The sequence below is a fragment of the Dioscorea cayenensis genome, unplaced genomic scaffold (genome assembly GCF_009730915.1).
Source record: "Dioscorea cayenensis subsp. rotundata cultivar TDr96_F1 unplaced genomic scaffold, TDr96_F1_v2_PseudoChromosome.rev07_lg8_w22 25.fasta BLBR01000230.1, whole genome shotgun sequence".
Lineage (NCBI taxonomy): Eukaryota > Viridiplantae > Streptophyta > Magnoliopsida > Dioscoreales > Dioscoreaceae > Dioscorea > Dioscorea cayenensis.
In genome coordinates this window covers 68,380-140,468 of record NW_024086621.1, presented here as the reverse complement: position 1 = coordinate 140,468, position 72,089 = coordinate 68,380, and the positions used below count along the sequence as shown (strand labels likewise).

General features: G+C 39.1%; 1 non-coding gene across 1 annotated transcript; it reads right to left on the bottom strand.

Annotated features, from left to right (window-relative positions):
* Positions 1 to 47,193: 47,193 nt before the first annotated feature.
* Positions 47,194 to 47,300, bottom strand: LOC120253869. The gene has a single exon (XR_005534444.1). It is a non-coding gene; the product is annotated as a small nucleolar RNA R71 (small nucleolar RNA).
* Positions 47,301 to 72,089: the final 24,789 nt, after the last annotated feature.

Below are 72,089 nucleotides of genomic sequence, written 5' to 3'. Positions count from 1 at the left end.
TATGGTACATTTTCTTACCGCCGCATGTCCTTTGGGTTATGTAATGCTCCAGCTACATTCCATAGGTGTATGTTAGTAATTTTTTAAGATATGGTGGAAGACATCATGGAAGTGTTTATGGATGATTTTTCTATTTTCGATAATTCATTAGAGTTGTGTCTTAAAAATTTGGAGCGAGTTCTGAACAGGTGCGAGGAAACAAACTCAGTACTTAGTTGGGAGAAATGGCATTCATGGTCAAGGAGGGTATAGATCTCGGGCACAAGATATCACAAAAAGGGATTGAAGTAGACAGGGTGAAAGTAGAGACAATCGAGAAACTACCACCTCTTACTTGAGTGAAGGCTATCAGGAGCTTCCTGAGACATATGGGGTTTTATAGGAGATTTGTCAAGAACTTTTCTTTGATCACTCAACCCTTGACAAAGCTACTCAAAAAAGATGCTCCGTTAGAGTTTAATGATGAGTGCACGAATGCCTTTATCAGATTAAAAAAGAAACTTATGGAGGCACAGATTATAGTCTCTCCAGATTGGAATTTACCATTCGAATTGATGTGTGATGCAAGTGATTATGCAGTTGGTGCAGTACTTGGGCAGAGGAGGGACAATCACTTCCATCCAATCTATTATACAAGTAAAACTTTAAATGCGGCCAAGGAAAACTACACAACAACGGAGAAAGAACTTCTTGCAGTAGTGTTTGCTTTTGACAAATTCCAATCATATTTGGTGCTATCGAAAGTAATTGTGTATACTGATTACTCTGCACTCAAGTACTTGATGAACAAATCAGATGCCAAGCCCTAATTAATCTGTTAGGTACTTCTGTTACAAGAATTTGACGTAGAGATAAAAGAGAAAAAGGGGGCAGAAAACTTGGCTGTAGACCATCTACCACTCCTTGAGTGTCCCAATGACAATGTGCTAGAAAAGAGAGAAATAAATGTTACATTTCCTTTGGATCAGCTGTGTAGTATTTAGGTGGTAGCGGAAGATGAAACCCCATAATTCACTGATATTGCAAATTATTTGGCGGCGAAAATTTTTCCAAAATGGCTCACATATCAACAAAGAAAGAAGTTCTTTGCCGACCTCAAACATTACATCTGGGAAGACCCATATCTCTTCAGAGTTTATGCGGACCAAGTTGTTATGAAATGAGTCTCATGAGAGGAGGGCATGACATCTTGACACATTGTCACTCAGGGCCGACTGGGGTTCATTACAGTGGAAACAGGACAGCAAAAAAGGTCTTGGATACATGCTTCTATTGGCCAACTGTATTCCAAGACGCCCAGACATTTGTGCAACACTGTGATAAATGTCAGAGGACAGGGAATATTTCAAAGAGGGATGAGATGCCACAAAATTAGAACCAAGTGTGCAAACTGTTTGACGTATGGGGGCTTGATTTCATGGCCCTTTCCCTAGCTCTCATGGTAATAAGTTTTATCTTGTGGTAGTCGATTATGTTTCAAAGTGGGTAGAAGCTCAAGTACTTCCTTCCTGTGATACAAGAGTGGTAGTAAAATTTTTGAAGAAATTGTTCTCTTGGTTTGGCACACCAAGGGTATTCATAAACGACCGAGGGACACATTTTTGCAACTCTCAATTTGATAAGGTCTTGAAACGGTATGGGGTGTATCATCAAACTTCAACAACATATCACCCCTAAATGAGTGGTCAAGTTGAAGTTTCAAATAAGGAGTTGAAGCGAATCTTAGAGAAAATGATAAATCATCACAGAAAGGATTGGCAGATCAGCTCGATGATGCACTTTGGGGTTATAGGACGACTTACAAAATGCCCATTGGAACAACACCATATAGATTAATCTATGGGAAGTCATGCCACTTACCCATTGAGTTGGAGCACAAAGCATACTGGGCCATAAAGCAGTTAAATTTTTATCCCTACTTGATAGGCCTCAAGAGGAAACTCTAATTGAATGAACTAGATGAATGGCAAATAATGCCATACGAAAGCTCATTGCGTTACATGGAGAGAGTGAAGGAAAGCCATGACCGATACATCAAACAAGCCAAGTGCTTCCAGGAAGGAGATCAAGTACTACTCTTCAACTCTTGACTAAAGCTCTTACCCGGGAAATTGAAATCAAGATGGCACAGGACATATGCAGTCACACAAGTGTTTACTCACGACGCCGTTGAGGTATCTCATCCACAAAAGGGGACTTTTAAAGTCAATGGTCACCGATTAAAACATTACTTTTCGGGTAACAATGCTTTTCCAAAGAATGGAGGTAACTATCCATCATTCATTCCACCATGAGCATGAGGTAAGATGCGTCAAGGTAACGACATTAAACAAGCGCTTCTTGGGAGGCAATCTAAGCTTCTAAACTCTTTTCATTCATGTTTTTGTATTATTTTAGTGCTTAATATTCTCATTTTCGTATTCCTTGAATGTTTGTGTTTTGTTCTTTAGTTTTTATTCATGTTTTAATCATTTTGATCATAATCTTTTCTTTTTTTTTTCATCCATGTTGCGGATCATGCCTTGAGTTGTTTGATGTTTACATGCCATGACAATGTATTCTTGAGTGTTTATATGCTTATTATGGCTTTGTTTTCATTGTTCTTAGGGTTTTGAGGAGGCTAAGTCAGTGAGAATATGGAAAATGGCCGTTTTTGGACCGTGAATACACCCGCAAGTGAGACAAAGAGTCCTCATGGGCTAGCTTGTGCCAGCAAGCCAGCTAGTGAGCCAAACAGAGAGCTTTCACGGTTTAGCTTGCGGGCGCAAGCTTGCCCACAAGCTAAATCGAGACCACTTAGTGTATGAGTGAGAGGAAAGAAGAGGGTGAGGGGCCCACCCTAGTGAGGGCCTTAAAGGGCCCCTCACCCTCTTATTTCCTCTCACTCACACACTCATTTTCTTTCTCTCATAACTTCTTCAATTCTCCTCCAAATCCACTCATTCTTTTTGCTCTAGATCACTCTCCTCCTTCTATAAACTTATTTTGTGAAGTAATTTGAAGTTTTAAACTCTCTTTTGGCCATTTTAAGCTTTTCAATCTCCCTACATACTCTAGGGTTAAGGTGAGCTTCTCATCACTATAACCTTGGGCTTTTAATGGTTTTTTGGGGCTGATTCTTTGTGATTTTTGCTCTCTTTGGATGATAAAACATTTGTGTAATGAAATTAAGTGATTATAATTTTGCTACATTTACAAGCAAGGTTCTTGCAATTTTTTTGGATTTACTGTAGCACTAGCATTTTTCATTATTTTTCTTTCCATTGAGCTTGAATTTGTTTGAAACTTGGTTAACTGGTCTTGTAGCTATGAGGACCAAGAAAGTGGCTTACAAAAGGGCTAGGATGGACCGTTCTTCCCCTCCCAACGAACCAAAGTTTAAGAATGAGGACCACAAGACACATTATGCACTTTTATCACGAAAGGGGTTTGACACCATTCAAAGAATAGATTGGGATGTCAAGAAGGTGTTAGGGTTGGATGTCACTATCTTGGAGCTCATATCCCATGATAGGTGGGACAAGTTATTCTCCATTGAAGAACCCACCTATAAGGAGTTAACACTAGAAGTTTTGAGCACCATCGAGGTTGCGAAGCATTGTCCATTCACTCACCAACCAAGTTCTATCTCCTTTCTTGCATTCAGGAAGAAGCATCGGGTTACGCAAGATCGCTTGGGTATATTTTTGGGACTCTACAATGAATCTTACATGCCCACACCCGGATTCAAAGACCTAACACAAGATTTTCCCTACCCGGTACCAAGTGACAAGTATTGGGCCTCCATTGCTACCGACTCAAGGACAAGGACATTAGGCTCACCACACATGGAAATTTCTTTGTTTTGTTATTTATTTTTGTGTTTTAATTGTACTTCTTGTTGTTTATTGTATTTTGTACTCATGAGTTAGTTAGGGTTCTGCCCTACTAAACTTTGTTTGTTGTTATAAATCTTTGTTTATGCACTTTTTTCTATTATTTTTGCTTCTAGAGTTGTGATCAGTGCTTTCTTTTATTGCATTCAGGAACATTATTCAAGTCACTTCACACTCTAGGACCTCGCCATGTTATTTTTCCCCAAGTCTGGATTCAGTTGGCACACACTTCATCGACTGATTGGGGAAGTTTCTTAACTCCATTTCCTTGTATTTATTACATATTATATTTCCCACCCTGTTCTGCTAACTTATGTACATTAGGGACAATATACAGCTTTAGGTGTAGCCATGGAGCATTTTACTTTATTGCATACTTGATTTCCTATGGCAACTGTGATTTTATTGTTAATGACTTCCTAACTTGGTAGAATGATAGTTGTGAGCTGTACTTTATTTGTGCTTGAATGTAGTTCTGTTTCATCTCTAGTGCGCCTATATACCTGTTCATGAGCACTTTCACCTTGTACACTACAACCAACCCATCATTATGACTTTGGCATTAATTTGTTAAATTCTATCTTCAATGCAATTCGAAAAGCTTTTGAGTTTCTTTATTATTTTCTTTAACTCAAAGTGGACTATTGTAGCAAGTCTATACCAGGGACATGAGATACATTGTAGATGTGAAAAAAAATAAAAAAATGCGAAAAAGAAAGAATCTATGACAGTATTCCTCTGCTAGTGTAGCACGAATGCGTCTATGTAGATTGTATTCGAGTACGTTGGGTGGCTCTTGTACCTAATCAGCATGTGCATCCTTTAGAAAGATTATAAAAATTTTTGTGCAATCTACATTAGTCAAACTCAGAAAAAAAAAGAAAAAAAGAAAAAAAAGGAAAAAGTAGTGTATCTTTGTATATATGTGTGAAAGAAATAAAGTATCTTTCTTCATCCCTTGGAGCTTACTGTGTAGTTACCTGAAAGTTAAAGTTTTATCTAGGAACCAAAGGACTCTTAACTAAGTATTGAGGGTGTCTTTAAAACTTTAATGGCATTCTCATTATGTGTGGGGAGAATGATCATTCTGGGGTAATCCAGGGTGTGGAGGTCAAGGTGGGAGTTAGCGACACTCACAGGAGTATACTAGATGAGACAAAGCTATTATTACTTCACTATTCATTAAACAACTCACATCTTGATTTCTTTCCAATTGTGCTTGTGGAGTCCTTTACTTCACTATTAAGCTTGAGGTCGTGCATTTAGCCATTTATCTTCTTGCCATTGTTTTTCATATTTGTTTGCTTGGGGACAAGCAAACACTGAGGTGTGGGGATATTTGATAAATGTCTAAATGTATGTATTTTATATGCATGTATGAGCATGTTTGAAGTATTTGATTGAGGATTCAATGCCTTTTTATGGTTTAATCATTTTATTTCATGTTTCAGTTACAAATGAAGCCTAGGTGAGCTCAATGATGAAATCTAAGAAGAAATCACCACCGAATGTGTCATTTTAGGGTCCCGGGCACTGTAGTAGCCTGAAGAATGAAGATTTGGAAGAAATGCTAAGTCTGAGAATCCTAACTGGCAACCTCATGCTTGTGAAGTCAACAGCAAGGAATTTTGTGCGTAGTAGTTGGTTGTAGCAGTACTGTAGCAACTTACTGATTTTTCCTCCCTGTTTTTCTGAGCAACCTCAAGGCCAGTACTATGACCGTGAGGCCACCCGCGAGCTTTCCCGAGTTCATCCCTTTATAAGGAAAGTTAGGGTTCTTTTGAAAAGGGAGGAAGCCTTCTTCTTGGAGCTCACCACCGCCACCACTCCACATCCGGGCTAGAAGAGAGGTTTTGAGGGCATTTCCATGGAGGATTTGATGAGCAGAGTGCGATTTTGGGAGAAATCTACTCCTAGGGCTTGTATAGAGGAGGTTGAAGACAAGTGAAGCCACATCTTGTGTGCCGTCTTTGGAAGTTTCTCCCGCCTTCTTTCTTTGAGGGAGTGTTTCTTATGTTTTGTTTGGTTGTTTGCTTGGATTTCTTGTTGCATTTGGTGACTATGAACAACTAAACCCCAAGGTCATCGGATGTAGGTGAACCTTGGGGGTGAACTTGTGCTTCCATGGATGCTTAGTTCTTTCTATTGTATTTTGGCTTGTTTGTGATTCATGTTTGGTGTATTTGAATCCCGTGATATGCATGAGAACTTTGTATATCCATTTCTAGGTAATGCTAGGTTGCATGACCATTGCCCTAGTGTTAGACTCACCAAACATGGAAGGGATACATGCATAAATATGCCGTGACCATCGGGTATTTGTACCCCTCCACTTCTAGGGTTGAGTACTAGTTTGTATTCTAACCCTAGCTTGAGAAAACAACTATTCCCTTTGCAATCATAGGAGGATTTGGTCGGAAGAGATTCTATATCTAATACTCATACCGAATTAGGGGTCAATTGTCGTGATCATCTGGTTGACCTAGTCTAGGGTTTTCTCGGTCCAACTAGCCATTTGCATATTAGTTCTAGCCTCCTACACACTTTAGTAGCCCCCAAGGGATCCTCATCCGTGATTGTTTTCTTCCTTGATTATCCCCTGTATATTACCTTCATCGTTAGCACTTTATTTGCAGTTTACTTGTTTTCTTGTTTTATCTTTATCACACTTCAATTTGGAGGTTAGACAACATTGCAAGAAGGAAGTAAGAGTAGCTTCTCAGGCCCTTGGGAATACGACCCTCTCGTGTTCACACGAGAGGTATTACTTGACGATTCGTATACTTACGGGCTTGAACACTTTCATCACCACTCACCAAACGAGCTACTTTTGGATCCATAACTAAAACACCTGATGATATTAAACCAATTAGATACAAATGGGTATTTGCACGAAAACAAAATGAGAAAAATAAAATTGTTAGATTAAAAGCAAGGCTCATTGCATAAGGGTTTTCATAAAGTCCTGGTAGTGACTATGAAGAAACGTACTCCACTATAATGAATACAACTACATTTTGGTATCTAATTATCCTTGTAGTACGTGAAAAATTACATATGCAATTAATGGATATTGTTAATGCATACTTATATGACCAACTAGATAATAATATATATATGAAAGTCCCAGAAAGACTAAAGATGCCTAAAGCATACAATTCGAATTCCCAAGACATGTATTCAATTAAGTTACAAAGGTCTTTGTATGGTTTGAAACATTTTGGGCGTATGTAGTATCATTGCCTCAGTGAATATTTATTAAAAGAAGGGTATAAGAATGACCCTATTTGCTCATGTGTGTTTATCATGAAATCCGAGAAGGGATACGTGATAATTGGGGTATATGTTGATGATTTAAATATAATTGGAACTCTTGAAGACCTTCCAAATATTGTTAATTATTTAAAGAAAGAATTTGAAATGAAAGATCTTGGGAGAACATTTATCTCGGACTGCAGTTCGAGCCCTTAGAGAGTGGTATTTTTATCCACCAATCGACATATACAAAAAGGGTTTTGAAATGATTTAATATGGATAAAGCATATCCATTAACAAGACCTATAGTTGTTTGATCCCTTGATATTTATAAAGACACTTTTTGACCTTAAGAAGATAACGAAGAATTACTTGGTCCTGAAGTACCATATCTTAGTACAATTGGTGCCTTGATGTACCTTGCTAACTGTACTCGACCACATATAGCTTTTGCTATAAATTAAATATTAAGATACAGTTATGCACCAACACGGAGACATTGGAGTGGTATTAAATATATACTACCTTATCTTCGAGCCATAGTTGAAATGGGATTATTTTATTCTCATGAATCAAAAAGGCAATTAGTTGGATATGCAGATGAGAGGAATTTATCTGATACATGCAAAGCCCAATCACAAACTGGTTATATCTTTACACATGGGGGAACAAAAATATCATGGCGTTCTATAAAACAAACTATAGCTAGTACTTCTTCAAATCATGCAAAAATACTTGCAATTCATGAAGCAAGTCATGAATGTGTTCGGTTATGATCAATGACACATTATATTCAAGAAAATTATGGCTCGTTGTCCCAGGAGGACACACCAACAATATTATATGAAGATAATGCAGCTTGTGTAGCTCAATTGAAAGGAGAATACATCAAAGGTGACAGAATAAAACATATATCACCGATGTTATTGTTCACACATGATCTTGAGGAAAATGTTGATATCCATATTAAAAAAATACAATACAGTGAAAATCTTGCAAATTTATTCACTAAGGTATTACCCAACCCACATCAACTTTTGAAAAGTTTGTTCACAAGTTTGGGATATGTCACCTCAAGGATCTTCAATAATTCTCTCTTTAAGGGGAGTCATATACGCATTGTACTCTTTTTCCTTCATTATGGTTTTGTCTCACTAGGTTTTCTTGATAAGGTTTTAATGAGACAACACATGAAGTGTATATTAGGAAAGTTGTACTATTTTTCTTTCACTAGGATTTTTTTCCCAATGGGGCTTTCTTTATCTAGTAAGGTTTTAATGAGACAATTCCTATATAATGGGCATTCAAGGGGGAGTCTTATTAAACATTTAAAGTCAATGCCCATTAAGTTTCTCTCAACTCCTCTTGACTTTTGGCGTTTCATTTTCCAAAACTTTTTTTTCAGTTTCTTATTTAAGCCCTATATATGATGTACCAAAAGAATGATATAGATAAAGAACAAGAAGGAGAACTTCCCCTACTTTCTTTTGCTCTACATTTGACTTGCTATATTACATAATTTTATAATATTCATGAGCATTAATTGTAGCAAATTTGAGTTGTCGTAGAAAGCCATAAAGTATGAGATTGATTCTATAGCATCTAATGGTATTTGGGATCTTGTCGAGTTGGGATATAGGGTAGAGACCATTTAGTATTTTGTAAAATAAATAAACTTAGTAGAAAACATTAAGTGATACAAGATAATACTATTTTGCAAAGGGATTTGCTCATATAAATAGAATAGATTACAATAGATTTTCTTATGTTTTCTATTGTCTTTCCATGGTAGCATGACATTTGTTGCTCATTTTAACTTAGATGTGAAAATTAACCATTTAATAAAGATTTTGGAAAAGTGGTATATGATCTCTAGGATTCCACTTTGTTAAACGTAAGGTTTTTGATGTGCAATTTTAAGAAATCCACATAATAAATAAAATAATTCTTCCGTTGGTAGTATTTAAAATTTCATGATTTTATTTATTGATTTAGTTTTGTAGATAATAATGTGAATCATCTATATAACATATAGTTAGTGGGAGTACATATTTATTTTAGTCAAGCATATTTAAGGATTATGTAGATATATTATCAGTGTATTAGGTGAAGTAATTGCTCTCTAGGAATTTTAGTTTAAATTATATAACTAAGATGTCTTAGGTCATTGACATTAAGATCATAAACTTTTATCTTGAGGCATTATAGTTTAGTCTCAAGAAATCTATATGAATAAAGTTTGTAAGAGATTTCAAATGAAAATCTATTATAAATAGTGATGTGTTTTGAAAGATAGCAGTTAGAAAACATTCCATATCTTTAATTTTGAGAATCCCTATGTGTGTTCAAATTTGTTGAAAGTCTGGCATTCCAACTGTAATTGGAATGTTATGACTATATCATCATAATCTTTAGATTATGAGAAAATCACCAAGAAAGTGATGAGGTACTTGTAAGGAATTATGACTACATTCTTATGTTTACCAACTTTGATATTTTTTATTGCTAGGATTAAGATTTTGTTGCCTTTGCTGATATTCTCAAATCAACATTTAGTTTCCTCTTATAGTCACCAACAAAGCTACCTTTTGAAGAAATTCAATTCTTTGGTTGTTATTTTTTCTCTTGATGTTGAGTACATTGAAGTAGTTTAGTTGGGTATATAGTTGAAGAGTTTTGTGTTTAGGCTAAGATAGAGAAATTTTATCTCTAGGCCATTATGTTTGATAATTTAATTATTGTGTCCGTGAACACATTAGCATTGACTTGATGGTTGCCGACCCTTATATGAAATGAGTGCACTTTAAGTTATTTAAGGATCATATGAAGAATAGATAGGACTTGATTCTTTTTTGTTAACTTTTATTTGATACGTTATATTGGATATTATACATCTTTATTGAAACTTTTGATTGTTTATTTGTCTTCTCATCAAATGTATACATTAAGCTTGAGAAAGATAATTATTAAGTATATGCATATTTATTTGTGCATTGGACCCGAATAAGAATTTGGCTTATTCATAATGTTGAAATACTTTTGTATTGAAGAGAGATTTCCATAGTGATGCATGGAAGCTAATACTCGATTTATAATGATAACTTACCACCATGATTTGTGTAGTTGATTTCTTTAATATAGATATAAGGATTTTATGCATTAATGTGTATGGATATTAAATTGTTTATGATTAATGTTTAGACCAAGCGGGAGAATGTTAGTTTAAATCTAATTCAAATTTAAATTATCTTTATGATAATTTAAAATTAAGCAGATTTAAATAACTATGGTGGTCCATAAGATTATCACTTGAATATTATTTTATCTTTGAATAACGATTTACTTTAAAATTGGAAGTGGAGTTAATCCTTTGATGGAAAGGATTATATATAGACCAACACGAGGGGTTTCGATCTAACCTTCTCATGAATACACACATCCATCAATAGAGAGAATGGATAGATTGGAAGAACCCTTGGTTTGTTTCAAGTGTAGCCTTTTGTTTCTTCAAATGTAGATATTAGTCTCTTTGTGTCTTGTCTAATTTGCAATGGCTTGAGGTAACTCATCCTACTTACGCTATTTATCAATTGTTTAATTAATGTGTCAAATTAGATGTCTTACTCTAATTTTACAATATGACATATTTACATATTTAGATGTCATATGCCATACTTTTATTATTCCTAACAAAGTTAGAGACTTGCGCGAGCATGGATCAAGCTCACCAAGAGGGTCCTCTTCAAAACTAATACCCTACACAAGGGCCTTGGTACCAATAGCCCATGGGGCTGTTGATTAAAATTTGGCTATTCAAACATGGATTCAATCTTTCTTTTTCCTCCTTATTATATAATTTCCATTTTTAAATAAAACATTATCTAATGTTTTAGAAAAAATATATAAATTAATTATATAAACCAATGGTTTAGAATAATATTAATGATATACAAGAGAAACTGAATAATCATTCCATGTTATAAAAAGTTAATTATTTAAATTAAAAAGTTATGCATAATAATTATACTTAAAAAAACTTCATATAGGTATTTCACTTTCATGTGCAACAAAACACCAAAAAGTAATATCGACAAGAACCAAGCAATCTTATTAATTAAAATAAAATCTATATTAACATTTGCATTATATTGCCAAATCCTAAGTAAATAGAGTTTGTTGCATTCTTAAATTTAAATATTTTCGTTATCTCTAATATCTAAAATAATTCATTGTCCTATTTAAAATAAATCAATAAAATTTTTATATAGTAGACCATGTGATTAAAATAAACTACTTATTTTTAACATACATAAATAGTAGGATTATCCTTTCTTTTCAAAAACAATAATTTGTTTTTATGAAAAAAATAAATATGAGATAACTAAAATGATATGTGTGTCATAATTCAAAGAGGAAACACAAAACACATGAAATGGATGACAAAGTCTTTCCCCTCTCAACAAACTATGGCATTTGCTAAATCAGTATGAAATTTGTATAAATAAAATGTTTAATCATATAAAACATAGTGTACTTGGCTAACATGAAATAATTAACCAATGAAAAAAACAAACTGGTAATGAACAAATAGTCCCTCTGAAGTTAAGGTATTCACAAAAAAACTTTATGACTTTGAGTATTTCCATATGATCTTTCTTTTTTTCTAACATGTTACTTTTTAGACCTTCTGACTTAAAGGTGGCTGATGCTGACAGAATTGGCTCTTAGTTTTTTCAACGGAAACACATAATTTTAAATGGGAATGGCAGATTTTAAGCAGAAACTTATAATATTAAATGGGAATGTCAGATTTTAAGTGGAAACTTATGTTACTACATGTAAATACGCAATGTTAATTGAAAACTATAAATATTAAGCTGGAAGTACATATTGTAAGATAGAATAAATAGAACTATAAAATTAGAAAACCTAAACTTTAAACCCTAAATCCCAAACCTTAAACCCAAAACCCTAAACTATTGTGGTTTATTGTTGGTTTAGGGGAAGGGTTTCTGGTTTAACATTTATGATTAATGGTTTAAGTGATAAAAATAATTATGTCTTTTTTAAATAAAGAGAGGGAAAAAATGACATGGATGCATACATGAATTCCAACTTGCAATTCACCTCATTCAGGATACCTATTTTGTAAAAATAATATTACTTTAACATTTTTAATACATAATTTTCATGTATAGATTTTAAATAAATAATTAGTTATATTATTAATCCATTATTAATTAGAGAATCAACATGGTGTTTAACAATTAGATTATTATTCTTTTAAAATTGAATATAATAATTCTTTTTTTTTAATTAAAAAATCTTTTTAGTTATAATATATTAAAAATGATATTTATGTTGAGCTATGTGTTAAATTAAGCTACAATTAAAAATTTCTTAACTTTGGCTTGAATCATTAAGATCTAATAAATAGATAAAATTTCTAAATAAAATATACGTAATATAGCTTGTAAATTATTTCGACTTACAAAATCTATATAAGATTTGCAAATTTAAATTTAAAGCATATAAATGGGTTGTCATAAGTAGTATATGTTATGTAATTTAAAATATTCATGTGTTATATAATTATTTCACTAAAATTCATGTACTACTATGTGTTTGAAATTTAAAAAAGATTACTAGTACATGAATTTTGGTGAATGATCTTTATTGATATTAATAATTTTTAAAAAGATAAAATAGTTGCTATTTATACTAAATTAAATGATAAAATCTTGTATAAAAATAATAGGTGGAATAATTCGCACATGATATAAGTTTTCTCTTTGATATGTGTTTAAAGTATCCCAATCAATTTAATAAATAAATAATTATATTCAAAAATAAAAAATAAATATATATTAAAAACATATATTGCTTGATCCACCATATTATAAATAATAATGATATTTAGGTCACTCTCATCATTTGGCTCAAGGCCTATGGACCGGCCCAAGCTTGGCCCAAGGCCGATCCTAACCGGATTCAAAGTCAATGTTTGACAGGTTAGTCCAAACCTGACCAAAACAAACTTTGGATTGTATATGGATATTATTTTTAAGTGATGGGCCTGTCTATGGTCAGGCCCTTTTAGTTTTTTTTTTGGGTTAATCCAACAGGGTGACCAATGATGTGGCCCATTGAATTACAAATGATTAATTGATTGTGATAATCCATCATACAAGGGAGCTAATTAGCTAAGTGGTTAATTGTCATTCGCCAATCTCATGAGTCAATGTAATGCTAACCAATGACTCCCTCAATGATTCATCTTGGAAAATGGGTGTATTTCATTGATCAATCATGTATATAGAGGTCAAATTTTATGTAGGATGTGACAAAATGCATATGACTGACAAATGAGTAGGTGCTAATGTAGTTTGGATGTACTTATATTGTAGTGATGCAATATTTTTATTAAGTAAAAATATAATAATACTAATTAATTAATAAAATTATTTGATTTGATTTTTATTTTTAAATCATCACATACTTTAATAAAGTTAAGTTAACAAAAAAAAAAAATAACAACGGGCTGATTTGAGCCAAATCCAATTGGCCGATCCTGATCCAATCCAATGATTGATCGAAAAAACTATGGCCATGAGCTGAGCCATGGGTTTTATATTTCAAATTTGACCCGGCCAACTCTGCTCAAAGTATTCACGAGGCCCGTCGGATCTAGACTCGGGCTGGGTCAAAACCTTAATTTTCTGAGCTAGGCAGGCCCAGCTCGGCCCAATGATGAGAGTGATATTTAGGCCAAATAATGAATGATAACTTAGCATCTACATTATTCTCTCTTTATTAAAAAAACTGAATTTCCCTTTATTGTTAAAACATTGAAAACCCCTCTGTGAACCCTAAATTATAAATCACAAACCTCATTTTGAGTTGAGGACATAGTATTTATGGTTTAGGTTTTTTGAATTTTGGGCATATGATTTCATAATATTTGGGTTTAAGATTTTAGGGTATTAGGGTTTATAGTTTAGTATAAATCCCTAAGCTTTAAAAATAATAAAACATTATGTGTTTAGATTATAAAAAAATTAAATTTTTTTCAAAAAAAAAATGATAAAAAATGATGTGATGTGCACATGGATGCCAATGATAATTGCTTGTGTGATAAGAATGTGAAGTGTTCTTTACTTATGATGAGCATTACTTTTATCAGGTTTTAGCACTAATACTTGTGCCTTTATGTTACTTTTATGCAAGTAGGGTTGTGAAGCTAAGTATTGAGAAAAGAAGCCAAAAGTAGATCGTGGGCACACTAATTGGTTGAATCTTTGAAGGAACAAACGCAAAGACACAAGTGGGGTCTTATGATGCGTGAATGTGTGCCAACCTCTATGTACTCAAACCATTATAACGAGTCGGTAGGGTATGAAGGTAGTCACATTCGTGTATCCCGACTTGTGCATTGATAGCAAGATCTTCACCAACGAAGCCTTTGATTGAAGAAGAGTTGCGATCTATGGCATAAACGTGTGCCCATTTATGTTGCCTCGATGAAAAGTGTGGAATTGGGAGTGTTTTGGCAAAGAACTGTAGAAAATTACAATAGCAAAAGACTGTAGCAGTTCCTGTTCACAGCGGGCCAGAAAACAGATTTCCAGAGAATCCACACGGGCATGTAGAAATTCCCCAGGCCCGTGTGGAAATACCACAGGCCCGTTGGAAGAATCCATAGGGGCATGTGGATTCCCTATTACAGCCCAATTTTAGCCGCGATTCAACCCGATTTTAGGAATCTTTTTCCCCTCTTCTCTTCCACTTTTCTCCACCATTTGGCAGGCCATTAGCTAGGGTTTAGAGAGACTTTTGGCAAGTCTTTGGAGTGGATTTAGGGATTCGACACTGCGATTCACTTGGAAGAAGGTTATTGGGGGAGCTTTCATCGGTACTGATCCGGCGCGGTGTGCCCTAGGCCGGACAAGGGAACTTTTGGAGAAGACAAGACCGCTCCACAAGACCATCAACACGAACACCGAGGGGGTTTTTCTATGGATTACTTGTTTTTACATTCGATTTCATTGTTGATTGTAACTAGCTCCATGGAAAGCTAAACCCCTAATGGGTACTTGGATTTGTGAACCCTAGGATGTATTTGTTTCATTAACCTTCTATTTTGTTTTCTTTAATTGATGTCTTTTATTGAGCTCCAATCTTGAATGCTTGTTGAATCATTTCTCTCTTAGGGTGACACTAGGGTTGAGAGTCTACATTGGTAACCTTTGTACATTAGTGACACACCATGAGGGTTAGACATTGCAAGATTGGAGATTGTGGAGAGGGTGAGTTGAGAGGTAGCAGAACGTCCCCTTTCCTTCCGATGTGATTTATCCTATCTCCATGTTCCAAGAGTTCTTTGCGGTCATAATAGAGTGAATGGGCTAAGGAATGACCTTCCGCTGGGGCTTAGTTGCAAAGGCAACAGAATGAAGCGTTGAAGTGATTTTAGCATCTAGGGCTTAATTCTGACTAGGGGTCTTTCTCCTGGACCAAAGGGTTAGATCTATACATTGGAATAGGTTTTATCACTTGGAATCCCTAGAGCATCTTGCAACTCTACACAGTGTGAGGTATTGAGATTGATCGATTTTTCCGCCGGGACATAGTGTAGAGTTAGTCACAGTTGACCTTAGGTTTGGGACTGTGTGTTTAAAGATTTCCACGACTTATTAAGCATCAATTAGGAGACTTAATAGTTGGTTTTGCACTTGAAGCAATTGTCCGAGGAGGAACAATATCCGAGTACCCCACTCTTATCGATTGCCTATCTCTCATTTTAGTCAAACCTCTCTTTCTTATTTCTTTTATTATTGCTTTCATTGCACTTTATCAACACAATTGTTATTCTATCTCCGCATAGTTAAATAGCAATCTTAGAATTTTTACACCATACTCTCTGTGGATACGATACCCACTAATCTGGGATTTATTACTTCAACAAGTCCGTGCACTTGCGGGTCACACGCAAGAGGAGTTGTCTGCGAAATTCCCATTCAAATTATTCGGACTATTAATTAGGCCTATCTATTTGCATAAATGGCATTACTCTATTATAAAACCATTCCATGCAATTAAGAAAACTAAATTAAACTATAATCGATATTGTGTTTCAAGTATGAAAGACATAGCAAATTTGAAACCTAAGCAGTGCAATATCTTTTATTCATTATTAAGTTGATTACATTATATGTTTAACCGTTAATCTGCAAATAATATTATAATCAAGTAAATTATTCATTAGAAAATAATCATTAAAATTGTTAAAGAAATCTTTATTAACATTATAGAATATTTATATTGTAAGCAATTTATATTTTTAATTTACGCTTTTATTAAAAATATAAAATGTACTACTGAATTATTTTTATTTATTTATTTTTGTTATGAATGTGGACAAACCACATCTTCAAGATCTACCCAAGACCGTTGATAAGTGCTAAACTAATTATATTTTCTATATCATTTACACTACATTTAACATGAAATTGTACTTGTTTAGCATCTCGTTAGTATAAAATTTCATTCTTTTTTTCATAACGACCTATATTTCTGTTTTAGTTAGAAAGAAGTGAATTCGAGGATGTTTTGAAGCAAAATGAAGTAAGTTGCTTAATTAAGGCTGCACCATGATTCACAACGGGTGTTATGGCAACACACAATGCCCGTTGGCTACACTTTTGATGCACTCTCCGCAAGTATACAGATCGCAGACTAGTAATACAGCGGTATCTCGTGAGTGGTAGGGTTATCGAACCATAGGGATTGGACTTAAAGTACTAATTTTTCTACTAATATTCAGTTAATCAAAGATTGGATTGGGGTGAAATTAAGAACAAAACAACAAGGAGTGGAATGATGGTAATGACATGGGGATTAGGATCGATATTTCAACAATAAAAAAGCAATGCCCCAAGATTTTCGTATGAGTTATAGCATGCTGACTTGATTCTAATGCATATTAGGTACATTTTATGGCTCAAGTGTGTGCTCAAGAGCAATGTTGCATCTATGGTTCTCAAATACACCAAGTTTTGCTGAGATAACTAGATCACCTAAAGAATTGTGCAAATCAAACACATCAAGTTATGCAAACACATGATTAACACAAGAAACCACATGAACTCCGTAAACATTAAAATCAAGTAGTCAGAGCATACAAAACAATATAGTTCATATCCCGGGGCACCTTGGACGGTTATCCCCTCATGGATGGGAACAAGGAGGAAAACAAAGGTGAAGAACTAGAGAAAGAAGACATGACTCCCTTTTTCTCAAGATAATATTCTTCACCGAGCTTCGTCTCCTAACCCCACTTCATATTTTGCCTCGAACTCTTTCTTGATCCCCTTAGAAGGTGTGATGAAGCTTGATCTTCACTCTCCTCAATGTTCTCTTGGTGGAGATTAGAATCCTTGAACAAAGATGAGTGCAAACCCTACAAATTGGAGTTAAAAAGGGCCGACATCGAGCTCAACACAGGCTAAGCACGGTCATGCTTAGACCGCGTTTACTTAATTAGGGTTTTGAGTGAATCGGCTAAGTGCTCAGTTGGAATCTCTAGTGGGAGGAAACACGGTCATGCTTAGACTGTGCTCTGCTTGAACGTAACTGTACTAGGACCATCCAGTACTTATTTCCCACGTTGAGTAGAAAATACCCCCAACCTACGATTTCCAGGGGAAGTAGCACGAGCGTGATCCAACCATGTTTGGCCTGGTGACACCCCCTGCAAGCTTTATCACTCGGTCGTTATGACGCTGGGATATTCAGGGGGATAGAGCATGACCATGCTCTGACCGTGCAGAGCTTGAACACTTAGCAATTTCTCTAATCTTCACTCGTTTGGTATCCTGATTCATTCCTAATTGCTTCGAGCTCCCTATTTCCTACATCATTAACGAATATACATCGAATAGCACCGAATGAATACAAATATGTGCTAAAAGGCAAGCAAAAGCATGAATTGAAGGTAAGCAAACATGATATGAGTTGCACTCATCAAATACCCCCACATTTTAATCATTGCTTGTCCTTAAGCAATCTCACATCGCAAACTGAAAGAAAAGATAAGTGCATCACCTCTAATCTCAAGAGAATAAAAACATCTAAAACAAAAACAGGACCAACGAGGGTTAGAAAACAACAAGAATGCTCAATAAAAGGCTGCAATATTACTTCAAAGATATTGCGTGTATGAAAACAATAAAATGAGTGCCCCAAAGTCTTAAGGAGCCAACCTAGCAACATTGGACCTTAAATTGACTATTCACAGTGGGCAATAGCTTCATACACCCTAGAGGTAGCCTTCTCTCCCGGTAGGTCATCAAATGTACACTTGTAATGCCAAAAATTCAACTACTCAAGAGTAGCTTTCACTCTTCTAGGGTAATAGCTCTTTCAGCTATGTTTTTACAACATATTTACAGGGTTTTCATCCTAAAAAATGTTGGCCCCACAGTTAGGGTTGAGTGATGAACTTGAGCCTTCGAAGTAAGAGAGTCTACAATATAGATCCCAATAAATCACTAACTCAAATGTGTCCCTGATGCGTTCTGCGTAAGTGCACGAGTGACAACGCCCCTTGCATGTACCCGCAAGTACACTGGTTTGTCGAGTAATAAATTTCTAGGTGAGTAGGGTATCGTATCCACAGGGAGTAGGGAGTAAAAATACTTAAATTGCTACTTAACCAAGTGAAGAAGAACAATGATTGTGTTGATAAGGTATAGTGTAAACAAGAGTAAAAGAAACAAGAAAGAGAAGCACAAGTAGGTGAGAGATAAGGCAATCGATAAAAGTGGGGTACTCAGATATTATTCCGCCTAAGATAATCATTTCAAGTGCAAAACCAACTATTATGCTTCCTAACTAATGCATTAATAAGTCATGGAGATCATAAGATACATGGTCCCAAATCTAAGGTCAACCATGACTAACTCTACACCAAGTCCCGGCGGAGAAATCGATTAGTCTCAACATCTCGCACCGTGTAAAGTTGCAAGACGCTCTAAGGATTCCAAGTGACAAAGCCTATTCCTATGTGTAGACCTAACCCTTTGGTCCAAGCGGAAGGCCGAAAGTCATAATTAAGACCTAGGTGCTAAAATCACTTCAATGCTTCACTCCGTTGCCTTTGCAACTAAGCCCTAGGGAAGGTCATCTCGTAGCCCGTTCATTCTACTATGACCTCAAAGAACTATTGGAATGTAGAGGTAGGATAAATCAAATCGGAGGGAAAAGGGGATGCACCGCTACCTCTCGACTCACCCTCTCGACCCTCTCCAAACTTGCAATGTCTAACCCCCATGGTGTGTGACTTACTCACAAAGGTCACCAAGATGAACTCTCAACCCTAGTGTCACTCTAACGGAATATTTATTCAACCAAGCATTCAAGTTTGGAACTCAATTAAAACATCAATTAAGGAAAGCATAATAAAAGGTTTAATAAAACAATAACATCCTAGGGTTCACAAATCCAAGTATCCACTGATAAGTGCTTGTACGATATGAATGCGAAACGTTCATTCCTTATGTTGAGCATTACTTTTCTCAGATTTTTACATTAATATGTGTGTTTTTATGTTACTTTTATGCAGGAAGGATTGTGAGGCCAAGTATGAAGGAATTAGGCCAATGTGGATCATAATGCACCTATTTTGGAGGAAATCTTGCTAAAGTTCAAACGCAAAGACATAGGTCAGGTGTGAGATGCTAGAGTGTGTGCCAATCTCCTCGCATTCAAGTGAGCACATCCATTTGGAGGGGCACAAAGGCAGTCACACTCGAGCATTTCGACTTATGCATATAAGAACAAGAGCTCCACCAACATATACATCATTGAAGAAGCAAGTGATTCACGACGTAAACGTGTGCCCGTTTGCGTTACCCAGATGAAAGTATGGAATTGGGGAATTACCAAGATGCAAGTACTGTAGCAGCACTGTTCACAGCCGGCCGAGAAATCAGAGAAACAGAGAATCCATATCGGCATGTGGAAATTATCCACGCCCGTGTGGAAATTCTGCACGGGCGCGTGTATCATCCACGCCCGTGGAGTCGCCCGATTCCAGCCTATTTAAAGCCGATTTCAGCCCCGATTTTGGTATTCTTTTCTCCATCTTTTCCCCAACTTGTGAGAGGGCATCGGCTAGGGTTTCGAGGGGTATTGGCCAAGGTTTTGGAGAGGTTCTACATCTCCGACATCATGATTCCATTAGGAAGAAGCTTGGTAGGGGAGCTTCGATCGAGGCGTATCCTATACCGGACGAAGGAATCCTTGGACGATGAGTAGAGGACTTTCCACAAGACCATCGACACGACCATCGGTGGGGGTTTCTTTATGGATTCATTGCTTTTACATTCTATTTCTTTGATTGTACTAAGCTCCATGGAGAGCTAAACCCCTAGTGGGTACTTGGATGATTGTGAACCCTAGGATGTATTCGTTTCATTGAACTTCTTTATTATGCTTTCAATAAATTGATGTTTATTGTGAGTTCCAACCTTGTATGCTTGATTGTATGAACATTTCCCCTAGAGTGACACTAGGGTTGAGAGTTCTTGTTGCTAACCTTGTGAGTGAGTGACACACCACGAGCGTTAGACAAAGGTAGGTTGGAGAGGGTTGAGAGGGTGAGTCAAGAGGTACAGGAGCGTCCCCTTTCCTCTCCGGCGTGATAGATTCTACCTCCATTCCTCGAGTTCTTTACGGCCATAATAGAGTGAGTGGTCTAAGGGATGAACCTCCGCTAGGGCCTAGTTGCGCGTGCAATGGAGTGATGCGTTGAGAGGATCTTAGTATCTAGGGCTTAATTGTGGCTAGGGACCTTCCGCCTGGACCAAAGGGTTAGGTCTACTTTTAGGAAGAGATTTATCACTTGGTATCCCTAGAGCTTATTGCAACTCTATGCGAGTGCGAGGTGTTGAGCTTGTTCGATTTCTCCTCCGGGATATGTATAGAGTTAGGCATAGTTGACCTTAGATTTGGGACTATGTATGTAAGGATTTCCATGACTCGTCATGGCATTGATTAGGAAGCATAATAGAGAGTTCTTGCACTTGAAGCGATTATCCTAGGTGAAGCATCATCCGAGTACCTCATCTTTATCGATTGCCTTACCCCCTTCTTTACTTTTGCTCTCTTACTTGTTGCTTTTATTGTTGAGAATTGAATCATTTTCACACTTATCACTGTTGATATTCCACATAGCGAAGAATCAAATTAAGTGTTTCTACTCCCTACTCCCTGTGGATTCGACCCCGCTCACCCGGGATTATTAATTCGACAAACCCGTGCACTTGCGGGATATACGCAAGGGGATCTTGTCACCCACTAAGAGGTTTAGGTCTCCATGGAGCTAGTTACAATTCATAATGAAATCAAATATAAAAACAAGTAATCCATAGAAAAACCCCCCCGCTATTCGTGTCGATGGTCTTGTGGAGTACTCCAGTCTTCTTCAAAGGTGCCCTTGTCCGGCCTAGGACACACGTCGTCGGATCTATGCCGACGAAAGCTCCCCCAATAACCTTCTTCCAAGCGAATCGCGGTGTTGAATCCTTAGAACCACTCCAAAGACATGCCAAAAGACTCTAAAAACCCTAGCGGACGGCCTCTCAAATAATGGAGAAAAGTAGAAGAGAAGAGGTTAAAAAAATCCCCAAAATCGGGCTGAATAGCGGCTTAAAAAGGGCTAGAATTAGACATCCTTACGCCCCTATGGATAATTTCTACGGGCCTGTGGAATTTCCATAGGGGCGTGGGGAATTTCCACGCGCCGGTGTGGATTCTCTGGAAACTCTGTTTTTTGGCCAGCTGTAAACAGTAACTGCTACAGTACTTGCTGTAGTGATTTGCAACAGTACTTGGCCAAAACACTCACAATTCCACACTCTTCATCGAGACAACATAAACATGCACGCGTTTATGCCATAAATCGCAACTCTTCTTCAATCAAAGGCTTCATTGGTGAAGATCTTGCTATCAATGCACAAGTCGGGACACGCGAATATGACTGCCTTCGTGCCCCTCCGACTCATTGTAATGGCTTGAATACACAGAGATTGACACACACTCATGCATCTTAAGGCCCCACTTGTGTCTTCGCGTTTGTTCCTTCCAAGATTCCATCACATAGTTCGCTCGCGATCTACTTTTGGCTTCTTTCCTCAATACTTAGCTTCACAACCCTACATGCATAAAAGGAACACAAATGCACAAGTATTAGTGCTAAAACCTGATAAAAGTAATGCTTATCATAAGGAAAGAACACTTCGCATTCTTATCACACAAGCACTTATCAAACTCCCCCACACTTAGGCTTTTGCTTGTCCTCAAGCAAAAAATAAAACATTGAAGCATAGAAGAAGGAAATATTGAAAGTGCTCGGCCTTAGGTTCACCAAAGCATGCAAGGAGAGCATACTACAAGTAAGGGGAATTTCAACACTAAATACGAAAAATCAATGCTTTAGCTAAAAACTTGAATAAAAAAGGACAACAAACCCGAGATCGTGTAAGTGTGTGTAAACTCACTCAATTTAACCCCATGTATACTACTCAAAGTTCTAAGTAAAAGGGATTTATTTATCTACAAAACATCACAAAATGAACAGATGGTAATAGCTTTACATATCCTCTAAGGTAGCCTTTTCCGCAGCGGCCGCTTAGGTGCAGGATTTCAAACTTTCGAGGTGGTAGCTCTTTTCTACCGGGGTGGTAGCTTTCACTCATCGCATGAGATAGCTCTTTCTCTCATTAGAGCATAACTAGTATCCGACTTATGAGAGTAGCTTCATACTTCATAGATTGTAGCTCTTTCCACTCCCAATGCTTAACCAAATAATCTATTTTTTTTCTTTTCTTTTTCCAATTTTTTTAACAAAATAACACAAGAAACAAAGCTACTTAGTCCTTTAAACAATAAACTTGAGTTTCCAAAGGAGTTCCAATAGTGAGTAGTGCAACATGTATCAATCAGGCAAAAATTCCAAAAAATTTAAGTAAAAACTAGAGCATGAAAACATTCAATGTTAAAAATTCTCCTAAGCTTAAGAATACAAACAATGCAACTAAGGTGAACCGCCATTAGCTATGTGAGCATATATGTCAATCAAAACTTGTCTAAAAGGACATGTGTAACGTGAACTCCCCCCACACTTGAGTTTAGGAGAATTTTTAACATTGAATGTCTTCATGCTCTAGTTTTTGCTTGAATTTGTAGGAATTTTTGCCCGACTGACACTTGTTGCATTACTCACTCTTTAAACTCTTTTGGAAACTCATGTTCGATGTTGAAGGGACTAGTTATTGTTGTTTCATTTGTTATTTGTGAAAAAGAAATGGTGAAATGAAAAGATAGAACAAAATAGTTTTATTGTTTATTTGTTCTTGTTGGGTGGAAAAAGCTACCACCTATGAAGTATGAAGCTACTCTCAAGAGTTGAATACTAGTTATGCCCTAATGAGAGAAAGAGCTTTCTCATAGGATGAGTGAAAGCTACCACTCTGGTAGAAAGAGCTATAACCTCGAAAGTTTGAATGCCACCTTAGCGGCCGCTTTGGAAAGGGCTACCTTAGAGGTTGTATGAAGCTACTACCATCTTCAAAATTTTGTTACTATTTGTAGATAAATAAGTCCATTGTTAATTAGAACTTTGAGGAGTACACTTTGGGTTGTTTTGAGTGAGTTCACACACTTACACGATTTTGGGCTTGTTGTCCTTTTTTATTCAAGTTTTTAGCTAGAGCATTGATTTTTCATATTTAGCGTTGAAATTTCCCTTACTTGTAGAATGCCCTCTTTGTATGCTTTACTGAACCTAAGGCCAAGCACTTCCAGTTTTTCCTTCATCTATGCACATAATGTTTTAATTTTTTCTTGACGACAAGCAAAAGCTTAAGTGTGGGGGAATTTGATAAATGCTTGTGCGATAAGAATGTGAAGTGTTTTTTCCTTATGATGATCATTACTTTTATCGGGTTTTAACGCTAATATGTGTGTATTTATGTTACTTTAATCCAGATAGGGTTTTGAGCCTGAATATTAGAGAAAGAAGCCAATGTGGATCGTAAATGCACCATTTGAAGGAAATATTGAGAAGGTTCAAACGCGAAGACATAAGTCTGGTTCAAAATGTGGGAATGTGTGCCAACCTCCTCGTATTCAAGTTAGCACACCGATTTGGAGGGGCACAATGGCAGTCACATTCAAGCATTTCGGCTTGTGCATGTATAGCAAGATCTCCACCAACATGTCCGTTATTGAAGAGTCAAAGTGATCTATGACATAAACAAGTGCCCGTTTATGTTAACTCGATGATAGCATGGATTCGGGAGTGTTTCGAGCCGGTATTGTAGCAGGTACAGTAGTAAACATTATAGCAAAACACTGCAGCAGGTATTGTTCACAGTAGGCCGAAAAAGTATGAAAACAGAGAATCCACATGGGCGTGCATTAATTCCCCATGCTCGTGTGAAAAATCCTCAAGGGCGCTCACATCGGCGTGTGGATTCCCGATTCCGGCATTTTAAAAGCCGATTTCAGCACCGATTTCAGCATTCTTTTCTCCATCGTTTCCCCAACTTGAGAGAGGGCTTCGACTAGGGTTTTGAGAGCTATTGGCTAGGGATTTAGAGAGGTTCTATGGCTCTGATATCATGCTCTGTTTGGAAAAAGGTTAGTGGGAGAGCTTTCGTCGGCATTGATCCGGCGAGATGTATCCTAGGCCTGACAAAGGGATCCTTGGACAAGTAGAGGACTCTACACAAGACAATCAACATGACTATCGAGGGGATTTTCTATGGATTCTTTGCTTTTACATTTGATTTCATTGATTGTAATTAGTTCCATGGATAACTAAGCCCCCTAGTTGGTACTTGGGTATTTGTGAACCTTAGGATATATTCATTTCATTGAACCTCTTTATTATGCTTTCAATTAATTGATGTTTTATTTGAGTTCTAATCTTAAATATTTGATTTTATGAATACTCCCTTAGAGTGACACTAGGGTTGAGAGTTCTTGATGGTAATTCTTGTGAGTGAGTGACACACCACCATAGTTAGGCAAAGCTAGATTGGAGAGGGTTGAGAGGGTGAGTCGAGAGGTAGCGGAGCGTCCCCTTTCCCCTCCGGTTTGATTTATTCTACCTCTATTTCCCCAAGTTCTTTGCGGTCATAGTAGAGTGAATGGGCTAAGGGATGACCTTTCGCTTGGTCTTAGTTATGGGTGCAACAGAGTGAAGCGTTGAAGTGATTTTAGCACCTAGGGCTTGATTGTGGCTAGGGACCTTGCACCTGGACCAAAGGGTTAGGTCTACATCTAGGAAGAGGACTTATAAATTGGAATCCCTAGAACTCATTGCAATTCTATATGAGTGCGAGGTTGATAGGTTATTCAATTTCTCCTCCGGGACATGTATAGAGTTAGGCATGGTTGACCTTAGATTTCGGACCATGTATTTAAGGATCTCCACGACTCATTATTGCATCAGTTAGAAAGTATAATAGAGGGTTCTTGAACTTGAAATGATTGTCCTTGCGGAACAATATCCGAATACCCATTTGTATCGATTGCCTTACCTTCTCCTTTACTTGTGCTCTCTTTCTTGTTCTTTTACTTTTGTTATTTTACATCTTGTCACATATATCACTATTCATCTTTCACTTAAATATGAAACAATTTAAATGTTTTTATTCCCAACTCCTTGTGGATACGATACCCCACTCATTTGGGATTTTATTACTTCAACAAACCCGTGTACTTGCTGGACATACGCAAGGGGCATTGCCATAAATCCTTGGCAATAAAATTCCAATGGGTTGTGAAGCATACACGACCCTCATTGCCCATGTCCATGACTCATTCTCAATTCCCATACTGACAAGACCATCTGCACGCATTCACTAGGGGGTTCAGTGAAGCTCAATAACTCAAAAACAACTCGAGTAACAAAAAGATATAGCAATGAATACAACTCGGGATAAAATAAAAGATAAAATTAGAAGGAAGATTCTTTCTGAGTGTGTAAGTCGATCAACAATACAAAATAAAGCAAAAAGAATAACAAGAACAAAATAAGATGCGCATCAAGTGTCAGTGTCATCTACTGTTGGCTCCTGATAAACGTCTAAAAGTATGTATTTTGCATGTATTTGTTCTGTATTATTCTGTATTATTCTTTATATTTATTTGTTGAATCGATGCCTTTTTGGTCTAAATTGTAGTATTTTTTCAATTCAGGCCCTTTTAGAAGTCCTGGTAGCTCGGCGACGCGATTGGGGATGAATTCGGCATCAAAACGGCGTTTCCGGGGGATTCTTGTAGTGACGTTCATGTAGCGGTCACTTTTAGCTCATCGCGAGCTTCTCGTGACCCGACCTCAAAAAGTTGATCGACACGAAGTGTGTACACCTGCAAGCGCATGGGGTCGTCAAGTAATAAACCACTCACGCACGCGCGAATGAGTCATATTCCCAAGGGGCCTGAGGAGCTAGCCTACTCACTTCTTACCTGTTGTTTAGCTCACCGATTGCAAGATAAGAGAAAAAGAAGAAAAAGAAAGCAAAAGCAGCGAAATGAAATCTTAAGAAGTACGAAACAAGTAAAAATACGGGAGATGCTCAAGGTTGGAAAAGCAGATCACGAATCGCGGATTCCCAAGGGGGGCTACTATAGTGAGTAGGAAATTGAGTAATAAAACACGTGGCTAGTTGGACCGAGAAAACCAAGACCTAGGTCAACCCGATGGTTACGACAATTGACCCCTAACCGGTCGCGAGTGTTGAGCGCGGAATCTCTTCCGCCCAACTTCCCTACGAGTTGCAAGGAGAATGTCGGTTTTCACAAGTTAGGGTGGAAACACAAGTATTTTTTAACCCTAGGATTGGAGGGGTACAAATAGCCGATGGTCACGGCATGTTTATACAATGAACCCTTCCTAGTTTGGTGGAGTCTAGCACTAAGGCAATGGTCACGCTACAATGTGCTACCAAGAATTTGATACATCACTCAATCAAATGTACCAAAACAAGCAAGAACACCAAACAAGGATCGCAACAAGCCAAACATGCATGAACTACTCAAACAATCCAAAACATCACAAGTTCGCCCCCTAGGTTCACCTACATCCGGTGACCTAGCGGTTTAGTTGTTCATGTTCAACAAGAAAACCAAATAATCCATACAAACAACTAAAGTAAACATGAGGAACACTCCCTCAAATGATGAAGGTCGAATGACGCAAGAATCCCAGGAGAAAGCCTTCCGAAGACGCCACTCGAAGGGGTGGCTTCTCGTTGTCTTCAACCTCCAAGCAATGATGCCCTAGAAGTAGATCCTCCTCATTCTTGCTCTCCCCGCTGAGAAAATGCTCGGATTTCCTCCCTTTTTGCCCTCCTAAAGCTTGGGTTCAAGTGATGCAGAAGTGTTCTCCAAACCCTAGCTGGCCTTGTCCCCAAAGAAGAAGAAAAATCAAGAAGAAGATGCCCAAAAAAATGCCCTTCAAGACCTTATAAGTGCCCAGATCCCGACCGGTAAACGGGTTAGTATACCGGCCATATACTGACCTCTCGGAAATTTCAGTTTTCTGCCGAGAAGCCCGCGATGAGCTACAGTAACACCACTACAGTACAGTGCTACAGTGATCCCGTCCCCTGGAAACGCCGTTTTGATGCCGAATTCATCCCCAATCGCATCGCCGAGCTACCAGGGCTTCTAAAAGGGCCTAAAATACAAAAATACTATAATTTAGACCAAAAAGGCATCGATTCAACAAGTAAATATAAAGAATAATACAGAATAAATACATGCAAAATACATACTTTTAGACATTTATCAGCTCCTCTACAACTGCTGGTGGTGGTGATAATGAACAAGGTGGATCAACTGGTGCCGGCATGGGTGATGGTGGCACCCGAGATACCTGAGGGGTCCTCGGACGTAGGACAAATGATGAGGCGATGTCTCACTTTAAAATCTACTGTAAGGTGTCAAAACGTGCCATAAACTCTGTGTACTGTGCTGCCTGTATAGCCTGGACCTCAGTGATCTCTGTCCATAGAACCCCCACCGCACTCTTGAGCCTCTCAAAGCGATCATAGGCTTGAGATAGTGAAACATGCGTACTAGGGGTGGCTCCTCTACCAAAGTAGCTACCTCGGTATTAGTTTGCTCAGGCTGATGGTCCTGTGCTACACGAGGGCCCTCTATCACATCACCGTCGCCCTCAGCTATCTCTAGATCGGGTACAATTAGTATATGTACTATTGGCCCATATCTGCGCAACATCCCTATCTGTCTGATCGTTTCCACACCAAGGGGAGCAGGTACAATTGTCTTCTCAATCCCTCTAATAGCGTCGCGTAGACCTATACGGATGATGAGCCTAGTGACATATAGGCTAGAGAAAAGGATGCCAATCCTGGCATACTAACCCTGATATCTCATGTACTCTGCTAATATGTGACCCAGATGAATCGATTGGCCCTAGACCATGGAATACAAATAAAGAAGCTCCTATCGGCTCAAAACACCTATACTATCGCCTTGTCCGTTCACTGATCGGCTCAAAATGGCATGCATATACCTGTAGCTCAGTCAAGACAGATAAGTGGCCTTTGACACCCCCGACTCATATTGTCCCTGGCTAAATAATCGCCGATATGCGCGCTGAGGAGTCAAGCTAACTAGGTAATCTATAGGAAACTACTAATACTCCTCTATGGTCATGAATTCTTCATCATATAACCCCAACCGAATCGACAACTATGTGCCGCTCATACTATAATGATGCTCGAATGCTCTGAACTCTTTGGCGTCACTGCTATCAAAACTTGAGTATGATCTATCAAACTCAAATGATGCCAATACCTCCAGTGTCAGCATACGGATGACAGGATCATGAATAGTGAGCAATTTGCGCCAACTTCCTACAGCTAGCATTTCCTCAATCTCATCTGCCATGTCGTTAGCTAACTGTATCTCTCACACAGCACTCGAATCTGGAAACTGCGTCTGATCGAACTTCAGCTTGGAAAGACGCTCAAACTGAGCCTGGTGCTCAGGAATAGCAAACTCTATACTTTATGGTTGGAGAGAGCGCTCTCGGTGAGTCTTACTGGCTACCTTATTTGTTCTCATGCTTGAAGCCATATCTCCATGGATTTGGAAAGGAATTGATTTAGTTTACATCAAGAAAATCAACACTGCAGGAATCCACACGGGCTTGTGGAAATTCCACACTGCCGTGTGGAACCACGGGGCGTTCGAGCCGCACGGTCGCCATGCTTAAAACTCACAAATCCCTCATAAATTCAATTCAAACTCGTCTTGGAATATGCATCCATCATTAAAAAAAATGCATTTACCAGTTTAAATCGTACATAATCGATTATGGCAAAGAAAAGAGGAAGCAAGGGTTTACCGACAAGATAAAGTTGAAAAACCTTGAAACTGGCCGAGAAACCCAATTAAAACTTCTCTAAACTATGGTGGAAAGTCGGAAGGATGTGAGGGAGCTTTCTCTGAGTGCTCGGAGTGTGATGGTGAGAAAAGAGTAAAAGATTTATAAAGGAAATCACGGCCTTCTTAAGTTCTGTACATCCACACGGGCATGCGGAAATTATCCACGGCAGTGTGACTCTACAGGAGAGACGCACATGGTTAGATGTACTTGTCTTTCTCTGTCTAACCCGAGAAAAATCTCTAAGTGTTCTCCACGCCCGTGCGGGAATTCCCAACGTGTGTGGAAATTCCACATACCCGTGCATTTTCTCTGGATGCCTTAGAAAACCTGCAGACTCTGCAGAAAAATTCCTGAACATCTAAATACAATCAAAGCCTGCTTTTAACATGTAGAATACACCAGAAGAAAACGCACAACATGCTCAAATGACTAGAAATTTTGCCATACACATTTAGAACACAACGTGCACCAAAGATCCACGAGAAAATCACAGTAATAGCATCGAAAAATCAGGACACCAACAGTCAAAGCCTTCATGCAAAAACTAAACTAGAGACTAGAAAAATAGTAAATGCTTGGGCTACCTCCCAAGAAGCGCTTGTTTAACATCACTAAGCTTGACGTACCTCGTCTTACATCACTGGGGTTCTCGGAGAAAGAATACTTCCTTATCGCCGAAGCCCATTCACCTAGAATGTACCTCTCTCTGGATGAGAGATTTTAATAGAACCATGAGGTGACACTTCAGTTACAAGTGTAAGGGCCAAACCATCTGGAATTAAGTTTCCCCGGAAATAACCTTAGGCGAGAGATAAACAGTAACACTTGATCACCCACCTTCAATTTTATCGGAGTTTTGATATGATTGTCATGTCACTTCCGAATTCTTTCCTTATATATCCTTGCATTCTCGTAGGCTTTCATCCTCCACTCATCTAACTCATTGAGATGTAGCATTCTTTGTTCCCTTGCCTTTGTCAAGTCAAAATTCATAGCCATGATGGCCTAATAGGCTTTATGCTCAAGTTCCACAGGCAAGTTACAAGATTTTCCATACACTAAGTTATAATGAGTGGTCCCTATTGGGGTCTTGTATGCCATCTTGTGTACCCAAAGTGTGTCATCCAAATGTTCCAACCAATCCTGCTTGCCTTGTTCCACTGACTTTGTCAAAATTCTCTTAAGCTCTCTATTTGTGATTTCCACTTGACCACTTGTATGCGGATGGTAAGGAGTAGCAAGATGGTGGTGCACTCTGTAGTGCTTCAAAACTTTCTCAAGTTGAGTGTTGCAGAAATGGGTCCCTCGATCACTAATGATAATTCATGGCGTCCTGAATTAAGTGAACAACCTCTTCAAAAATTTAACCACAGTTCTGGCATTATTAGTAGGTAAGCTTGAGCCTCCACCCATTTAGATACATAGTCCACTACAACCAGAATATATTGATTACCGTTAGACTTTGGGAATGGACCCATGAAGTCGAATCCCCATACATCAAATACCTCGCAAAATTACATCGAATTCGACAGCATCTCTTGCCTTCGCGATAAGTTTCAGGCCCTCTGACAACTATCGCATCGAAAAACAAACTAGTGAGCATCGTGAAATAGAGACAAGCAATAAAAACCAGTAGCTAAAACTTTCTCAGCAGTCCAGATTGCTGCATAATGTCCCCCAACTGGCCCATAGTACCAGTGTGCAAAAATACTCCACCTTTCTTCCCTCGACACACATCTTCAAACAACATGATCAGTACAAATACAAAACAAGTATAGATCATCACATCTAATCTTAAGAGAATAAAAACTTCTTAAACAAAAGAGGGAGCAACAAGGGTTAGAAAACAATAAGAATGCTCAATAAAATGCTACAATCTTACTTCAAAGATCTTGCATGTGTGCAAACAATAAATTGAGTGCCCCAAAGTCTTAAGGAGTCAACCTAGCAACATTGGACCTTAAATTGACTATTCACAGTGGGTAATACTTCATACACCCTAGAGGTAGCCTTCTCTCCCGATAGGTCATCAAATGTACACTTGTAATGCCAAAAATTCAACTACTCAAGAGTAGCTTTCACTCTTCTAGGGTGATAGCTCTTTCTGCTATGTTTTTACAACATATTTACAGGGTTTTCATCCTAAAAAATGGTGGCCCCATAGTTAGGGTTGAGTGATGAACTTGAGCCTTCGAAATAAGAGAGTCAACAATATAGATCCCAATAAATCACTAACACACATGTGTCCCTGATGCGTTCTCCGCAAGTGCACGGGTGACAACGCCCCTTGCATGTGACCAGCAAGTACACAGGTTTGTCGAGTAATAAATTTCAAGGTGAGTGGGATATCGTATCCACAGGGAGTATGGAGTAAAAGTACTTAAATTGCTACTTAACCAAGTGAAGAAAAACAATGATTGTGTTGATAAGGTGTAAACAAGAGTAAAAGAAACAAGAAAGAGAAGCACAAGTAGGTGAGAGATAAAACAATCGATAAAAGTGGGGTACTCGGATTTTGTTCCGCCTGAGATAATGTTTCAAGTGCAAAACCAACTATTATGCTTCCTAACTAATTCATTAATGAGTCATGGAGATCTTAAGATACATTGTCCCAAATCTAAGGTCAACCATAACTAACTCTACACCAAGTCCCGGCACAAAAATCGATCAGTCTTGACACCTCGCAGTGTGTAAAGTTGCAAGATGCCCTAGGGATTCCATGTGATAAACCCTATTCGTATATGTAGACCTAACCCTTTGGTCCAGGCGGAAGGCCCTAGTCACAATTAAGCCCTAGGTGCTAAAATCACTTCAACGCTTCACTCTGTTGCCTTTAAAACTATGCCCCAGCGGAAGGTTATCCCTTAGGCCGTTAACTCTACTATGACCGCAAAGAACTCTTGGAACGTGGAGGTAGGATAAATCAAATCGGAGGGGAAAGGGGATGCTACGCTACCTCTCATCTCACCTCTTAACACTCTCCAAACTTACAATATCTTACCCTCATGGTGTGTCACTCACTCACAAAGGTCACCAAGTAGAACTCTCAACCCTAGGGTTACTCTAAGGGAGTATTCATTCAACCAAGCATTCAAGTTTGGAACTCAATTAAAACATTAGTTAAGGAAAGCATAATAAAAGGTTTAATGAAACAATAACATCCTAGGGTTCACAAATCTAAGTACCTACTAAGGGGTTTAGCTCTCCATGGAGTTAGTTACAATCAATAACGAAATCAAATGTAAAAACAAGTAATCCATAGAAAAACCCAATCGGTGTTCTTGTCGATGGTCTTATGGAGTAGTTTAGTTTTCTCCAAAGGGAAGATCCCCATAATCGGGCTGAATTGCGGCTTAAAAAGGGCTGGAATCTGGCATCCACAAGCCCCTGTGGATAAGTTCCACGGGCCTGTGGAATTTCCACACGGGCGTGGGGAATTTCCACATGCCCGTGTGGATTCTCCAGAAACTCTTTTTCCGGCCTATTGTGAATAGTAACTACTGCAGTACTCGAAGCAGATTTTTGCTACAGTACCTACTATAGTACTCATCCAAAACACTCCCAATTCCACACTCTTCACCGAGGCAACATAAACGGGCACACATTTAAGCTATAGATCGCAACTCTTCTTCAATCATAGGCTTCGTTGGTGAAGATCTTGCTATCAATGCACAAGTCGGGGCACGCGAATGTGACTGCTTTCGTGCCCCTACGACTAATTGTAATAGCTTGAATACACGGAGGTTGGCACACACTCATGCATCTTAAGGCCCCACTTGTGTCTTCGCGTTTGTTCCTTCCAAGATTCCACCACATAGTTTGCTCGCGATCTACTTTTGGCTTCTTTTCTCAATACTTAGCTTCACAACCCTACATGCATAAAAGTAACACAAATGCACAAGTATTAGCTAAAACCAGGTAAAAGTAATGTTTATCATAAGGGAAGAATACTTCGCATTTTTATCACACAAGCACTTATCAACGGGTCGCGCACAAGTAATATAGTGGTACCCCATCAAGGGTTGGGTTGTCCAACCATAGGGACTGGACTAAAAATACTCACTCAACGCTGATCTCTAGTGAAGAATAGACTAGAGATAAGATTAGTTTAAACTAAAAGAGAGAATAAAGTGATAAAAGAAAAAAAAAGAAAGATGAAGATAAAGGCAATTGGATGGAGGTCAACAGTAAGAGAACAATGCCCCAAGATTTTTCATAAGCACTTAGTGAAGCTCACTCGTTCTCATGGTTTACCAGATACATTCTCATGCTCTAGTGTGTGCTCAAAAGCAATATTGCAGCTAAGGCTCACAAATATGTCTAGTTTTGCAAAGATAACTATGGATTCAAGCTCACCAAGTTATGCCATTCCCTAAGGCAATGTGATAAGTACTTGTGTGATATGAATGCGAAGCATTCTTTCCTTATGTTGAGCATTACTTTTCTCGGGTTTTTACATTAATATGTGTGTTTTTATGTTACTTTTATGCAGGTAGGGTTGTGAAACCAATTATGAAGAAAAGAAGCCAATGTGGATCACAATGCACCGATTTTGGAGGAAATCTTGCTAAGGTTCAAACGCGAAGATATAAGTCGGGTATGAGATTCTAGAGTGTGTGCCAACCTCCCCGTATTTGAGTTTGCACAACCATTTGGAGGGGCATAAGGGCAGTCACACTCAAGCATTTCGACTTATGCACATAGAATAAAATCTCCATCAACTTATCCGTCATTGAAGAAGCAAAGCGATCCACGGCATAAACGTGTGCCCGTTTATGTTACCTCGATGAAAAGTGGATTCGGGAGTATTTTTGGCATAGTACTGTTCACAGCCGGCCGAAAATGACAGAAACAGAGAATCTACACGGGCGTGTGGAAATTATCCACGCCCATGTGGAAATTCCACACGGGTGCGTGTAGCATACACGCCCGTGGAGTTGCCCGATTCCAGCCCTATTTAAAGCCAATTCAACCCCGATTTTGGTATTCTTTTCTCAATCTTTTCCCCAACTTGTGAGAGGGCTTCGGCTAGTGTTTTGAGGGGTATTGGCTAGGTTTTTGGGGAGGTTCTACAGCTTCGACATCGTGATTCCATTAGGAAGAAGGTTGGTAAGGGAGCTTCGATCGAGGCGTATCCTATACCGGACAAAGGAATCCTTGGACGACGAGTAGAGGACTCTCCATAAGACCATCAACATGACTATCGAGGGGGTTTCTTTATGGATTCATTGCTTTTACATTCTATTTCTTTGATTATACTAAGCTCCATGGAGAGCTAAACCCCTAGTGGGTACTTGGATGATTGTGAACCCTAGGATGTATTCGTTTCATTGAACTTCTTTATTATGCTTTCAATAAATTGATGTTTATTGTGAGTTCCAACCTTGAATGCTTGATTGTATGAACATTTCCCCTAGAATGACACTAGGGTTGAGAGTTCTTGTTGCTAACCTTGTGAGTGAGTGACACACCACGAGCGTTAGACAAAGCTAGGTTGGAGAGGGTTGAGAGGGTGAGTCAAGAGGTACAGGAGCGTCCCCTTTCCCCTCCGGCGTGATAGATTCTACATCCGTTCCTCGAGTTCTTTGCGGCCATAATAGAGTGAGTGGTCTAAGGGATGAACCTCCGCTGGGGCCTAGTTGCGCGTGCAATGGAGTGAAGCGTTGAGAGGATCTTAGTATCTAGTGCTTAATTGTGGCTAGGGACCTTCCGCCTGGACCAAAGGGTTAGGTCTACTTTTAGGAAGAGATTTATCACTTGGAATCCCTAGAGCTCATTGCAACTCTATGCGAGTGCGAGGTGTTGAGATTGTTCGATTTCTCCTCCGGGATATGTATAGAGTTAGGCATAGTTGACCTTAGATTTGGGACTATGTATGTAAGGATTTCCATGACTCGTCATGGCATTGATTAGGAAGCATAATAGAGAGTTCTTGCACTTGAAGCGATTATCCTAGGTGAAGCATCATCCGAGTACCTCATCTTAATCGATTGCCTTACCCCCTTCTTTACTTTTGCTCTCTTACTTGTTGCTTTTATTGTTGAGAATTGAATCATTTCCACACTTATCACTGTTGATATTCCACATAGCTAAGAATCAAATTAAGTGTTTCTACTCCCTACTCCCTGTGGATTCGACCCCGCTCACCCGGGATTATTACTTCGACAAACCAGTGCACTTGCGGGATATACGCAAGGGGATCTTGTCACAATGACAGCGTGATAATCCACCATTAAGTTTTATGTAAGCAACTACGCAATTCAAGCATTTGAAGTTTTAAAATACAAGATTTAAGACAAGAACCAAAAGAACTCCGTAAAGAATACAAAGTGACAAAGTTTCCAACCCGGGGCACTGTGGCCGGCTAACCACTCATGGATGGGTACAACATGGAGGAGATAACACTTGATCAAAAGAAAGAAGACATGACTCCCTTCTCTTTGAGATTTACCTCCAATATCGAGCTGTGTGCTAGCACCACTTCACTTGTTCCTCCATCTCACTCCTTCATGCCTTAGAAAGTATGGATAAGCTTGATCTTCGCTCTCATCAATGTCCTCCCGGTGGAGAAGTAGATCCCTGAAAAAAAGATATAGAGGAAACCCTACACACTAGAGTTAAAAAGAGAAGATTCGGGCTCGACATGGTCTACACACGAGCGTGTCCAGATCGTGTCATGTCGAGGGAAGAACTGAGTGAAATGGAGTGTCTCTGCCTGGAAACTTCAGTGGAAGGGACACGGTCGTGTCTTGACCGTGTAATGATGTGACACGATCGTATTAGGAGCACCCTGTATGTGTTACCTATTCTTTAGTAAAATCGCCTTTGGCCTGGGTTTTCTAGGGGCATGGACACAATCGTGTACTGACCGTGTCAGGCTTGGAAGTGCCTTTCTACACAGACTTCTTGTTGGATCAACATCAAGCTGAGAACTTCAGTGGGTATGACACGAGTGTGTCCAGGCCGTGGTAAGCTTGAGTACTTGAATTCCTTTTGAATATTTTCTTATTTCCTTCCCGCGTTTACTGTAAATCGTATTGAGCCCCCTATTCCTGCACATATAACACAAATACCCATAATGGCACTGCTCATGTATAAAAACGAACTTGAGAATAAGCAAAATGATAAATTTAGGGCATGAAAACATGTATACAAAGTGCACTCATCAAATACCCCCCCCCTTCACACACACACACACACACACATGATTTGTTGGTTATCCTCAAGCAACCACCAAATAGTCAATAACAAAGGAGACAAGTGCAATGCTTCCGATCTCAGGAAGAAGGATGATGAAGGTTTTAAACAGAGGAGAAACACAGGTGTTAGTAAAAACATGAATGCACAAGAATGACTATACTCTCACTTCCGAAACGTAGTGCGTGTATATTTGAAAACACAACTTATGTTCCCCACAGTCAACAGAATTTACAAACAAAACTAAATTCAGCGGGTAGTAGCTTCATACACCTTAGAGGTATCCTTTTCCTAGGTAGGTCATCAAATGTAAATCTGTGAGGCCCAAAATTTGACTACTCAAGAGTGGCTTTCACTCATCTTAGGTGATAGCTCTTTCAACCATTTTTTTCTTCACAAAACTAAACTTTAAATGATTATTGGTAGGCCATTCCTAAATAGGAATCCGACTTTCCAAATATATATATATATATATATATTTTAGTGACACAAGACGACATGTTGAACCAAAAGTAAGGTTAGGTGACAAGAGTTTTAAGTTAAGGAAGTAAAAGCAAGTAGTAATTTCACTACAATGGTTACTAACACACACTTGTCCCCATAAGTTTAAAAATCACCAAATAATCAGGCATAGATCATCATAAACAAAGCACTCATCAACTACAAGCATGCAACCCTCCCCCACACTTGAAAATTACAATGTCCTCAATGTAAATAACAATGCAATGAAATGAGGAGAAATGGAAGGGGAAAGGGTGAAGCAACTACCATAAATGGAGAAATGAGTCGTGTTGCTGACATATGTTATCCCCCCTCAGTAAACACTAAGAGTGATGGCCCTGCTCTCATGTGTTGCTAACTCCAAGCAATCACACAATCCCTGAGATACGAATTGAGACACAAGAGAAGCATACATCAGTAGTAAAATAGACATGCAATAACCTGAAAAGTACACAAACCAAAATGTTAGTACGGTAGGGAACACCCCTAGCTGACTGAACTACAAAGAAAACCATTGAAGTAAAAACAAATACAAAAAGAAGTAAAGAAACAGAAGGATCATTGGATCAAAATGCATCATCTGATGACTGGTCATGAGAAACAGAAGGATTGTTGGAACAAAGAAACAAAGAAGATTCATAATGATTTGCAATACGCTGCAGGCTCTATCCAAGCCACGAGAGACGCGAATGACCGTTCATGGTAGGAGAAGCTCGAACGACGCGAGAAAAGGATAAGAACGGACGCAACGATGAAGGAGGGGGGAAACAAAATTAGGCATTAGAACTCAACTGGTCAAACAACTAGGGAAGACACAACTGTGTTAAGGGTACAGTATATGTGCCTCTCCTAGACACGATATTGTTAAGCATGTGTTAATGCTGGAAGATCTCAAAATGGTAGGCAGTGAAATTCAATGGTGTGCGCACGGGCGTGTGTTGCCCATGTCATGCGTGAAATTTTCCACAACATAGGTCCATCCTCCTCTAACAAGGGTTGAAATACAAGATTGCAATCATAATAACTACTGGCAAATGTGGTGAATTAGAGGAATTCTGGAAACTCAAAAGAAAATGAAAAAAATACAACAAGATGACCAAAAGTAGAATGAAGATAAAAATGAACAAACCAATAACAAAAGAAATTACTTGGGTTGCCTCCCAAGTAGTGCTTGTTTAATGTCACTAGCTTGACATACCTGCTATGTTTTCAAGGAGGTTCAAGTAGCAACTATGCTATACCAGGCCCAAATAAAATACCTTCATCTTTAACAGCATAATGTCTCAAATGATGCCCATTAACCTTGAACGTTTCCTTCTCTAGGTGTGAGATCTTGACCACAACATGGGGAAACAATTGTGTAACCGTATAGGGCCCCAACAATCGGGATTTAAGTTTTCCCGGAAAGAGCTTCAATCTTGAATTGAATAACAGAATTGAATCTCCTCCATGAAACTGCTTATCATCTCTAATCCGCTGATCATGAATTTGTCTGATTTTCTCTTTCTATAACCGTGAGTTCTCATAAGCATTGAGTTGATGTTCTTCTAGCTCAGTCAGTTGATACTTTTTTTTTGTGCATCATCTAGATTCAAATTTAAGAACCTGATTGCCCAATATAACCTATGCTCTAGTTCAACTTGTAGATGGCACGCCTTTCCATAAACTAACCGATACGGCGTGTGTCCCGTAGAGGTTTTGTATGCTGTTTGGTAGGCCCAAAGTGCATCATCAAGCCGTTCTGACCAATCACGTTTGTTGTAATGTGTAGTCTTCTCCAGGATCATTTTTAACTCATGATTAGTGACTTCAACCTGATCACTTGTTTGAGGGTGATCTGCAGTCGCAATCCGATGATGTACCCCAAATTTCTTCATCACTTTTTCGAACTGGGTGATGCAAAAATGAGTCCCTCTGTCACTTATGATAGCTCTGGGTGCACTGAATTGGGAAAATAATTTCTTTAAAAATTTCACAACCACCTGAGCATTATTTAACGGAAGTGCCTGTGCTTCAGTCCACTTGGAAACATAATCGACTGCCACCAATACAAATCGGTTCCCATTTGAGTTAGGAAAGGTTCGCATAAAATCAATCCCCCAAACATCAAATACCTCACACTGCTGAATAGGATGTTGTCTCATTTCGTCGAACTTAAATAAGTTGCCGCTCCATTGACAATGGTTACAGGTTTCGACAAAATTTCGGGTATCAACAAAAAGAGTTGTCTAGAAAAATCAGGCTTCCAAGAACTTTCCAGCCTTGCAACTTGCACTGAAGTGGCCAGCCACAGGTCCATCATGGCAATGCCTCAGAATTTCCCATCCCTCAGTATATGAAACACAACATCTCATCGCTTGGTCGGCACAAAATTTATACAAGAAAGGGTCCTCCCAAAATAATATTTAGCGTCTGATAGCAATTTCTTCTTTTGTTGATAAGAAAAATTGGAAGGGATGAATCTTCCAGCCAGGTAGTTTGCCAGATCAGCAAAATAGGGACGATCAGAGTCTTGAATAGTGATAAGTGCTTGTGCGATAGGAATGCGAAGCGTTTTTTCCTTATGTTGAGCATTACTTTTCTCGGGTTATAACGCTAATATGGGTGTATTTATGTTACTTTTTTTATGCAGGTAGTGTTGTGAGGCTGATTATGAGAGAAAGAAGCCAATGTGGGTCATAATGCACTAATTTGGAGGAAATCTTGCTAAGGTTCAAACGCGAAGACATAGGTCGGGTTCCAGATGCAGGAATGTGTGCCAACCTCTTCATACTCGAGTTAGCACAACTATTTGGAGGGGCATAAGGGCAGTCACATTCAAGCATTCCTACTTGTGCATATCGAACAAGATCTCCACCAACATGTCCGTTATTAAAGAAGCAAGGCGATCCACGACGTAAATGTCTGCCCGTTTGCGTTACCTCGATGAAAGTGTGGATTCGGGAGTATTTCAGACCGGTACTGTAGTAGGGTATTGTAGAAAATACTGTAGCAAAAATACTACATCAGCATTGTTTACAGCCGGCCGAGAAAATAGGAAAACAGAGAATCCACACGGGCGTGTGGAAATTCCATATGCCCGTGTGAAAAATCCACAGGGGCGCGCCCACGTGGGCGTTTGGATTCCCGATTCCAACCTTTTAAAAAGCCGATTTCAGTCCCGATTTCAGTATTTTTTCATCATTTTTTCCCCAACTTGAGAGAGGGCGGCAGCTAGGGTGTTGAGAGATATTGGCTAGGGCTTAGGAGAGGTTCTACAGCTCTGACATTGTGTGCCATTTGGAAGAAGGTTAGTGGTAGAGCTTTCGTCGGCACCGATCCGGCGAGGTATATCCTAGGCTAGACAAAGGGACTTTTGCGTAGAGTAGAGGACTCTCCACAAGACCATCGCTGCAACTATCGAGGAGGTTTTCTATGGATGCTTTGTTTTTACATTCGATTTCATTGATTGTATCTAGCTCCATGGAGAGCTAAACCCCTAGTGAGTACTTGGGTATTTGTGAACCCTAGGATGTATTCGTTTCATTGAATCTCTTTATTATGCTTTCAATTAATTGATGTTTATCGTGAGTTCCAATCTAGGAGAGTTGATTCTATGAATACTCCCCTAGAGTGGCACTAGGGTTGAGAGTTCTTGTTGGTAACTCTTGTGAGTGAGTGAGACACCATGAGAGTTAGACAAAGCTAAATTGGAGAGGATTGAGAGGGTGAGTCGAGAGGTAGCGGAGTCTCCCCTTTCCCCTCTGGTGTGATCTATTTTACCTCCACGTTCTAAGAGTCTTTTGCGGCCATAGTAGAGTGAATAGGCTAAGGGATGACCTTGAGCTGCGGTTTAGTTGCGAGTGCAACGGAGTGAAGCGCTGAAGTGATTTTAACACCTAGTCTTAATTGTGGCTAGGGATCCTCCACCTTGACCAAAGCATTAGGTCTATACATAGGAATAAGGTTTATCACTTGGATTCCCTAGAGCTCATTGCAATTCTATGCGAGTGCGAGGTTGAGAGGTTATCCAATCTCTCCTTCAGGACATATACAGAGTTAGGTATAGTTGACCTTAGATTTGGAATCATGTAATTAAGGATTTCCACAACTTATTGTTGCATCAATTAGGAAGTATAATAGAGTGTTCTTGCACTTGAAATGATTGTCCTAGGCAGATCAATATCCGGGTACCCCATCTTTATCGATTGCCTTACTTTCTCCTTTACTTGTGCTCTCTATCTTGTTGCTTTTATTTTGTTATTTCATATTTTGTTACACTTATCACTATTCATCTTCCACATTAGTTAAGAAACAACTTAAGTGTATTTATTTCCTACTCTCTATGGATACGATACCCACTCATCTGGGATTATTACTTCGACACCCGTGCACTTGCGGTTTACACGCACATAGGGCTGGAATCAGGCGACTACACGGGCGTGTACGGTACACGCGCCCGTGCGGAATTTCCACACGGCCGTGGATAATTTCCACACGCCCGTGTGGATTCACTCGCTTCGAGATTTTCGGGCTGGTCAGAACAGTGAATCGCTCACGATGCTTTCCTGCAGTGATTTGCAACAAGATTCCCATTACGATGACTATGCCAAGAATACTCCCGAATCCACTTTTCATCAAGGTAACATAAATGGGCACACGTTTATGCCGTGGATCGCTTTGCTTCTTCAATGACGGATAAGATGATGGAGATCTTGTTCTATGTGCATAAGTCGGAATGCTTGAGTGTGACTGCCCTTGTGCCCCTACAAATGGTTGTGTAAACTCAAATACGGGGAGGTTGGCACACACTCTACATCTCGCACCCGACCTATATCTTCGCGTTTGAACTTTAGCAAGATTTTATCCAAAATCGGTGCATTGTGATCCACATTGGCTTCTTTACTTCATAATTGGTTTCACAACCCTACATGCACGAAAGTAAGATAAAAACACACATATTAGTGTAAAAACCCGAGGAAAGTAATGCTCAACATAAGGAAATAATGATTCGCATTCATATCGCACAAGCACTTAACTCGAGGTCTTGTCGTCATTCGAGCTTGACAAATCCTATTCGAGATTTGACAGCCTCGACGATGTTCAGTTTAGAGCACTTGGACATCACCAAAGCATGAGTATCACGCAGTTTTTAGTTTGTCTTGGGTTATACGAGGAGGCATCATAGATACTAAGGAGTATTCTTAGTTACCGACTGATTATCCTGGAGCTTTGACCCCGCAGAGAGCTTACAGAGCATTGTGTGGTCAGGGCGAGTACAAGCCATGGTGTCTAAAGCCACGTGCCCTTCCCGACCTGCGTACCGATATCTGCATGCCATCTTGAGCAGGACGGTGAATGGTCTTGGTGATAGCACTGGCGTTCTAAGTCGGCAGGAGCTTCTGTTCTTGTATTCGATGATGCAATGCACACCGATCCATCTAGGGCACATCATTGCTGAGTACATTCGACATCAGGGCCAGTATGCCATATTGGGAGCGATCTTCTCGGGTCCATACATTACGAGATTAACTCTGGGTATGGGTCTCTTCGGCGCGATTCGTGGGGCCAAGAAAATGAGTATACTAACTCTCCTGAGCCTGGAGACGATGAGATTGATGGGCATGGTTAGTAGGGTTCGGACGGGGATTTATGCTCTGGTTCTATCGGCTCAAGAGATAGCCGAGGAAGAGGGTGATGATGCCGAGGCTTTCCAGCCTGTCCTCGAGCCTCAATCAGCACCTATGGATACTGAGGCACCTCCCGTGACAGAGGACCCACCCCCCGTGCTCATATTTTCACCATCTCGAGCCTAGGTTTGGTTTGAGAGGTAGCAGAGGCCCAAGCAGAGATTGCCGATATTTGAGCTGCGCAAGCCTCACAGTATTCAGAGTTCATGGCACGTTTCGACACATTACAACAGATCTTAGAGCGAGACGTCGCCTCTTCATTTGTCCTGCGGCCAAGAACTCCCCCGGCATCTCCTACATCTCCATCCCCTATTCCGGCACCAGTTGTCCCACCATGTACTTTATCACCAGCAGCAGCAGTAGCAGAGCTAGAGGATGACATCGACACTTGATTTTATTTTCCTCATCTTTTACTTCCGCATTTTATTTTGGACTTGTATTCTCAGAAAGGACTTTTCTTCTGAGTTTATTTTCATTTTGTATCTCGAGTTGTATTCATTGTCTTATCCTATATATACTCGAGTTATGTTTGTTTTTATTGAGCTTCACTGAACCCCCTTATGTGTGCATGCAAATGGTCTTGTCATCATGGGAATTGAGACTTTGTCATGGGCACGGCAAGGTGTTTCGGCACTTGGCCATGTGAGCTTCACAACCCGTTGGAACAACACTCCCAAGGACTTAGCTCCATCAAATGCAACACTAGGAGTCAGGGGAGTATTGTTTTGATTGCTTCTCCCACATCTGAATTTAATTGATTTACATTATGATTGAGCTTGCATGTGTACATTGGGGACAATGTATAAGTTTAGTGTCGGGGGTGGGGGGAGTTTCATAGTGCACGCATCTCTTTTATAGTAGTTTTGATTGATATACATGCTCACATAGCCAATGGCGGTTCACCTTAGTTGTATTAATTGTATTCTTGAGCTTAGGAGATTTTTTAACATTGAATGTTTTCATGCTCTAGTTTTTGCTTTAATTTCTAGGATTTTTTTCCTGATTGACACTTGTTGCACTACTCACTCTTTGAACTGTTTTGGAAACTCATGTTTGATGTATAAGGGACTAGTTATAGTTGTTTCTTTCATTAATTCCAAAAGAAAAAAATGGACAAATGAAAAGAAGGAACAAAATAGTTTTATTGTTTATTTGTGCTTATTGGGTGGAAAGAGCTACCACCTATGAAGTACGAAGCTACTCTCATAAGTCGGATACTAGTTATGCCCTAATGAGAGAAAGAGCTATCTTATAGGAAAAGTTAAAGCTACCACTCCGGTAGAAAGAGCTACCACTTCAAAAGTGTGAAAGCCACCTTAGCGGCCGCTTTCGAAAGGGCTACCTAGAGGATGTGTGAAGCTACTACCATTTTTGATATTTTTGTTACTTTTTGTAGATAAATAAGTCCCTTGTACTTAGAACATTGAGGATTATACTTTGGGCTGTTTTGAGTGAGTTTACAAACTTGCACGATTTCAGGTTTGTTGTCCTTCTTGATTCAAGTTTTTAACTAGAGCATTGAATTTTCGTATTTAGTGTTGAAATTTTCCTTACTTGTAGAATACTCTCTTTGTATGCTTTGGTGAACCTAAGGCCAAGCACTTCCAATATTTCCTTCATCCATGCACATAATGTTTTAATTTTTTCTTGAGGATAAACAAAAGCTTAAGTGTGGGGGAGTTTGATAAGTACTTGTGTGATAGGAATGCGAAGCGTTCTTTCCTTATGTTGAGCATTAATTATCTCGGGTTTTAATGCTAATATGGGTGTATTTATGTTACTTTTATGTAGGTAGGGTTGTGAGGCCGATTATGAGAGAAAGAAGCCAATGTTGGTCGTAATGCATTAATTTGGCGGAAATCTTACTAAGGTTCAAATGCGATGACATAGGTCAGATTCCAGATGCGGGAATGTGTGCCAACCTCCTCATACTCGAGTTAGCACAACTATTTGGAGGAGCACAAGGGTAGTCACATTAAAGCATTCCGACTTCTGCATATAGAACAAGATCTCCGCCAACATGTCTGTTATTAAAGAAGCAAGGCGATCTACCTGTTTGCATTACCTCGATGAAAGTATGGATTTGGGAGTATTTCAGGCCGGTACTGTAGCAGGGCATTATATAAACACTGTAGGAAAAATACTGCAGCAGCACTATTTACAGCCGGCCGATAAAACAGGAAAACAGAGAATCCACACAGGCGTGTGGAAATACCACTTGCCCATGTGAAAAATCCACAGGGGTGCCAACAAGAGCGTGTGGATCCCAGATTTCAGCCCTTTAAAAGCCATTTTCAGCCCCGATTTCAGTATTCTTTTCTCCATCTTTTCCCCAACTTGAGAGAAGGCGGCGGCTAGGGTTTTGAGAGGTATTGGCTAGGGCTTTGAAGAGGTTCTACCACTACGACATCACGCACTATTTGGAAGAAGGTTAGTGGGTGAGCATTCTTTGGCACCGATCCGGCAAGGTGTATCCTAGGCCGGACAAAAGGACCCTTGCGACGAGTAGAAGACTCTCCACAAGACCATCGCAATGACTATCAAGAGGGTTTTCTATGGATGCTTTGTTTTTACATTCGATTTCATTGATTGTATCTAGCTCTATGGAGAGCTAAACCCCTAGTGGGTACTTGGGTATTTGTGAACCCTAGGATGTATTCGTTTTATTGAATCTCTTTATAATGCTTTCAATTAATTGATGTTTATTGTGAGTTCTAATCATGGAGAGTTGATTGTATGAATACTCCCCTAGAGTGACACTAGGGTTGAGAGTTCTTGTTGGTAACTCTTGCGAGTGAGTGACACACCATGAGAGTTAGACAAACCTAGATTGGAGAGGGTTGAGAGGGTGAGTCGAGAGGTAGCGGAGCGTCCCCTTTCCCCTCTGGTATGATCTATCCTACCTCCACGTTCTAAGAGTTTTTTGTGACCATAGTAGAGTGAATGGGCTAAGGGATGACCTTCCGCTATGGCTTAGTTTTGAGTGCAACGGAGTGAAGCGCTGAAATGATTTTACCACCTAGGCTTAATTGCGGCTAGGGATCTTCCACATGGACCAAAGGGTTAGGTCTATACATAGAATAAGATTTATTACTTGAAATCCCTAGAGCTCATTTCAATTCTATGCTAGTGTGAGGATGAGAGGTTATCCAATCTCCTCTAGAACATGTATAGAGTTAGGCATGGTTGACCTTAGATTTGGGATCATGTAATTAAGGATTTCCATGACTCATTGTTGCATCAATTAGGAAGTATAATAAAGGGTTCTTGCACTTGAAACAATTGTCCTAGGTGGATCAATATCCGGTACCCAATCTTTATCGATTGCCTTACCTTCTCCTTTACTTGTGCCTTCTATCTTGTTGCTTTTACTTTTGTTATTTCATATTTTGTTACATGTATCACTATTCATCTTCCACATTAGTTAAGAAACAACTTAAGTGTCTTTATTCCCTGCTCTCTATAGATACGATACCCACTCATCTGGGATTATTACTTCGACACCCATGCATTTGCGGTTTACACGCATATACGGACGTGTTAAGTTTTTGGCGCCGTTGCCGGGGAGTAGGAGTTTAGAGATACTTTTCACATTGTTTTCTTAGCTATTCATTTATTTATTCTATTTCATATTTTCTTATTCTGATTTCTTTTTCTTTCTTTTTTGGTGCAGCTCCAGGTTATGACCTAAGGGAACTCCTCAATACTGATTGAAGGAGATCCCGAGCTCGAACGTGCACTGAGAAGAATAGGGAAAGAAACTGTGCAAGAATAGTCTAATCTAGCTGATTTTGGAGTAGAAGAATCTGAAAACATGGTAGAACAAAATGAGCAACAACAGACATTATCCAATTATGCCAGACCTTCAGTGTTGGGGACATAATCGAGCATTGTGCATCCCCCGATTGTAGCTCACAACTTCGAGCTGAAGCCGGCATTCATCCACATGTTGCAGCAATCCGCACAGTTCAATGGTTTGGCCGATGAGGATCCAAACAGTCATATGGAGAACTTTCTCGAGGTGTGTGATATGCTAAAGATAAACGATGTGACGGATGATGCCATCAAGCTAAGATCCTTCCCATTTTCTTTATAGGGGAGAGCGAAGCAATGGCTATACTCATTACCTAGAGCCTCGATTACCACATAGGAGGAGATGGTAGAAGCAGTTCTTGCCCTATATTTCTCTCCCGAAAAATCTGCAAAGCTTAGGAATAAGATCTCGTCCTTTGTATAGTTGGAATTGGAGTCTCTATTTGAGACGTGGGAAATGTTCAAGGAGCTCCTGAGAAAGTGCCCCCAACACGGATTCCCGGAGTTGATGATTATTCAGACCTTTTATAACGGTCTGAATCCGAGTACGAGGCAACTCTTGGATGCGGCAGCAGGAGATACCTTAGGTAGTAAGACCCCCGATAAGGCTCCTCAATTAATTGAAGAAATGGGATTAAACAGCTACCAATGGAATACTAGGGAGAAGAAAAGGTGGCCGGTTTCCATGAGATGGATGTAGTGACTTCGTTGCCGGCTCAAGAGGAATCGTTGAGTAAGAAGTTAGATCTTCTAACTTCGAATAGAGTGGCGACCATGACTACTTGCACCGGGTATGGTGGAGGACATGCTCCCTCCGATTACCCGATCTCTATTGGTGATGCATCTTCAGTTGAGAATGTCGATTTTATGGGTAATAGCATGAGGAATCAAGGAAACCCATACAGCAATACCTACAATCCGGGTTGGAAGAGTCATCCCAATTTCTCATGGAGCAACCAAGGTCCACAAAAGGCTATAGGGCCACCAGGTTTCCAACACAACAACAAGCCCCAAACATGGAAAATCGAGTATCAGGTTTGGACACCCAAATGAACAATTTGGAGAAGGCCTTAACTAGGTTTGTGTAATAATCTGATACAAGGTTCCAATCAGTTGAGGCTACACTTTGCAACCACACCAGCTCTTTGCATAATCTTGAAAATCAAGTAGGGCAGATTGCAAAGTCCTTATCGGAAAGGCCACAACGAAGCTTGCCGAGTAACACCGAGACCAACCCTAGAGAACATGTGAAGGGGATCACTTTGAGAAGTGGTCGTGAGGTTGAGGGTAAGATTCTGAGTGAGAAGCCCAATGAACACGCACATGAGGTTATAGAGGTTGAGAAGGGAGCAAGCAAAGAGAAGAAGGTGGCACCCTCGCCTTTGAAGCCAAGAATCCCTTATCCCTCTAGATTGAAGAATGACCAAGGGGATAAACAATACAAGTAGTTACTGAGTTTGTTCAAACAACTCCACATCGATATTCCTTTTGTTGAGGCATTGGCCCAAATGCCTAAGTATGCAAAATTCTTGAAAGACTTGTTGACCAACAAGAGCAAGTTAGAGGAGAGTGCTTTAGTGATTTTAGATGCATCTTGCTCGGCGATTTTCCAAAAGAACATGCCGAATAAGAAGAAAGACCTGGGAAGCTTCATCGTTCCGTGTAATATTGGCAATCTAGGTAAAGAAATGGCATTCGCAGACTCAGGGGCTAGTATCAACGTCATTGCATACACCTTCTTTCAAAAGTTAGGCTTGGGCGAGCCTAGACCCACTCAGATAACTTTGCAATTGGCGGACCGAACGGTGAGACATCCGAGGGATATCATCGAAAATGTGCTTATCAAGGTGGACAAGTATATATTTCATGTCGACTTTGTGGTGCTAGACATTGATGAGGATGCGGATGTACCCTTGATACTTGGGAGACCGTTCTTGCGGACTTCCAAGGCATTGATTAATATGGACGGCAGAAAGCTAACTTTGAGAGTTGGAGATAACAAGCTCACATACCACCTTGCTGATACTTTATATTTTCTAGACACTACTGATGAGATTGTTGATGAATACATGCAGGAAATGTTCAATCCAGACCCGTATGAGGGTCTTTTCGACCAAGAGGAGTATAATGAAGAAGTAATGATGCTTGGTTTGACGGAAGAAGTACCATCTGCCCTGGGGATCTTGAAGAAGGTGCTCCGGAAGATGAAGAGAGCTAGGAGAAGCCACCAGAAACGCTCTAAGGCTGTTGGAGACCTGCATGAACCGAAGAAGTTGGATGAACCATTGTTAGGCGGTCCCAAGCCCGATAATTCACCCTCTACGCTTAAGAGATTTTGCTCGTCCTGCTTCCAAGCCATGGGTAAGAGGGCAACTTTCATTTATAAACTCCCGTGAGGTAAGACAATGTACATCAAGCTAAGTGATGTTAAAGCCATGGGTAAGAGGGCAACTTCCATCCGATCAGTCTGGGTTTTGTATCAATCTTGGTGAGAAAGTACCTTAATGCAGAATGATCGGTATACACAGTGACTTTAGACAAGACCAAGTATGATTTGAATTTGTGAAAGGCATAAACAATAGCAAGTAGTTCTTTTTAAGTGGTGGTATAATTTCCTTGAGCCAATGTTAGTGTCTTACGTGCATGATAAATTGGGTGGAATTTCTTGCCTTATCTCTATCCCAGCACAGCTCCCACTGCCCATTCACTAGCATCACACATGAGTTCAAAAGGGCATTCCCAATCAGGAGACTTTACAATTGGGTCATTGATCAGTTTTTCATTAGGGTATGATAAGCCAGCAAGCAATCTTGATCAAAGTCAAATAGTATATCCTTTTTCAAAAGCTTTTGTCAAGGGTTTTGAAATTTTTCAGAAATCTTGAATAAATCTCTGATAAAATCCCACATGGCCAAGGAAACTCCGGACATCCTTGGTGGATTTAGGTGGAGGGAGTTTTCTGATAGCGTGTAGTTTGGCCTTATCAACCTCAATCCCTTTATTAGAGATTTTGTGCCCCAAAACAATTCCTTCCCTCACCATGAAGTGGCATTTCTCCCAGTTTAAAACCAGATTTTTTTCCCTCGCACCTGGCAAAGACACGTCTTAGGTTCTGCAAACACCCTTCAAAAGAATCACCGTAAACTAAAAAGTCATCCATAAATACTTCCATAAAGTATTCAATGAATTCATCAAAAATTGACATCATACAACTATGAATGTTGCGGGAGCATTGCACAAACCAAACAGCATCCTTCTATAAGCAAAAGTACCAAAAGTTCAAGTAAATGTAGTGTTCTCTTGATCTTTAGGGCTACTAGAATCTGAAGGTAACCAGACTTTCCATCAAGAAAGCAATAATATTGGTGTCTAGCTAACCGTTCCAACATCTGACCAACAAAAGACAAAGGGAAATGATCCTTACGGATGGTGTCATTCAACTTCCGATAATCAACGCAAACACGCCATCCTATAACTGTACGAGTGGTTATCAACTCATTGTAGTTATTTGTAATTATTGTCTTCCATCAAGATTTTATGTGTACAAAAAGACAGATTAATCCACTTTATATCCGAAATACTCCAAGCAATAGCCCCTCTGTGCTCTTGTAGTGTTTCCAGCAATCTCTCCTTTTGAGATGCACAAAGTGCTGAAGAGATGATAACGGATGAAAATGGATCCCCGTTCAAGAATGCATATTCCAAGTGAGCGAGGAGTTCCTTAAGCTCCATCCCTGTACTTGGTTTAACTGCTGATTCAAAGACTATGTCTTCTAAATCCACCCATACCGAATCTATGATAATGGAACACACATTCTGATTACAGGAATTTGTCAGAGACTTGTTTTCCCAACTATCCTCGTCATCCATGAACTATGCGAACCGCGAGTCATTTTCGAATTCGACTGATGTGGGCAATTGCAGAACAACTTCCCTCGCACTACTAATCTCAGTATGCACGAATTTGCACAATTGCGCTATCTCCTCACAAAAATTTGAAATAATTTCAAACAACTCATGCTGCACAGAAGGGGGATCATGGTAGTAAACCGTATCACTGGCATCTTGATATTCTCTCAGAGCATTTAAGGGTGTGTTTGGATAGTGGGATATTTTATTCCATGGATGAGGGATATCCATGGATGAAATATCCATGGATGGGAATATCCATGGATGAGTGTTTGGTTGGATGGATTTAATAATAAGGATAGAGATTGTTTGGTGTTTGGTTAGAGGGATAAGTATATGTAAAGTTTTGGATATCCATTTTTGAATGTTTGGTTGGGTGGATATGGGAGTGGTATGATAACCTTATGCATGAGGGGGTGAAGTTACCCCTTTATTTAATTGATAATTTTTTAAATTTTTTTAAATTGTTTAATTAAATTCAATTATAGTGGATGATTAGAGAAATTTAGTTTTTAAATATTTTAAGTAAGTATTTGATTTAAATAACGGATATTAATAGATGGATTTTTTATTTATTTAGCATGAAATATTTTTAAAAGTATTATTAATGAATAACATAGCAATTTAATAGTGTTAAAAGGAATATTAATGAAAAACATAGTAATTTATTATTTAACTTGATTTTTTGAATTGAATTTAATTAATTTAAAATATTGAAATAAACTCTTAAAATGTAGTAATTAGAAAAATCATAGTGTAATGTTCCTAATGACAAAATGATTATGGCTTAAGACAATGAAAACATTAACATTACAACAATTCAATAATCCTCAAAATAGAGTTCCAACCTGATAGCATTACACATTAATAACAAATCCAACATCATAAGTTAAGCTATAAAAGTTTACAACCAAATTATAAAAACATTGTAGACATAGTGTCGTAGTTCAAAACTAAAAAATACAAGAGATCAACCCTCAAGTAAAACACATGCATAATATAAATAAACACAAGTAAAACACATCCCAAACTAATAATTTTATCCTGGTGGTCCTACAAGTTCCTCTGCCATGTACTGCTGGAGAATATCTGGTGCTCCCAAGAATTTGAATGTTCTGGTCTCACTATCTGCATAATATGAATAAACTTTGGCCACATCACTAGGTCAACTTGGGTACTATATGGAAAGAAAGGTCTCGATGTGGGAATCTTAAACCGACTTTTCAAAGAACCAAATGCACGCTCAACTGAAGTCCACGCTGACGAATGCCTATGGTTAAACAACTCTTTAGGGTTTTCAGGAATATGTGACCCGAATTCCTTCAAGTGATATCTAACACCTCTAAAAGGTGCTATAAATCCAGGTCTTGTAGCATATCCTGCGTCGATGAGGAAATATTTTCCTGAACAACAAAATGATAAAGGATTATGCTATATACTATATTAATAATTTATGTTTTGTATATTAATCAATAAATAACAACATATACCTTGTGGGACTTTAAGGCCATTGGGTCTTTCTAAAGCATCACGCAAGACCATCGAGTCATGTGCAGACCCTTCCCAACCAGCAAGCACATACGTGAAGTTAAGATCAAAGTCTACTGCGGCAAGCACATTTTGTGTTGGAAAACCCTTTCTACTATGAAAAGATGCAACCATGTCTACTGAAACACTCGCATGTATATATGTGCCATCAAGGGCCCCAATACAATCCTAAGAACATGTAAGTTTGTTGGGTAATTCTTAAAATACGATCGTTCTATATTTTTGGTAAAGATTTAAACACAATTATGTACCTTAAAGTATTGAAAGAATCTTGAACGTTGTGCAATGTAGGTCGATAAAGTACTTGATGGAGGTCTGATAAACTCTTTCTGTAATTATCCAATGGCATGTAGGACAAGATTAAAATATCTGCTAACAGTTCGCCAGACCTAAGAAAATTGTGTCCAATGACTCTATTTCGTTGGTTGTGATCAACAATATGCAAGAACATCAGCAATTGTTCTTCCACGTTAACATTTATTGAATCTTTGAGCAGTCCACGAGATCGTAGTAATGAGCACAAGCTAAAGAAAGTAAATTTATTCATTCTAACCATGTTAATACTTGTTGTGTCATCACCGTTTAATAGTTGGTCAAGATAATGCTCTCTATCCAAGCCTCTACGGGAATTGGGTGCACGGCATAATCTATGCTTACTTATATGTGTCACTATAATTCCTATAAGTGTGGCTGCAATTGCTGTGACCTCTTGTAATTTCCATGTGGTTTTTCTTTTATTCCTTTCCATGAAAAATCACCTAATTGGCAAATAAAAAATAACCAACAATTGAAGTGCAAAGAAAAATAAATGTTCAATGGTCATTACATTTTGGCAAATTGGTTTAAGGGAAAAAAAAATAATCTTTTCATCTTATTTCTTGTATGTGTGTGTGTGTGTGTGTGTGAGAGAGAGAGAGAGAGAGAGAGAGAGAGAGAGAGTGAGTGAGAGTGTGTAACCCAGCTGATTGCTTACTCTTAGAAAGTGATTTTTTTTTCCAATCAGACCTACAAAGCATAGAACTACAAACCCTAGCTAATAAGATGTGAATGCAAAGATATCAGTTAGTTCTCATTATAATACTCATGGGGGATCAGATAATCAGAACAGTGACATATATATATATGCCAACAGATCGATGTCGAAGTAAAGAAGAAATAATTAACCTCCATTATTGATCAGTTAGCAACATAAAGCTAGGTCATTAACACTGCCTACACAATATAAGAAGGCATGGCCCTCAACATTGAAGTAAGGCATTGCAATAGTAACATGTAGGCATAAAGATGAGCACTGATTGATATGTATATAAGCCTGCAACCTGGCTTCAAAGTAGAGATCAAAGATAGGGACTAGTCATGCATGGCTAGCTACTTCAACGCCCATTCTTTCTCTCTATTATTTGTCCGAGGACCCATCAATATCCTTCCGTGCATGTTGTATATATATATAAAAAAGAAAATGAGAAAGAAATTAAAGAAACAACAAATGGCAGGCAAAGATAAGAATGATGAGTATCTTGGTAGTCAATAACCAGGTACTTCTGCTCCACTTTTGGTCACCTCTTTCCAGTCTTTTCATGAACCTGCACTCCTTGTTATATCTTTCATTTGTTCTACCTAGTATATCATATTATTGAATGTATTTGATCTTTGCCTTATCACATAGGTGTCCATGTAAAGTTGAATTAATAATAATAATTCTAATGATTTGGTTTAATTTATCCTAAACACTAGTCTAAATATAAAAATTCTTAGGAATCTTGTCTTTTGATGAAGCTTTTGATGATGTGCTAACATCCTAAGAATATCTGTTAAGCATACAGTGTGTATTAGAGAAAAAGTTGAAACCACAACTAATTAATCATATTGGCAATAAATCGTGACTTTAATTCTAGGTGTCCTCACATCTACAACCACTAAATCAGTAAACAATTATTACTGCCAAACAAGTTATGGCAAACAATTTAAAAAGTTTAATAGAACTTGGTTTTAAAGTATTTTAGGTTTTGTTTTGTATTTACTATATATCTTCTTGTCATCAATCTATCTGTTTTTTTTTTCAGTAGAAAATATTCATTACTATATTTCCTTGTTCTGAATATTTTAGTGCCATCTCAAATTCAAACACATAAGAAATTTTAATTGGAGTTGACCCACATGCAAGGCATGTACCACTTAGCTAGATGTGCTGCCACATAGCTATGTTAAAGGTCTTCTAGAAAAGGATCTGATATGAGTTCATGGACTTCTCTTTGACTAATAACATTACATCTTTCAAATCCGAAAGAGATAAGATCATAGAGTGGCGGATAGAGATTTAATACCAAGTTAGGGGGGACACACACACACAGCATGTCAGAGGTCTTGGACATAAAACATTTGAAGACTAATTCATCAGCATCTCAAGACTATACTAATTTCTCTCTTTAGTTCTCTCTTTTCAAAGGACAGAGAGAGACAGAGATCTACAGAGAAGTGAACAAACAACATTGATTGTAGCCTACAAAAGATACATAAAGATGGCAGTGCTTGATGTTCTTTTCATGCATATATTTTTCATTGATTTATTCATCTGATGATAAGCTTGTAAGGCTGAGCCAGAAATCAGTATATGCATAGATGACACTACTATGAGATGCAGGCATTAGCAGATAAAAAGTAAGAAAGAAGGAAAGAGAGGTTTTATCCTTTCTAATAAAGTAAATTAAATAATCAAACAGTGGTGAGCTAATGGCGATTGCTTTCTTTATTCCAGTAAAAAACCAATTTAATAGAAGCCTGCCTAGTGTTCGCTATTGAAAAATATATATTAAAATATCTCATTTAATTAAAAGGAAAGTTGATCTGTTTCTACAAACGTGAGTTCTTTCTCAAATAAATAATTTTCATTTTTTCAGATGAGAATGAATAAAATTAAATTAATGTTTATTTACAGGTTACTGTTTCTACAAACTTGGGTTCTTTCTCTCTACAATCAATCCTTGTTTACATGATCTAAAATTTAGATTTTTATTTATTTATTTTATTATTATATTTTTTATTAAGAAATTCAGCAATCCAGACAAAAACAATATAAACTCTGATTAAGATAATTTTGCTAACAAAAAAATCCAAAATTTAATTTAGAAACAGATAATGATCCACAACATCAACCAAAATTTGAATGAAAAGCAATGGGCAAAAGTTTGGGATTGGATTAGATCCAATTAAAAAAAAATTAGATAATTGGGCAAAACTAGTTGAAAAGATAAACATATTTTCCAATTAAAAATAAACAAGATGAGATTTTCCCCCTTTATTTTTTATTTTTTAAATGAAAAAAGAAGGAGGAGAAGAATACCTGTTCGTTGCGCTGGATCCTGAGAGAACCGTTCAATGCCGCCGCCATTCGAGATGGTTGAGACCAACGAGGTTGCGCTGTGCTACGCTAAATCCCGAGAGAACAGTTCAGTTGCGGAGGCATGTCTTGCTGGATCTGAGAGAACCGCTCACTACCACCGCCGCTCGAGATGGTTGAGACCAACGAGGCTATGCTGGATCTGAGTGAAGAACCCTCGTTCGCTGCCATCTTCGCTAGAGAGATTTGAGAGTCGGTGAGTATATATCGATGGAGTGCGGGATGGAGATGGATGGGAGAGGAATGAAGGATGGGATAAATCACGGGATGAGCGGCGTCCCACCGATTTGGTGGGACGCCACTCATCCCGTTTTCAGGGATGGAGACTATCCCCATCCAGCCCCATCCGGGAAACCAAAAACCCTAAGAGGTCCTCCATCACGATTAGCTGTAAAAATCAAAATATATATATTACAAGATTAGTCTGAGCAGGGGAAAATTAAAGTACAAAGCAACCTAAAGGGTTAAAACTGTCACCACAAACTAAAATGGTAGGAAACATAATTACAAATATGCACAAAATAAACAAACAAGATCACCAAATTATAAGCTTTCTTAATAGTTGCCAATCCCCAGCAACGGCGCGAAAAACTTGATGCGTTCTCCCCAAGTGTACAGGTCGCACACAAATAATATAGTGGTACCCCGTCAGGGGTAGGGTTGTCGAACCACAGGGATTGGACTAAAAATACCCACTCAATACTGATCTCTAGTGAAGAATAGACTGGTGATAAGATTATTTTAAACTAAAAGAGAGAATAAAGAGATAAAAGAAAAGAGGAAAGATGAAGATAAAGGCAATTGGATTGAGGGTCAACAGTAAGAGAACAATGCCCCGGGATGTTTCCTAAGCACTAAGTGAAGCTCACTCGCTTTCAAGGTTTACCAGGTACATTCTCATGCTCTAGTGTGTGCTCAAAAGCAATATTGCAGCTAAGGCTCTCAAATATGTCTAGTTTTACAAAGATAACAATGGATTCAAACTCAGTGGAAACATCAGTGGAAGGGGCACGGTCATATCGAGGGAAAAACTGAGTGAAATGGAGTATCTCTGCCTAGAAACATCAGTGGAAGGGGCACGGTCGTGTCTTGATTGTGCAATGATTTAACACGATCGTGTCGGGAGCACCCAACACGTGTCACCTATTCTACAATAAAATCATCTTTGGCCTGGGTTTTTCAGGGGCATGGACACAATCGTGTCCTAACTGTATCAGGCTTAGAAGTGCCCTTCTACACAGACTTTTTGCTGGATCAACATCAGGCTGAGAACTTCAGTGGGTATGATACGAGTGTGTCCAAGCCGTGGTAAGCTTGAGTACTTGAATTCCTTTTGAATATTTTCTTATTTTCTTCCCGCGTTTACTCTAAATCGTATGGAGCCCCCTATTCCTAAACATATAAAACAAATACTTATAATAAAGCTGCTCATGTATAAAAATGAACTTGAGAATAAGCTAAATGATAAATTTAGGGCATGAAAACATGTATACAAAGTCACTCAGCAGTCACCCTAAGCTTAAGAAGTTCCAAGTGTAATCAATCATAGATCATCGTTAGTTAGACACTCAACCAGAGAAGAACAAGCATGCAACCCACGTTCACACTTAAATGCTACATTGTCCTTAATGTATAAATGAGTGACATAAATGAACATAATTGAGACAACAAAAGATTAGGTGTGGGTGAAATGACTTTCCTGAACACAGAGAGTGATGTTGTCGCTCTCAACGTGTGTTATTCTACTCCAAGCATCCACACAATCCCTAAGATGAGTGGGAGACAGAAGTGAAATCGGAGGAATCAAAATAGCATAAGAAAAAGTAAACGAAGTGAAACAACAAAGCAAAACTAACTCAAACCAAAATGTGGAAGGGGATTCCCCTTGCTAACTCAGTACAAGGCTAAAAAATAAAATCACCAAAAACAAGTTCAAAAGAAAATGTAATGCTGTGGTAATCAATAATGATCACTCCCTAGATGCTCATCATTGCCAGAAGCAACAAAGGAACCAGATGCAAGATGATTTGTGAGATACTGTAGGCTCGTCCCTAACCACAGAATTCTAGGGTTCTCAACTTGTAACCCAAAATTTTCCTCCCGAGGAATGTCGGGGGCCATCGGATGCTACAGAGTGTGAAAGGGTTCTAGCCACACACAAGAGTCAAGTGGGAAACGCATCTCTAGAGACCCATGCCCCAAATAAGGTGGGTGATAAATGGACCAGTGAATTTCATGTGCTTGCGAGTGTCAGTAGCTTGATGCTGCAGTGAAGTGGCGACAACAAACCCCATGTGGACGGGGAATTGAGCCTGCTTGCTCACTAGGTAATGGAATTTTGGCAAGGAGATGTTGCCGATGCAGCGGTTCTGGTCGATAAGGATACCACTCAGTAGAGCATGGACAAAGCGGAGTGCGCATGACTTAAGAGATGTGGTAGTAGTAGTACTTGGGTGAAAAGGGAGATTGCAAAGACTCAAATGCCACCAGGTAGATGAGGGCAATGCAAACTGTGATATTACTCAGTGAGAGTGTAATCCTAAGTATAAAGGCTGAGGAAGAGTGAAACTCCGTGTAGCTTAAATGGTAAGCTTGTCCCCCAAGTATGAAAGAAATGGCGCGAGCCTTATCCAAACGATCATTGCACGGAAGCCACATGAAAGTGTAGAAAAACTCGAGAGCTAGTTAGTGATAGACAGGCTCATTTATAGTCAAGACCTGGCGCCAGGAACCAACATGAAATAGTTGTTCAACATCGGTGCACAAGCCACACAATTTTAATGCTTCCCAATCTATGGTGAGCCATGTCCCAAATTCGTTGTGTGAAAGATATGCGTAGCGTTCATGATGAATTTGGGATATTGGGACGGTCTATCGCGGGTTTCTCATGGATCCAAATGGCTTGTTAACCTTGGGTATAGCCTGCAAAAGTGAAATATGTGAGATCAGTCATGTGTACAAAGGGAAAACAGGGCAAGCACGGTCGTGCAAGCAGCGTACCAACCGTGCTTAGCCAGAGAGATCTCGAACAAAATAGTCCAAAGGACATGAGTGTGCTCCACAAGAATACAAGCGTGCTAAGGAATGTTATCACTCCTGATGGGTGCAACTAGCTCGGTAACCAATGCAGAGATGAGAAAGTGGACAGTAGGGCCATAGGACGCCGAAACAAAAATGCCTTACACCCTTAAAACATCCTAATAAAACAAAAGAAGAAAAAGAAAATTCACTGTCTTGCAAGCTGAATATAAGAGGAGGAGGAGGACGAGCATAGATGTTGAGGGTGAATAACAGGGATTGGTGAGAGATTGGAAGAGAAGCAAGGGATATAAAGGAGAATGGAGGAAGATGAAAGGCTGGAGCTGGAGATGGGAAGCTGGACCGGTATGGCACACGTTCCAAGACAAAATGCAAGGAAGATGAAAAGTCGAGCAAAAACACACCCAAAGCATGTTTGTTTTCCGGGCACGAGGATCAGGGGAAGGGACCCTGGAAAAACATGGTTGTGCGCTTAACAAGGGCCTTTCCCTGAAAATCTTGGGAAAACGAAACTCAAAGCAAGAAGGAGCGGAGCACTGGCGTGCAAGGTACGCAAGAACCGTGCAGACTCCCATGGCACGCTTGTGCTCGGCCCGTGCTTGTCATGGAGAATCCCAGGGGCCATGGGGCTTTTTCCTTTAAGGCAGGTTAACGAGCATACGAGAAAAATCAGATAGATTTCAGTAAGCCGAAATAAGATAAACGCACCCCGAGAGGCTCAGGATGAGTGAAAACAGCCACAGCAATGACGGAAACAAACTTAAAACAAAAATGACAAAACCAAACATCAAATGAAAAAGAAAACTTCAACTTGGGTTACCTCCCAAGAAGCGCTTGTTTAACATCACTAGCTTGATGTATTTGCCTAACCGGGTGGTTCATACAGTAGTAAAGCACCACAGCTTGTTGGTTGAATAATTTCCTCTTTGATAGTGTAATGCTTCAACCTATAACTGTTGACCTTGAATGTTCCCTTAGTGGGGTGGGAAATTTCAATTACCAAATAAGGGAACGTCTGAGTGACCATGTAGGGTCCTGACCAATGAGACTTGAGTTTTCTAGGGAAAAGCTATAACATAGAGTTAAAAAGAAGAACCTGTTCCCCAACTTGGAATTGTTTTTCCTTCTTGAGGTTGTCATCATGGATTCTTCTCACTTTTTCTTTATACAAGAATGCATTTTCATATGCATTTAGCCTATGCTCCTCTAGTTTATTGAACTATTACTTCCTTTTTTTTGTCCATCCTTTATATCCAAATTTAATAACTTGATTGCCCAATACACTTGATGCTCGAGCTTTACAAGTAGATGGTAGGCCTTCCCGTAGACCAAACAATACGGTGTATGCTTGGTTGACATTTTATATACATTGTTCAGTAAGCCTAGAGAGCATTATCCAATCATTTTGATTAATCGCGCCAGTTATGATGAATTGTTTTCTCAAGAATGTACTTTAGCTCCTGGTTGGTGACTTCAACCTGGCTACTGGTTTGAGGTTGATAAGGAGTGGCAACATGATGGGTTACTCTATATTTCATCATTACCTTTTCAAACTGAGTGTTACAAAAGTGGGTGGCCCTATCAATGATAATTGATCTTGAAATGCCAAAATGAGAAAATAACTTTTTCAGGAACTTGACAACCACCCATGTATCATTTGTGGGAAGAGCTTGAGCTTCAACCCATTTAGACACATAATCAACTGCAACCAATATGAATCTATTCCTATTAGAATTCTGGAAAGGACCCATGAAATCAATGCCCCAAACATCAAAAACTTCACATTGCTGGATAGGATTTTGTTAGATTTCATCAAGTTTAGATAAGTTCCCATTTCATTGACATTGGTCAAACGTTGTGACAAACTTCTGAGCATTACTGAAGAGTGATGGCCAAAATAAGCCTGCTTCCAAAATTTTCTCAGTGGTGTGATTCAGACTGAAATGACCACCCACTGTTCCAGAGTGACAGTGCTCCAAAATCTTCCATCCCATACCAAGCGAGGCACAACGTCGCATTACCATATCAGCACAGAGTTTGTACAAGAAAAGATCCTCGTAGAAGTAATGTTTGACATCAAATAGAAATTTCTTTCACTGCTCATAGGAAAACTGTGAAGGGATTACTTGCCCCAACAAATAATTCGCAAAATCGGTAAACAAGGGACACTCGCTATCTTGGGTAGACCCCTTTGAGACCTAATAATTATGTTCTTCCGGAAAAGCATCATTTATCGTTTGGGGTCCACTCTGTGTTTTTAGTGTGCACCAGGCTTGACAAGTGATCAGCTGCCACGTTTTCTAATCCTTTCTTGTCTCGAATTTCAAGATTAAACTCTTTCACGAGAAGGATCTATCTAATCAGTCTTGGCAAGGGATAAGTGCTTGTGCGATGTGAATATGAAGCATTCTTTCCTTATGTTGCGCATTACTTTTCTCGGATTTTTACACTAATATGTGTGTTTTTATGTTACTATTATGCAGGTACGGTTGTGAAACCAATTATGATTAAAAGAAGCCAATGTGGATCACAATGCACCGATTTTGGAGGAAACCTTGCTAAAGTTCAAACGCGAAGATATAAGTCAGGTGTGAGATGCTAGAGTGTGTGCCAACCTCCCCGTATTTGAGTTTGCACAACCATTTGGAGGGGCACAAGGGCCGTTACACTCAAGCATTCCGACTTATGCACATAGAAGAAGATCTTCATCAACTTATCCGTCATTGAAAAAGCAAAGCGATCCACGGCATAAACGTGTGCCCGTTTATGTTACCTCGATGAAAAGTTGATTCGGGAGTATTTTTTGGCAGAGTAATGCAGCAAGGTACTGTAGTAAATCACTGTAGTAGTTACTATTCATAGCTGGCCGAAAATCACAATTCCAGAGAATCCACACGGGCGTGTGGAAATTACCCATGCCCGTGTGGAAATTCCACAGGGGCGTGTGAAAAATCCACAGGACTGTATGGGTGCCCGATTCTAAACCTATTTAAAGCCGTTTTCAGCATTCTTTTCTCCATCTTTTGCCCAACTTGAGAGAGGGTTTCGGCTAGGATTTTGAGAGGTATTAGATAGGGTTTTGAAGAGGTTCTACGGCTCCGACATCGTCATTCCTTTGGAAGAAGGTTGGTAGGGGAGCTTCTGTCGAGGCGTATCCTATACCGGACAAGGGAATCCTTGGACGACGAGTAGAGGACTTTCCACAAGACCATTGAAACGACTATCGAGGGGTTTCTCTATGGATTTATTGTTTTTACATTCTATTTCTTTGATTGTACTTAGCTCCATGGAGAGCTAAACCCCTAGTGGGTACTTGGGTATTTGTGAACCCTAGGATGTATTTGTTTCATTGAATCTCTTTATTATGCTTTCAATTAATTGATGTTTGTTGTGAGTTCCAACCTTGAATGCTTGATTGTATGAACATTTCCCCTAGAGGGACACTAGGGTTGAGAGTTCTTGTTGGTAACCTTGTGAGTGAGTGACACACCATGAGCGTTAGACAAAGCTAGGTTGGAGAGGGTTGAGATGGTGAGTCGAGTGGTACAGGAGTGTCCCCTTTCCTCTCTGGCGTGATAGATTTTAACTCCGTTCCTCGAGTTCTTTGCGGCCATAATAGAGTGAATGGTCTAAGGGATGACCCTCCACTAGGGCTTAGTTGCGCGTGCAATGGAGTGAAGCATTGAGGTGATCTTAGTATCTAGGGCTTAATCATGCTTAGGGACCTTCCACCTCGACCAAAGGGTTAGGTCTATAATTAGGAAGAGATTTATCACTTGGAATCCCTAGAGCTCATTGCAACTCTATTCGAGTGCGAGGTTGAGAGGTTATCTAATCTCTCCTCCGGGACATGTATAGAGTTAGGCATAGTCGACATTAGATTTGGGACTATGTATTTAAGGATTTCCATGACTCACCATTGCATTGATTAGGAAGCATAATAGAGGGTTCTTGCACTTGAAACAATTGTCCTAGGCGGAGCATTATCCGAGTACCCCATCTTTATCGATTGCCTTACCTCCTCTTTTACTCATGCCCTCTTACTTGTTGCTTCTACTTTTGAGAATTTAATCATTGTCACACTTATCACACTGATCTTTCACATAGCTAAGAAGTGGATTAAGTGTTTTTATTCCCTACTCCCTGTGGATTCGATACCCGCTCATCCGGGATTATTACTTCGACAAACCCGTGCACTTGCGGGATATACGCAAGGGGACCTTGTCAGCAAGTTTCTCAATTGTGTCTAGCTTGGCCCTATCAATTTCAATCCCCTCACCAGAAATTTTGTGACCTAAAACAATCCCTTTGGTTACCATGAAGTGACATTTCTCCCAATTTAAGACTAGATTTGTTTCTTCACACCTAGAAAGGACTCATTTTAGATTTTTCAAGCACTCATTTAACGAATCCCCAAAACTTGAGAAGTCATCCATGAAGTCTTTAATAAACTCATCGAAAAGTGACATCATGCACTTTTGAAAAGTTGTTAGGGCATTATGTAGGCCGAAAGGCATTCTTATGCACGTAAATGTACCATACGAGCATGTGAAGGTAGTCTTCTCTTGATCTTTTGGGGCAACAGGGATTTGCAGATATCCGGTCATTGCTTCAAGGAAGCAATAATAAAAATGACTAGACAACTGTTCCAGTATTTGATCAATGAATGGCAAAGGAAACTGGTCTTTGTGAGTAGCATCATCTAGTTTCTTGAAATCCATACACACACGCCAAACAGGTACCGTACGAGTAGGGATTAATTCATTTTGCTCATTGGTGATTACTGTTATTCCTTCCTCTTTTGGTACAACCTGAATTGGTCTAACCCAAGTGTTGTCAGAGATTGGATAAATTATTCTAGCATCCAAAAGTTTCTTCACCTCATTCTTTACCATCTCCATCGTTTAGGGTTCAATATTCGTTAGGGTTGAACCCTAGGTCAAATGTTATCTTCCATTAGAATTTTATGCGTACAGAAAGATGGATTAATCCCCTTGATATCTAAAATACTCCAAGCGATGGCCCTTTTATGGACAAGTAGCAAATCTAATAATTTTTTCTTTTGAGTTGCATTAAGCTTGGATAAAATAATGACTGGAATCTGTGAGTTTCCACCCAAGAATCCATATTCCAAATGTGTAAGCAAATCCTTGATCTCTAATGTTGGAGGACTAGAAGGCATCAGATTTGGAATGATATCGGTCGTATTTTCAGTTTCCAGTTCGATAGTTGCAACTAAAATTTCATCAACAATTGTAACACGACATGCAGGAGCTTCCTCAATGACCGCACAACTTATACTTCCTCCTTCTAGTACATCATCGGTGACACCCACTGAGATGGACATTTCCTGGTTCACATTCACCTTCTGCAACTGGTCATCATTAATAGAACCCAACTTCTGTGTGCATGTTTTGGCCCCACTGAGATGTTTGCTTACAAAAATTTAAAACAAGCTCCACCAAACCATGCACATCACGAAAGCTACTAACACCCACTTCGTCGTAATCTTGTGCACACAAGTGACTTCATAAAGTGGCTAAGAGTTCCTCCACGAAAACAACATGGAAAATAAATCAGTAGAAGTTCAAGAGGTTAAAGGAATGAAAATAAGAATAAGGCTTGAATTAATGAGTAAAATGAGAAGTAAGCCAAGTATTTACAAATATGAACAGAATTAATAAACTAAATCACCAAAATCCAAATTTTCCTAAAAGTTGCCAATCCCGGGCAATGGTGCCAAAAACTTGATACACTCTGCGCAAGTATACGGGTCACACATTAGTAATACAATAGTACCCCGTGAGAGCTAGGGTTGTTGAACCACAGGGATTGGACTTAAAGTACTAATTTTTCTTCTGTTGTTCAGTTAATCAAAGATTGGATTTGGGTTGAACTAACAGCAAAACAACTAGGAGAGGAATGATGGTAATGATAGGGGATTAGGATCAAGATTTCAACAAAAAAAGAGCAATACCCTGGGATATTTCCTATGAGTTATAGCATGCTGACTTGATTCTAAAGCCGACCAGGTATATTCTATGGTTCAAGTGTGTGCTCAAGAGCAATGTTGCTTCTATGGTTCTGAAATACACCAAGTTTTGCTAAGATAACTAGATCACCTAAGTAACTATTCAAATCAAGCATATCAAGTTATGCAAACACATGATTAATGCAAGAAACCACAAGAACTCCGTAAACTTTAAAATCAAGTAATCAGAGCATACAAAACAACATAGTTCACATCCCGAGGCACCATGGACAGTTAGAACCTCATTTATGGGTACAATGAGGAAAACAAAGATGAAGAACTAGAAAAAGAAGACATGACTCCCTTCTTCTCAAGATAATCTTCCTCGCCGAGCTCCGTATGCTGACTTCACTTCCCTTTTGCCTATAATTCTTCCTTGATCCCCTTAGAAGGTGTGATGAAGCTTGATCTTCACTCTCCTCAAAGTTCTCCTTATAGAGATTAGAATCCCCGAACAAAGATGATAGCAAACCCTAGAAATTGGAGTTAAAAAAGGCTGACTTCGAGCTCGATACGAGCTAAGCTCGGTCATGCTTAGACTATGGTTTCTTGGTTAGGGTTTTGAGTGAATCGGCTAAGTGCTCAGCTGGAATCTCTAGTGGGAGGAAGCACGGCCGTGCTTAGACCGTGCTCCGCTTGAATGTGACTGTGCTAGGAGCATCCATGGCGTGCTTCCCCTGTTGAGCAGAAAATACCCCCGGCCTGTAATTTCCAGTGGAGGAGCATGAGCGTGCTCTGATCGTGTTTGGCCTGGTGATACCCCCTACAAGCTTTATCACTCGTTTGCCATGATGGTGGGATATTCAGGGGCACAGAGCACAACTATGCTCTGCTCGTGCTGAGCTTGAACACTTAGCAATTTCTCCAATCTTCACTCGTTTAGTATCCTGATTCACTCCTAATTGCTTCAAGCTCCCCAATTCTTGCATCATTAACAAATATACCTAGAATAGCACTAAATGCATACAAAAATGTGCTAAACGGAAAGCAAAAGCATGAATTGTAGGTAAGTAAACATGATATGAGTTGCACTCATCAACTTTCCACTACCATGATCAAGATGTGGTAGCATGAGCTGACTTGTAGCTATATAGAAGCCATAATGGCCTTACAATGGCCATTGTCAAGACACACAACGCCAAAGACCGTGCAAGGATGCGACTTGGAGTACAAGCAATAACTTACTCATAACGAGCATCACAAAGCCCTTGGTTACGCCATGGCAGACCATATTACTATAAATACCCTAGTATTCTCTAAATTCGGGGAGAGTACTTTACTGAAGAAGCTAGGACAGCCAAATTTCTAGAGATCTGAAGGTCGGGAAATTATGTTTCTTTAATATTCTAATGGATTCCAGTGGATTTCTTAAGAGTACATCAATAAGCATCACCGCAGAAGATCGCGTGTGATAGGCATCTTCAAAGATCATCATCAGAGGTGAGTGAGTGACACACTTCATTAGACAATCTTGAGATCCTATAATCAGCATCTTCATAGAACTATTGGAGAGAGTTAGTCTAGGAAATCATTAAACACTTATTTATTCTTTATTTGGTCTTGTGGTTATCATGTGCTTTGATGCTTTGCTTGTTATGATCCAAAAGAATCTAATTCGAGGGGAATTGTATATCTTGGTCCCTCAATTATTTTTTTATGAATCTTGATTGATTATTACAAATTGTCCAAGTTTTCATAATCATTGCATGTTATTAATTGATTGTTACATGTTGATGTGGGTGAGGAATATATGCCCCCATGTTGATGACACCCATGTCATGATAGATTTATGCATGTTCTAAGAGATTAGGTATAGCTGGGGTTTTGGATTAGGAATTGATTGTCCATTAGGCCTAGGCTTTGATTGGTCTCTTCTCGCTGGTTTCTTGCACTTAAGGCAAACATGGGAGACTAGGGCAGAAGAGATTCCATATTAAGTCCTAATAATTTAGACCTAGTCGCCATGGCTTATTGGGCTAATAGGCCTTTGAATTCTCCCCGGTTCGAATGTAGAACACGATTGACGCTTAACGCCTATCTTAATTAATAATCAAGATAACTATAGTACATACTCCAAACTCCTTCTAAGTGTGCTTAACGTCATTTCCAATTATATTGTTTAAGTGTTGTACAAGTAAAACTAAAGACAGCTCGTAAATGATTAGGTTATTGATCAAGTAAAAAGTAAGTAATAGGAGCCTCTCGCCATTCCTGGGGAAATACGACCCTCGTGCTCACCCACAAGGTATTACCTGATGACCCATACACTTGTAGTATAACAGACCAATTTTAGTATTAAGAGCATACTTTTATGCTTATATATTTGCATAATTGACATAACCATAACGCGTCCATCAATTTTTTGGCACCGTTGCTAGGAAAAACAGTCGAAAGATTCTAGGAAAAGTTGTAGCTTAGTGTTTTAGCCAATTCTTTTTATTAATATACTATTGTTATACTCATACAATGTTGAAGCCTTATTGCCGGTACTCTCATCTACTATTGACTGTTCTTAACCAGAGCTAATCCCATGGACTTAGTAGAAGGAAGCAGCGAACCAGAGAGAACCCTAACGTTGTTCCGGAGACTCCCAAAGAGGCCAGTTGTGGAAGCGGATAGCAATAGTCATAGCGCAGAATCCACAACCATGGCTAAACCAAGAAAAACACTATCGGAGCATGAGAGTCTGTGGTTTACAGGGGAAGAATTCTATGCGCAAGCTCCAGCAGTAGTAGCTAACAACTTCAAAATCAAAGTTAACACAATTGGGATGATGCAGAACTCCTGTTGCTTGCTTCCCCGCAAGTGTACGAGATAGCCAAGTAATACCCTGTGTGTGACACAGGGGTCATATTCCACAAGGCCAAGGAAATATTATTACTCATTTTTCATCTATTAGCTAGCCTACAATTCTTAGTAACAAGAACAAATAAAATAAAATAAACTAACTAATTTAAGGCCGGGATACTAACACACATAAATAAATGAACAAGGGAGTATCAAGCATGAGAAGGAGGCGTTCGGAGAAGGAATCACCCTAGGGTTGTCATTAAGTGCAAAACTAGGATTGTTTAAAGTTGTAATAACGGTAGTTAAGACCTAGAGATCTCTTAGATAGGTTAACACCAATCTCTCGGCTGCTAACCCCTAATCCTATATGAGTGTTAATCGGAATCTCTTCCAGATCAACGCACATACGATTGCAATGAGCTCAAGGAAATCTCTAATAGGCATGAACCTACTATCCTTCGGCTTAAACCTAGCAATTGAGGGCTACTAACACTCGATCTCTCGGCGTGTAGGCATAAGTATCCCCTTTCAATCTATGTATGATCTATTATAAGCACACTCCAGCATCGACAAATACAATTCAAGAATGAACTGTGGATTTCTCCATTTATAGCTGAGGACATGCAAAGTACAATAGATTGAACCTTAAACAAACATCAAATGAAATAATAACAACATCCAAAGTTCTTACACAAGATTAACCCTAGGTTTCATCCAAATCCAAACACAACAATAAATTAATTACTTATAATGAGAGATACTTATACAACATACAAGGAAATAAAATGCAATAAAGAAGAATGAAAACTCCCTCTATGATCTTGATCTCCTTGATGGGAGAAGCTTGGAATGGTTTATAATGGTGGCTTAGATCTTCACTCCAACTTCTTATTCAACCATTGTCAATCTTCCATTAATTACCCACAAAATCATTTAGGCCTCCAAGGAAAAAGTTTTGGTTGGGACATGTCTAACATCGGCATCAGTGGGTCATTGGATGGCTTCAACCTCCTACCCACGCCTTCAGTCATCCCGGATAATTCTCTTTGTGCTTGGTGTTTTGAGTCACTTCCATGCTAAGGGCTAGCTCAAGTGATATTGGTGCCACTTCTTCTACCCTTTTAACCTCCAATACACCACAGTTCTCTTCCATCTCCATTCCAGCATATCTCTCTCTTTTTCATTGTTGTTTGTAGTTGGGAGTTCTATTGGTCCCTCGAGAAATAATTGTTTAACCCGACTTTATAGCTTGTGAAGAGATGCTTGCACTATCAAAAGTGTGGCATCAGTTGCCTCAAATCATGCATTACATTTGGTGTCAAGGGCTTGAAGTTCGGTGGCAAGGGCATCAAATTTGGTATTGATGACTTGAAATATCTATTCAGTATTTATCATGAATTTTTCCTACACATCTTCAGTAGTAAATCTCTTTACTTGTGGTGGAGGACTTTGGGCCATGAGATGGTTGATCTTTTCAATACGAGCATCAACTTTAGTGGCTAAAATTGAATTAGAATCATTCAAATTGCAAGTTCCTTGCATTTGCTAAGAAAATTATACCTTGCATAAAAGAGAATATAAAGAACAAAGTCAAATAAAACAAGAAAAATATGTACAAACAGTAATATGTACAATGAAAAAAATTGGCTAGGAAAATAGATTACAAGATTTCCTAAAATTCCTTGAATATTCCCCACAACGGCGGCAAAAACTTGATTGTGTTCGATCCCACAAGTACACGGGTCATCAAGTAATACCCCTCGCGCAAGCACGAGGGGGTCGTATTCCCAGGGCCTGAGAAACTACTCTTACTTACACTTCGCGTGTTGTTTAACCTATAAATTCCAATGATGTGTTGAAATTACAAAGCAATGAGAAAAACTCTACTGAGATATCTACAATGAAGGCAAATCACGGGTAGGAATCAAGAAGGAGAAGTGGTCACGGATGAGGATCCCCTTGGGGCAACTAAAGTGCAAAGGATGCTACAATTATCATGCCAATAGTGCTTTGGACGGAGAAAATCCTAAGGTAGGTCAACCCGATGATCATGCCAATTAGCCCCTAATCAGGTATAAGTATTGATATGGAATTTCTTCCAACCAAAATCTCCTACAATTGTAATGAGGGTAAGAGACTTCTCAAATTAGGGTCAAAACAAAAACTAGGCACAACCCTTATGTTGCAGGGGTACAAAATAACCGATGATCACGGCATATTCGTACATGTATCACTTCCAAGCTAGGTGTCTAATACAAGGGCGATGGTCACGCGACCTAGTATAACCTAGAAATCAATTCACAAAGTTCTCATCCATACCAATACCATAAAGTCCACTTAGCATGAATCACAAACACACCAAATGTAATAAAACAAGTCATAGCATCCAATCTACATAAGTTCACCCCCAAGGTTCACGGACATCCGATGACCTTGGGATTTAGTTGTTCATACTAGCAACATACAAGATAAAATCTATGAAAACAACTAAATAAAGCAACATCAAACTCCCCCATAGAAAGGCTTCCCTTGTTGTCTTCAACCCTCTAGAATGTGCCCTAAGAGTAGATCTTGCGAAATCATGCTCTCCCCATCGATTTCCACTTTAGAGATGCCCTCTCTTGCCTTCTTCTAACTTGGATCAAGAACGGTGGTGATGAGCTCCAAGAACAAGGCATTCCTTTCTCCTCAAAAGATGCCCTAAAACTCTTTTGAAAGCTAATCTCAAGATGGCATGCTGTCTGGCATACGATCAGCAAACGGGCCATGATGTCCTGAATTATTCTGCCAAATTTCCCGTAAGTTACTACAGTAAAACTATTACAGTAAGCTGCTATAGTAATCCTACAACAGAGAAACTTCAGTCGTCATGTGGTTGTCTTTACGACCGTAAAATTACCGTGAGGACTTCCAAAATTAGCATTTTTCTTCAACTCTTCGTGCTAACAGTTGCTACATTATGCTACTAGCTCTCCTCACGCGGGCTCTAAAAACATTGTTTTTAGTGTTAATTTCTTCTTGAATCGCATTGTCGAGCTTACCTAGGCTTCTTTTATGCCTGTAACATGAAAATACCAATTAAACCATAAAAGGGTAGTGATTCATCAAGAATATACACAAATAATGCACAGCAAATACATATAAAATACATACATTTAGGCGTTTATCACCTGTCCGTTTAATGACCTAGTAGATGAAGACCCACCTGCCCATTGACAATGTGCTTGCGTGTGACCATCAAGTACATGGGTTTGTTGAAGTAATAAATCCCAAGTGAGTGGGGTATTATATCCACAAAGGAATAAGGAATAGAAACACCAAGATTGCTACTTAATTAAGTGGAGATGAAACAATGATGTTGTGGATAAAGATCGATGCAAACAAACTAAAGAAAATAAGAAAGAGAGGCACAATAAAATGAGAAAAAAGGCAATCGATAAAAGTGGGTGTACTCGGATATTGTTCCTGCTAGGATTATTGCTTCAAGTACAAAACCAACTATTATGCTTCCTAACTAATGCTTAATGAGTCGTGGACATCCTTAAATACACGGTCCCAAACCTAAGGTCAACTGTGACTAACTCTACACTATACCTCAGAGGAGAAATCAACCAGTCTCAACACCTCACACTGTGTAAAGTTACAAGAAGCTCTAGGGATTTCAAGTGATAAACCCTATTCCTATATGTAGATCTAACCCTTTGGTCCAGGTGAAATACCCCTATTCACAATTAAGCCCCTGGTATTAAAGTCACTTCAACGCTTCACTCTGTTACTCATGCAACTAAGCCCCAGCGGAGTTCATCCCTTAACCCTTCACTCTATTGTGACCGCAAAGGACTCTTGGAATGTGTAGGTAGGATAAATCACACCAGAGGGGTAAGGGGACACTCCGTTACCTCTCGATTCACCCTCTCTACCCTCTCCAATCTTGCTTTGTGTAATCCTCATGGTGTGTCACTCACTCATAAGGATTACCAATGTAGACTCTCAACCATCTGTAATACGGGATCTGATTCTAGTTATAAAGAATACCTAGATAGACCCAATAATGTCTCTTTACGTGACTGGACATTAAAAATGCGTAATTTGAATTCATAGAAGATCATCTCTATCACACACCAGACAACACTGACAGTAATGGTCATATATCTTCCATCTAATTGTCCGTCCTGACTCTATATCCTTTTTTCCTTCGTTGTCCATGGATTACTATTCCAGTGACCTTATCATGGGGGCCCAAGCTAATAGTGGTGACTTGAATAGCTGTCTTGACTATATCTGATAATGTAATATTGTAATAGTTATGTTTAAGTAATGTATTTCAAAATAGTTATTTACATAATATTTTTATCTTATATTCTGTGTGCAATAAATAATATATATTTGTTCAAATAATGACAGAAATAATATAGTCCGATATTGTAAAATAAGGAGAATATCATTTAAACTATTTATTTATTACCAATGGTTACCCAATGACATAAAAAATTTACACAGGTTAATTATTGAATTTAATGGGCGAATATAAGCTGAATAGGTTGCAACTCAGTGGATAATCTGTACTCAGATA